Source organism: Petromyzon marinus, unplaced genomic scaffold (assembly GCF_048934315.1).
Source record: "Petromyzon marinus isolate PM22_M1 ecotype Great Lakes invasive population unplaced genomic scaffold, UKy_Petmar_22M1.pri1.0 PM_G_Scaffold_1, whole genome shotgun sequence".
In the NCBI taxonomy this organism is placed as follows: Eukaryota; Metazoa; Chordata; class Hyperoartia; order Petromyzontiformes; family Petromyzontidae; genus Petromyzon; species Petromyzon marinus.
The window spans coordinates 3,897,177-3,969,265 of record NW_027422650.1 but is presented as its reverse complement, the minus strand read 5'-3'; positions in this window follow the sequence as shown (position 1 = coordinate 3,969,265).

The following is a 72,089-nucleotide window of genomic DNA, read 5'->3' as shown; positions in this document are numbered from 1 at the left end:
GACTTATTAAATAGGCTCATTAAATACTTATTAATTTGTCTTATTAAATATGCTTATTAAATAGACTTATTAAATAGGCTCAATAAATAGGCTTATTAAATAGTCTTATTAAATAGGCTCAATAAATAGGCTTATTAAATAGGCTTATTAAATAGGCTTATTAAATAGACTTATTAAATAGTCTTATTAAATAGGCTCAATAAATAGGCTTATTAAATAGGCTCAATAAATAGGCTTATTAAATAGGCTCAATAAATAGGCTTATTAAATAGGCTCAATAAATAGGCTTATTAAATAGGCTCATTATATACTTATTAAATAGGCTTATTAAATAGACTTATTAAATAGACTTATTAAATAGGCTTATTAAATAGACTTATTAAATAGGCTTATTAAAAAGGCTTATTAAATAGACTTATTAAATAGGCTCATTAAATACGTATTAAATATGTTTATTAAATAGGTGTATTAAATAGGCTTATTAAATAGGCTTGTAAAATAGGCTTATTAAATAGGCTTATTAAATAGACTTATTAAATAGCCTAATTGAATAGGCTTATTTTAGCAACTTAGGCTTATTAAATAGGTTTATTTCAGCAACTTAGACTTATTAAATAGGCTTATTTCAGCAACTTAGGCTTATTAAATAAGCTTATTTCAGCAACTTATGCTTATTAAATAGCCTAATTAAACAGGTTTATTTCAGCAACTTAGGCTTATTAAATAGCATTTTTAAATAGGTTTATTTCAGCAACTTAGACTTATTAAATATACCTTTTTAAATAGGCTTAGTTCAGAAACTTAGGCTTATTAAATAGGCTTATTTCAGCAACTTAGGCTCATTAAATAGCCTTATTAAATAGGCTTATTTCAGCAACTTAAACTTATTAAATAGCCTTATTTCAGCAACTTAGGCTTATTAAATAGCATTTTTAAATAGGTTTATTTCAGCAACTTAGACTTATTAAAAATACCTTTTTAAATAGGCTTAGTTCAGAAACTTAGGCTTATTAAATAGGCTTATTTCAGCAACTTAGGCTCATTAAATAGCCTTATTAAATATGCTTATTTCAGCAACTTAGGCTTATTAAATAGGCTTATTTCAGCAACTTAAACTTATTAAATAGCCTTATTTCAGCAACTTAGGCTTATTAAATAGCCTTATTTCAGCAATTTAGACTTATTAAATAGGCTTATTCAGCAACTTAGGCTTATTAAATAGCTTTATTAAATAGGCTTATTTCAGCAACTTAGACTTATTAAATAGGTTTATTCAGCAACTTAGGCTTATTAAATAGGCTTATTCAGCAACTTAGGCTTATTAAATAGGCTTATTTCAGCAACTTAGGCTTATTAAATAGGCTCATTCAGCAACTTAGGCTTATAAATAGGCTTATTTCAGCAACTTAGACTTATTAAATAGGCCTATTAAATAGGCTTATTAAATAGGCTTATTTCAGCAACTTAGACTTATTAAATAGGCCTATTAAATAGGCTTATTAAATAGGCTTATTAAATAGGCTTATTTCAGCAACTTAGGCTTATTAAATAGGCTTATTAAATGGGCTTATTTCAGCAACTTAGGCTTATTAAATAGGCTTATTTCAGCAACTTAGACTTATTAAATAGCCTTATTTCAGCAACTTACGCTTATTAAATAGCCTTATTTCAGCAACTTAGGCTTATTAAATAGCCTTATTAAATAGGCTTATTTCAGCAACTTAGACTTATTAAATAGGTTTATTCAGCAACTTAGGCTTATTAAATAGGCTTATTCAGCAACTTAGGCTTATTAAATAGGCTTATTTCAGCAACTTAGGCTTATTAAATAGGCTCATTCAGCAACTTAGGCTTATTAAATAGGCTTATTTCAGCAACTTAGACTTATTAAATAGGCCTATTAAATAGGCTTATTAAATAGGCTTATTTCAACAACTTAGGCTTATTAAATAGGCTTATTTCAGCAACTTAGGCTTATTAAATAGCCTTATTTCAGCAACTTAGACTTATTAAATATGCTTATTTCAGCAACTTAGGCTTATTAAATAGGCTTATTCAGCAACTTAGGCTTATTAAATAGGCTTATTTCAGCAACTTAGGATTATTAAATAGGCTCATTCAGAAACTTAGGCTTATTAAATAGGCTTATTTCAGCAACTTAGACTTATTAAATAGGCCTGTTAAATAGGCTTATTAAATAGGTTTATTTCAGCAACTTAGACTTATTAAATAGGCCTATTAAATAGGCTTATTAAATAGACTTATTAAATAGGCACATTAAATACTTATTAAATAGGCTTAATAAATAGGCTTATTAAATAGGCTTATTTCAGCAACTTAGGCTTATTAAATAGGCTTATTAAATGGGCTTATTTCAGCAACTTAGGCTTATTAAATAGGCTTATTTCAGCAACTTAGACTTATTAAATAGCCTTATTTCAGCAACTTACGCTTATTAAATAGGCTTATTTCAGCAACTTAGGCTTATTAAATAGCCTAATTAAGTAGGCTTATTTCAGCAACTTGAGCTTATTAAATAGGCTTATTTCAGCAACTTAGACTCATTAAATAGGCTTATTTCAGCAACTTATGCTTATTAAAAATACTTATTTCAGCAACTTAGGCTTATTAAATAGGCTTATTTCAGCAACTTAGACTTATTAAATAACCTTATTTCAGCAACTTAGGCTTATTAAATAGGCTTATTTCAGCAACTTAGGCTTATTAAATAGGCTTATTCAGCAACTTAGGCTTATTACATAGGCTTATTTCAGCAACTTAGACTTATTAAATAGGCCTGTTAAATAGGCTTATTAAATAGGTTTATTTCAGCAACTTAGACTTATTAAATAGGCCTATTAAATAGGCTTATTAAATAGACTTATTAAATAGGCACAATAAATACTTATTAAATAGGCTTATTAAATAAGCTTATTAAATAGGCTTATTAAATAGACTTATTAAATAGGCTCAATAAATAGGCTTATTAAATAGGCTTACTAAATAGGCTTATTAAATAGACTTATTAAATAGGCTTATTAAATAGGCTCAATAAATAGGCTTATTAAATAGGCTCAATAAATAGGCTTTTTAAATAGGCTCAATAAATAGGCATATTAAATAGGCTCATTAAATACTTATTAAATAGACTTATTAAATAGACTTATTAAATAGGCTTATTAAATAGGCTTATTAAATAGGCTTATTAAATAGACTTATTAAATAGCCTCATTAAATAGGCTTATTTTAGCAACTTAGGCTTATTAAATAAGTTTATTTCAGCAACTTAGACTTATTAAAAAGCCTTATTAAATAGGCTTATTTCAGCAACTTAGGCTTATTAAATAAGCTTATTTCAGCAACTTATTCTTATTAAATAGCCTTATTAAACAGGTTTATTTCAGCAACTTAGGCTTATTAAGTAGCATTTTTAAATAGGTTTATTTCAGCAACTTAGACTTATTAAATAGGTTTATTCAGCAACTTAGGCTTATTAAATAGGCTTATTCAGCAACTTAGGCTTATTTAATAGGCTTATTTCAGCAACTTAGGCTTATTTAATAGGCTTATTTCAGCAACTTATGCTTTTAAATAGCCTTATTAAACAGGTTTATTTCAGCAACTTAGGCTTATTAAATAGCTTTATTAAATAGGCTTATTTCAGCAACTTAGACTTATTAAATAGGTTTATTCAGCAACTTAGGCTTATTAAATAGGCTTATTCAGCAACTTAGGCTTATTAAATAGGCTTATTTCAGCAACTTAGGCTTATTAAATAGGCTCATTCAGCAACTTAGGCTTATAAATAGGCTTATTTCAGCAACTTAGACTTATTAAATAGGCCTGTTAAATAGGCTTATTAAATAGGTTTATTTCAGCAACTTAGACTTATTAAATAGGCCTATTAAATAGGCTTATTAAATAGACTTATTAAATAGGCACATTAAATACTTATTAAATAGGCTTATTAAATAAGCTTATTAAATAGGCTTATTAAATAGACTTATTAAATAGGCTCAATAAATAGGCTTATTAAATAGGCTTACTAAATAGGCTTATTAAATAGACTTATTAAATAGGCTTATTAAATAGGCTCAATAAATAGGCTTATTAAATAGGCTCAATAAATAGGCTTTTTAAATAGGCTCAATAAATAGGCATATTAAATAGGCTCATTAAATACTTATTAAATAGACTTATTAAATAGACTTATTAAATAGGCTTATTAAATAGGCTTATTAAATAGGCTTATTAAATAGACTTATTAAATAGCCTCATTAAATAGGCTTATTTTAGCAACTTAGGCTTATTAAATAAGTTTATTTCAGCAACTTAGACTTATTAAAAAGCCTTATTAAATAGGCTTATTTCAGCAACTTAGGCTTATTAAATAAGCTTATTTCAGCAACTTATTCTTATTAAATAGCCTTATTAAACAGGTTTATTTCAGCAACTTAGGCTTATTAAGTAGCATTTTTAAATAGGTTTATTTCAGCAACTTAGACTTATTAAATAGGTTTATTCAGCAACTTAGGCTTATTAAATAGGCTTATTCAGCAACTTAGGCTTATTTAATAGGCTTATTTCAGCAACTTAGGCTTATTTAATAGGCTTATTTCAGCAACTTATGCTTTTAAATAGCCTTATTAAACAGGTTTATTTCAGCAACTTAGGCTTATTAAATAGCTTTATTAAATAGGCTTATTTCAGCAACTTAGACTTATTAAATAGGTTTATTCAGCAACTTAGGCTTATTAAATAGGCTTATTCAGCAACTTAGGCTTATTAAATAGGCTTATTTCAGCAACTTAGGCTTATTAAATAGGCTCATTCAGCAACTTAGGCTTATAAATAGGCTTATTTCAGCAACTTAGACTTATTAAATAGGCCTATTAAATAGGCTTATTAAATAGGCTTATTTCAGCAACTTAGACTTATTAAATAGGCCTATTAAATAGGCTTATTAAATAGGCTTATTAAATAGGCTTATTTCAGCAACTTAGGCTTATTAAATAGGCTTATTAAATGGGCTTATTTCAGCAACTTAGGCTTATTAAATAGGCTTATTTCAGCAACTTAGACTTATTAAATAGCCTTATTTCAGCAACTTACGCTTATTAAATAGCCTTATTTCAGCAACTTAGGCTTATTAAATAGCCTTATTAAATAGGCTTATTTCAGCAACTTAGACTTATTAAATAGGTTTATTCAGCAACTTAGGCTTATTAAATAGGCTTATTTCAGCAACTTAGGCTTATTAAATAGGCTCATTCAGCAACTTAGGCTTATTAAATAGGCTTATTTCAGCAACTTAGACTTATTAAATAGGCCTATTAAATAGGCTTATTAAATAGGCTTATTTCAACAACTTAGGCTTATTAAATAGCCTTATTTCAGCAACTTAGGCTTATTAAATAGCCTTATTAAATAGGCTTATTTCAGCAACTTAGACTTATTAAATAGGTTTATTCAGCAACTTAGGCTTATTAAATAGGCTTCTTCAGCAACTTAGGCTTATTAAATAGGCTTATTTCAGCAACTTAGGCTTATTAAATAGGCTCATTCAGCAACTTAGGCTTATTAAATAGGCTTATTTCAGCAACTTAGACTTATTAAATAGGCCTATTAAATAGGCTTATTAAATAGGCTTATTTCAACAACTTAGGCTTATTAAATAGGCTTATTTCAGCAACTTAGGCTTATTAAATAGCCTTATTTCAGCAACTTAGACTTATTAAATATGCTTATTTCAGCAACTTAGGCTTATTAAATAGGCTTATTCAGCAACTTAGGCTTATTAAATAGGCTTATTTCAGCAACTTAGGATTATTAAATAGGCTCATTCAGAAACTTAGGCTTATTAAATAGGCTTATTTCAGCAACTTAGACTTATTAAATAGGCCTGTTAAATAGGCTTATTAAATAGGTTTATTTCAGCAACTTAGACTTATTAAATAGGCCTATTAAATAGGCTTATTAAATAGACTTATTAAATAGGCACATTAAATACTTATTAAATAGGCTTAATAAATAGGCTTATTAAATAGGCTTATTTCAGCAACTTAGGCTTATTAAATAGGCTTATTAAATGGGCTTATTTCAGCAACTTAGGCTTATTAAATAGGCTTATTTCAGCAACTTAGACTTATTAAATAGCCTTATTTCAGCAACTTACGCTTATTAAATAGGCTTATTTCAGCAACTTAGGCTTATTAAATAGCCTAATTAAGTAGGCTTATTTCAGCAACTTGAGCTTATTAAATAGGCTTATTTCAGCAACTTAGACTCATTAAATAGGCTTATTTCAGCAACTTATGCTTATTAAAAATACTTATTTCAGCAACTTAGGCTTATTAAATAGGCTTATTTCAGCAACTTAGACTTATTAAATAACCTTATTTCAGCAACTTAGGCTTATTAAATAGGCTTATTTCAGCAACTTAGGCTTATTAAATAGGCTTATTCAGCAACTTAGGCTTATTACATAGGCTTATTTCAGCAACTTAGACTTATTAAATAGGCCTGTTAAATAGGCTTATTAAATAGGTTTATTTCAGCAACTTAGACTTATTAAATAGGCCTATTAAATAGGCTTATTAAATAGACTTATTAAATAGGCACATTAAATACTTATTAAATAGGCTTATTAAATAAGCTTATTAAATAGGCTTATTAAATAGACTTATTAAATAGGCTCAATAAATAGGCTTATTAAATAGGCTTACTAAATAGGCTTATTAAATAGACTTATTAAATAGGCTTATTAAATAGGCTCAATAAATAGGCTTATTAAATAGGCTCAATAAATAGGCTTTTTAAATAGGCTCAATAAATAGGCATATTAAATAGGCTCATTAAATACTTATTAAATAGACTTATTAAATAGACTTATTAAATAGGCTTATTAAATAGGCTTATTAAATAGGCTTATTAAATAGACTTATTAAATAGCCTCATTAAATAGGCTTATTTTAGCAACTTAGGCTTATTAAATAAGTTTATTTCAGCAACTTAGACTTATTAAAAAGCCTTATTAAATAGGCTTATTTCAGCAACTTAGGCTTATTAAATAAGCTTATTTCAGCAACTTATTCTTATTAAATAGCCTTATTAAACAGGTTTATTTCAGCAACTTAGGCTTATTAAGTAGCATTTTTAAATAGGTTTATTTCAGCAACTTAGACTTATTAAATAGGTTTATTCAGCAACTTAGGCTTATTAAATAGGCTTATTCAGCAACTTAGGCTTATTTAATAGGCTTATTTCAGCAACTTAGGCTTATTTAATAGGCTTATTTCAGCAACTTATGCTTTTAAATAGCCTTATTAAACAGGTTTATTTCAGCAACTTAGGCTTATTAAATAGCTTTATTAAATAGGCTTATTTCAGCAACTTAGACTTATTAAATAGGTTTATTCAGCAACTTAGGCTTATTAAATAGGCTTATTCAGCAACTTAGGCTTATAAATAGGCTTATTTCAGCAACTTAGACTTATTAAATAGGCCTATTAAATAGGCTTATTAAATAGGCTTATTTCAGCAACTTAGACTTATTAAATAGGCCTATTAAATAGGCTTATTAAATAGGCTTATTAAATAGGCTTATTTCAGCAACTTAGGCTTATTAAATAGGCTTATTAAATGGGCTTATTTCAGCAACTTAGGCTTATTAAATAGGCTTATTTCAGCAACTTAGACTTATTAAATAGCCTTATTTCAGCAACTTACGCTTATTAAATAGCCTTATTTCAGCAACTTAGGCTTATTAAATAGCCTTATTAAATAGGCTTATTTCAGCAACTTAGACTTATTAAATAGGTTTATTCAGCAACTTAGGCTTATTAAATAGGCTTATTTCAGCAACTTAGGCTTATTAAATAGGCTCATTCAGCAACTTAGGCTTATTAAATAGGCTTATTTCAGCAACTTAGACTTATTAAATAGGCCTATTAAATAGGCTTATGAAATAGGCTTATTTCAACAACTTAGGCTTATTAAATAGGCTTATTTCAGCAACTTAGGCTTATTAAATAGCCTTATTTCAGCAACTTAGACTTATTAAATATGCTTATTTCAGCAACTTAGGCTTATTAAATAGGCTTATTCAGCAACTTAGGCTTATTAAATAGGCTTATTTCAGCAACTTAGGATTATTAAATAGGCTCATTCACAAACTTAGGCTTATTAAATAGGCTTATTTCAGCAACTTAGACTTATTAAATAGGCCTGTTAAATAGGCTTATTAAATAGGTTTATTTCAGCAACTTAGACTTATTAAATAGGCCTATTAAATAGGCTTATTAAATAGACTTATTAAATAGGCACATTAAATACTTATTAAATAGGCTTAATAAATAGGCTTATTAAATATGCTTATTTCAGCAACTTAGGCTTATTAAATAGGCTTATTAAATGGGCTTATTTCAGCAACTTAGGCTTATTAAATAGGCTTATTTCAGCAACTTAGACTTATTAAATAGCCTTATTTCAGCAACTTACGCTTATTAAATAGGCTTATTTCAGCAACTTAGGCTTATTAAATAGCCTAATTAAGTAGGCTTATTTCAGCAACTTGAGCTTATTAAATAGGCTTATTTCAGCAACTTATGCTGATTAAAAAGGCTTATTTCAGCAACTCAGACTTATTAAATAGCCTTATTTCAGCAACTTAGACTCATTAAATAGGCTTATTTCAGCAACTTATGCTTATTAAAAATACTTATTTCAGCAACTTAGGCTTATTAAATAGGCTTATTTCAGCAACTTAGACTTATTAAATAGCCTTATTTCAGCAACTTAGGCTTATTAAATAGGCTTATTTCAGCAACTTAGGCTTATTAAATAGCCTTATTTCAGCAACTTAGACTTATTAAATAGGCTTATTTCAGCAACTTAGGCTTATTAAATAGGCTTATTCAGCAACTTAGGCTTATTACATAGGCTTATTTCAGCAACTTAGACTTATTAAATAGGCCTGTTAAATAGGCTTATTAAATAGGTTTATTTCAGCAACTTAGACTTATTAAATAGGCCTATTAAATAGGCTTATTAAATAGACTTATTAAATAGGCACATTAAATACTTATTAAATAGGCTTATTAAATAAGCTTATTAAATAGGCTTATTAAATAGACTTATTAAATAGGCTCAATAAATAGGCTTATTAAATAGGCTTACTAAATAGGCTTATTAAATAGACTTATTAAATAGGCTTATTAAATAGGCTCAATAAATAGGCTTATTAAATAGGCTCAATAAATAGGCTTTTTAAATAGGCTCAATAAATAGGCATATTAAATAGGCTAATTAAATACTTATTAAATAGACTTATTAAATAGACTTATTAAATAGGCTTATTAAATAGGCTTATTAAATAGACTTATTAAATAGCCTCATTAAATAGGCTTATTTTAGCAACTTAGGCTTATTAAATAAGTTTATTTCAGCAACTTAGACTTATTAAAAAGCCTTATTAAATAGGCTTATTTCAGCAACTTAGGCTTATTAAATAAGCTTATTTCAGCAACTTATTCTTATTAAATAGCCTTATTAAACAGGTTTATTTCAGCAACTTAGGCTTATTAAGTAGCATTTTTAAATAGGTTTATTTCAGCAACCTAGACTTATTAAATAGGTTTATTCAGCAACTTAGGCTTATTAAATAGGCTTATTCAGCAACTTAGGCTTATTTAATAGGCTTATTTCAGCAACTTAGGCTTATTAAATAAGCTTATTTCAGCAACTTATGCTTTTAAATAGCCTTATTAAACAGGTTTATTTCAGCAACTTAGGCTTATTAAATAGCATTTTTAAATAGGTTTATTTCAGCATCTTAGACTTATTAAATATACCTTTTTAAATAGGCTTAGTTCAGAAACTTAGGCTTATTAAATAGGCTTATTTCAGCAACTTAGGCTCATTAAATAGCCTTATTAAATAGGCTTATTTCAGCAACTTAGGCTTATTAAATAGGCTCATTCAGCAACTTAGGCTTATTAAATAGGCTTATTTCAGCAACTTAGACTTATTAAAGAGGCCTATTAAATAGGCTTATTAAATAGGCTTATTTCAGCAACTTAGACTTATTAAATAGGCCTATTAAATAGGATTATTAAAAAGGCTTATTAAATAGGCTTATTTCAGCAACTTAGGCTTATTAAATAGGCTTATTAAATGGGCTTATTTCAGCAACTTAGGCTTATTAAATACGCTTATTTCAGCAACTTAGACTTATTAAATAGCCTTATTTCAGCAACTTACGCTGATTAAAAAGGCTTATTTCAGCAACTTAGACTTATTAAATAGCCTTATTTCAGCAACTTAGACTCATTAAATAGGTTTATTTCAGCAACTTATGCTTATTAAATATACTTATTTCAGCAACTTATGCTTATTAAATAGCCTTATTAAACAGGTTTATTTCAGCCACTTAGGCTTATTAAATAGCATTTTTAAATAGGTTTATTTCAGCAACTTAGACTTATTAAATATACCTTTTTAAATAGGCTTAGTTCAGAAACTTAGGCTTATTAAATAGGCTTATTTCAGCAACTTATGCTTATTAAATAGCCTTATTAAACAGGTTTATTTCAGCAACTTAGGCTTATTAAATAGCATTTTTAAATAGGTTTATTTCAGCAACTTAGACTTATTAAATATACCTTTTTAAATAGGCTTATTCAGAAACTTAGGCTTATTAAATAGGCTTATTTCAGCAACTCAGGCTCATTAAATAGCCTTATTAAATATGCTTATTTCAGCAACTTAGGCTTATTAATTAGGCTTATTTCAGCAACTTATACTTATTAAATAGCCTTATTTCAGCAACTTAGGCTTATTAAATAGCCTTATTTCAGCAATTTAGACTTATTAAATAGGCTTATTCAGCAACTTAGGCTTATTAAATAGCTTTATTAAATAGGCTTATTTCAGCAACTTAGACTTATTAAATAGGCCTATTAAATAGGATTATTAAAAAGGCTTATTAAATAGGCTTATTTCAGCAACTTAGGCTTATTAAATAGGCTTATTAAATGGGCTTATTTCAGCAACTTAGGCTTATTAAATAGGCTTATTTCAGCAACTTAGACTTATTAAATAGCCTTATTTCAGCAACTTACGCTGATTAAAAAGGCTTATTTCAGCAACTTAGACTTATTAAATAGCCTTATTTCAGCAACTTAGACTCATTAAATAGGTTTATTTCAGCAACTTATGCTTATTAAATATACTTATTTCAGCAACTTATGCTTATTAAATAGCCTTATTAAACAGGTTTATTTCAGCAACTTAGGCTTATTAAATAGCATTTTTAAATAGGTTTATTTCAGCAACTTAGACTTATTAAATATACCTTTTTAAATAGGCTTAGTTCAGAAACTTAGGCTTATTAAATAGGCTTATTTCAGCAACTTATGCTTATTAAATAGCCTTATTAAACAGGTTTATTTCAGCAACTTAGGCTTATTAAATAGCATTTTAAATAGGTTTATTTCAGCAACTTAGACTTATTAAATATACCTTTTTAAATAGGCTTAGTTCAGAAACTTAGGCTTATTAAATAGGCTTATTTCAGCAACTTAGGCTCATTAAATAGCCTTATTAAATATGCTTATTTCAGCAACTTAGGCTTATTAAATAGGCTTATTTCAGCAACTTATACTTATTAAATAGCCTTATTTCAGCAACTTAGGCTTATTAAATAGCCTTATTTCAGCAATTTAGACTTATTAAATAGGCTTTTTCAGCAACTTAGGCTTATTAAATAGCTTTATTAAATAGGCTTATTTCAGCAACTTAGACTTATTAAATAGGTTTATTCAGCAACTTAGGCTTATTAAATAGGCTTATTCAGCAACTTAGGCTTATTAAATAGGCTTATTTCAGCAACTTAGGCTTATTAAATAGGCTCATTCAGCAACTTAGGCTTATAAATAGGCTTATTTCAGCAACTTAGACTTATTAAATAGGCCTATTAAATAGGCTTATTAAATAGGCTTATTTCAGCAACTTAGACTTATTAAATAGGCCTATTAAATAGGCTTATTAAATAGGCTTATTAAATAGGCTTATTTCAGCAACTTAGACTTATTAAATATCCTTATTTCAGCAACTTACGCTTATTAAATAGGCTTATTTCAGCAACTTAGGCTTATTAAATAGGCTTATTTCAGCAACTTAGACTTATTAAATAGCCTTATTTCAGCAACTTACGCTGATTAAAAAGGCTTATTTCAGCAACTTAGACTTATTAAATAGCCTTATTTCAGCAACTTAGACTCATTAAATAGGTTTATTTCAGCAACTTATGCTTATTAAATATACTTATTTCAGCAACTTATGCTTATTAAATAGCCTTATTAAATAGGCTTATTTCAGCAACTTAGGCTTATTAAATAAGCTTATTTCAGCAACTTATGCTTATTAAATAGCCTTATTTCAGCACTTTAGACATATTAAATAGGCTTATTCAGCAACTTAGGCTTATTAAATAGCTTTATTAAATAGGCTTATTTCAGCAACTTAGACTTATTAAATAGGTTTATTCAGCAACTTAGGCTTATTAAATAGGCTTATTCAGCAACTTAGGCTTATTAAATAGGCTTATTTCAGCAACTTAGGCTTATTAAATAGGCTCATTCAGCAACTTAGGCTTATAAATAGGATTATTTCAGCAACTTAGACTTATTAAATAGCCTTATTTCAGCAACTTACGCTTATTAAATAGGCTTATTTCAGCAACTTATGCTGATTAAAAAGGCTTATTTCAGCAACTTAGACTTATTAAATAGCCTTATTTCAGCAACTTAGACTCATTAAATAGGCTTATTTCAGCAACTTATGCTTATTAAAAATACTTATTTCAGCAACTTAGGCTTATTAAATAGGCTTATTTCAGCAACTTAGACTTATTAAATAGCCTTATTTCAGCAACTTAGGCTTATTAAATAGGCTTATTTCAGCAACTTAGACTTATTAAATATACTTTTTTAAATAGGCTTAGTTCAGAAACTTAGGCTTATTAAATAGGCTTATTTCAGCAACTTAGGCTCATTAAATAGCCTTATTAAATATGCTTATTTCAGCAACTTAGGCTTATTAAATAGGCTTATTCAGCAACTTAGGCTTATTAAATAGGCTTATTTCAGCAACTTATGCTTATTAAATAGGCTCATTCAGCAACTTAGGCTTATAAATAGGCTTATTTCAGCAACTTAGACTTATTAAATAGGCCTATTAAATAGGCTTATTAAATAGGCTTATTTCAGCAACTTAGGCTTATTAAATAAGCTTATTTCAGCAACTTATGCTTATTAAATAGCCTTATTTCAGCAACTTAGGCTTATTAAATAGCCTTATTTCAGCAATTTAGACATATTAAATAGGCTTATTCAGCAACTTAGGCTTATTAAATAGCTTTATTAAATAGGCTTATTTCAGCAACTTAGACTTATTAAATAGGTTTATTCAGCAACTTAGGCTTATAAATAGGATTATTTCAGCAACTTAGACTTATTAAATAGCCTTATTTCAGCAACTTACGCTTATTAAATAGGCTTATTTCAGCAACTTATGCTGATTAAAAAGGCTTATTTCAGCAACTTAGACTTATTAAATAGCCTTATTTCAGCAACTTAGACTCATTAAATAGGCTTATTTCAGCAACTTATGCTTATTAAAAATACTTATTTCAGCAACTTAGGCTTATTAAATAGGCTTATTTCAGCAACTTAGACTTATTAAATAGCCTTATTTCAGCAACTTAGGCTTATTAAATAGGCTTATTTCAGCAACTTAGACTTATTAAATATACTTTTTTAAATAGGCTTAGTTCAGAAACTTAGGCTTATTAAATAGGCTTATTTCAGCAACTTAGGCTCATTAAATAGCCTTATTAAATATGCTTATTTCAGCAACTTAGGCTTATTAAATAGGCTTATTTCAGCAACTTAAACTTATTAAATAGCCTTATTTCAGCAACTTAGGCTTATTAAATAGCCTTATTTCAGCAATTTAGACTTATTAAATAGGCTTATTCAGCAACTTAGGCTTATTAAATAGCTTTATTAAATAGGCTTATTTCAGCAACTTAGACTTATTAAATAGGTTTATTCAGCAACTTAGGCTTATTAAATAGGCTTATTCAGCAACTTAGGCTTATTAAATAGGCTTATTTCAGCAACTTAGGCTTATTAAATAGGCTCATTCAGCAACTTAGGCTTATAAATAGGCTTATTTCAGCAACTTAGACTTATTAAATAGGCCTATTAAATAGGCTTATTAAATAGGCTTATTTCAGCAACTTAGACTTATTAAATAGGCCTATTAAATAGGCTTATTAAATAGGCTTATTAAATAGGCTTATTTCAGCAACTTACGCTTATTAAATAGGCTTATTTCAGCAACTTAGGCTTATTAAATAGCCTAATTAAGTAGGCTTATTTCAGCAACTTGGGATTATTAAATAGACTTATTTCAGCAACTTAGACTTATTAAATAGGTTTATTCAGCAACTTAGGCGTATTAAATAGGCTTATTCAGCAACTTAGGCTTATTAAATAGGCTTATTTCAGCAACTTATGCTTATTAAATAGGCTCATTCAGCAACTTAGGCTTATAAATAGGCTTATTTCAGCAACTTAGACTTATTAAATAGGCCTATTAAATAGGCTTATTAAATAGGCTTATTTCAGCAACTTAGACTTATTAAATAGGCCTATTAAATAGGCTTATTAAATAGGCTTATTAAATAGGCTTATTTCAGCAACTTAGGCTTATTAAATAGGCTTATTAAATGGGCTTATTTCAGCAACTTAGGCTTATTAAATAGGCTTATTTCAGCAACTTAGACTTATTAAATAGCCTTATTTCAGCAACTTACGCTTATTAAATAGGCTTATTTCAGCAACTTAGGCTTATTAAATAGCCTAATTAAGTAGGCTTATTTCAGCAACTTGGGATTATTAAATAGACTTATTTCAGCAACTTACGCTGATTAAAAGGCTTATTTCAGCAACTTAGACTTATTAAATAGCCTTATTTCAGCAACTTAGACTCATTAAATAGGTTTATTTCAGCAACTTATGCTTATTAAATATACTTATTTCAGCAACTTAGGCTTATTAAATAGGCTTATTTCAGCAACTTAGACTTATTAAATAGCTTTATTTCAGCAACTTAGGCTTATTAAATAGGCTTATTTCAGCAACTTAGGCTTATTAAATAGCCTTATTTCAGCAACTTAAACTTATTAAATAGGCTTATTTCAGCAACTTAGGCTTATTAAATAGGCTTATTCAGCAACTTAGGCTTATTAAATAGGCTTATTTCAGCAACTTAGACTTATTAAATAGCCTTATTTCAGCAACTTACGCTTATTAAATAGGCTTATTTCAGCAACTTAGGCTTATTAAATAGCCTAATTAAGTAGGCTTATTTCAGCAACTTGAGCTTATTAAATAGGCTTATTTCAGCAACTTATGCTGATTAAAAAGGCTTATTTCAGCAACTTAGACTTATTAAATAGCCTTATTTCAGCAACTTAGACTCATTAAATAGGCTTATTTCAGCAACTTATGCTTATTAAAAATACTTATTTCAGCAACTTAGGCTTATTAAATACGCTTATTTCAGCAACTTAGACTTATTAAATAGCCTTATTTCAGCAACTTAGGCTTATTAAATAGGCTTATTTCAGCAACTTAGACTTATTAAATATACCTTTTTAAATAGGCTTAGTTCAGAAACTTAGGCTTATTAAATAGGCTTATTTCAGCAACTTAGGCTCATTAAATAGCCTTATTAAATATGCTTATTTCAGCAACTTAGGCTTATTAAATAGGCTTATTTCAGCAACTTAAACTTATTAAATAGCCTTATTTCAGCAACTTAGGCTTATTAAATAGCCTTATTTCAGCAATTTAGACTTATTCAGCAACTTAGGCTTATTAAATAGCTTTATTAAATAGGCTTATTTCAGCAACTTAGACTTATTAAATAGGTTTATTCAGCAACTTAGGCTTATTAAATAGGCTTATTCAGCAACTTAGGCTTATTAAATAGGCTTATTTCAGCAACTTAGGCTTATTAAATAGGCTCATTCAGCAACTTAGGCTTATAAATAGGCTTATTTCAGCAGCTTAGACTTATTAAATAGGCCTATTAAATAGGCTTATTAAATAGGCTTATTTCAGCAACTTAGACTTATTAAATAGGCCTATTAAATAGGCTTATTAAATAGGCTTATTAAATAGGCTTATTTCAGCAACTTACGCTTATTAAATAGGCTTATTTCAGCAACTTAGGCTTATTAAATAGCCTAATTAAGTAGGCTTATTTCAGCAACTTGGGATTATTAAATAGACTTATTTCAGCAACTTAGACTTATTAAATAGGTTTATTCAGCAACTTAGGCTTATTAAATAGGCTTATTCAGCAACTTAGGCTTATTAAATAGGCTTATTTCAGCAACTTATGCTTATTAAATAGGCTCATTCAGCAACTTAGGCTTATAAATAGGCTTATTTCAGCAACTTAGACTTATTAAATAGGCCTATTAAATAGGCTTATTAAATAGGCTTATTTCAGCAACTTAGACTTATTAAATAGGCCTATTAAATAGGCTTATTAAATAGGCTTATTAAATAGGCTTATTTCAGCAACTTAGGCTTATTAAATAGGCTTATTAAATGGGCTTATTTCAGCAACTTAGGCTTATTAAATAGGCTTATTTCAGCAACTTAGACTTATTAAATAGCCTTATTTCAGCAACTTACGCTTATTAAATAGGCTTATTTCAGCAACTTAGGCTTATTAAATAGCCTAATTAAGTAGGCTTATTTCAGCAACTTGGGATTATTAAATAGACTTATTTCAGCAACTTACGCTGATTAAAAAGGCTTATTTCAGCAACTTAGACTTATTAAATAGCCTTATTTCAGCAACTTAGACTCATTAAATAGGTTTATTTCAGCAACTTATGCTTATTAAATATACTTATTTCAGCAACTTAGGCTTATTAAATAGGCTTATTTCAGCAACTTAGACTTATTAAATAGCTTTATTTCAGCAACTTAGGCTTATTAAATAGGCTTATTTCAGCAACTTAGGCTTATTAAATAGCCTTATTTCAGCAACTTAAACTTATTAAATATACTTATTTCAGCAACTTAGGCTTATTAAATAGGCTTATTCAGCAACTTAGGCTTATTAAATAGGCTTATTTCAGCAACTTAGACTTATTAAATAGCCTTATTTCAGCAACTTACGCTTATTAAATAGGCTTATTTCAGCAACTTAGGCTTATTAAATAGCTTAATTAAGTAGGCTTATTTCAGCAACTTGAGCTTATTAAATAGGCTTATTTCAGCAACTTATGCTGATTAAAAAGGCTTATTTCAGCAACTTAGACTTATTAAATAGCCTTATTTCAGCAACTTAGACTCATTAAATAGGCTTATTTCAGCAACTTATGCTTATTAAAAATACTTATTTCAGCAACTTAGGCTTATTAAATACGCTTATTTCAGCAACTTAGACTTATTAAATAGCCTTATTTCAGCAACTTAGGCTTATTAAATAGGCTTATTTCAGCAACTTAGACTTATTAAATATACCTTTTTAAATAGGCTTAGTTCAGAAACTTAGGCTTATTAAATAGGCTTATTTCAGCAACTTGGGCTCATTAAATAGCCTTATTAAATATGTTTATTTCAGCAACTTAGGCTTATTAAATAGGCTTATTTCAGCAACTTAAACTTATTAAATAGCCTTATTTCAGCAACTTAGGCTTATTAAATAGCCTTATTTCAGCAATTTAGACTTATTAAATAGGCTTATTCAGCAACTTAGGCTTATTAAATAGCTTTATTAAATAGGCTTATTTCAGCAACTTAGACTTATTAAATAGGTTTATTCAGCAACTTAGGCTTATTAAATAGGCTTATTCAGCAACTTAGGCTTATTAAATAGGCTTATTTCAGCAACTTAGGCTTATTAAATAGGCTCATTCAGCAACTTAGGCTTATAAATAGGCTTATTTCAGCAACTTAGACTTATTAAATAGGCCTATTAAATAGGCTTATTAAATAGGCTTATTTCAGCAACTTAGACTTATTAAATAGGCCTATTAAATAGGCGTTTTAAATAGGCTTATTAAATAGGCTTATTTCAGCAACTTAGACTTATTAAATAGCCTTATTTCAGCAACTTACGCTTATTAAATAGGCTTATTTCAGCAACTTAGGCTTATTAAATAGCCTAATTAAGTAGGCTTATTTCAGCAACTTAGGATTATTAAATAGACTTATTTCAGCAACTTAGACTTATTAAATAGGTTTATTCAGCAACTTAGGCTTATTAAATAGGCTTATTCAGCAACTTAGGCTTATTAAATAGGCTTATTTCAGCAACTTATGCTTATTAAATAGGCTCATTCAGCAACTTAGGCTTATAAATAGGCTTATTTCAGCAACTTAGACTTATTAAATAGGCCTATTAAATAGGCTTATTAAATAGGCTTATTTCAGCAACTTAGACTTATTAAATAGGCCTATTAAATAGGCTTATTAAATAGGCTTATTAAATAGGCTTATTTCAGCAACTTAGGCTTATTAAATAGGCTTATTAAATGGGCTTATTTCAGCAACTTAGGCTTATTAAATAGGCTTATTTCAGCAACTTAGACTTATTAAATAGCCTTATTTCAGCAACTTACGCTTATTAAATAGGCTTATTTCAGCAACTTAGGCTTATTAAATAGCCTAATTAAGTAGGCTTATTTCAGCAACTTGGGATTATTAAATAGACTTATTTCAGCAACTTACGCTGATTAAAAGGCTTATTTCAGCAACTTAGACTTATTAAATAGCCTTATTTCAGCAACTTAGACTCATTAAATAGGTTTATTTCAGCAACTTATGCTTATTAAATATACTTATTTCAGCAACTTAGGCTTATTAAATAGGCTTATTTCAGCAACTTAGACTTATTAAATAGCTTTATTTCAGCAACTTAGGCTTATTAAATAGGCTTATTTCAGCAACTTAGGCTTATTAAATAGCCTTATTTCAGCAACTTAAACTTATTAAATAGGCTTATTTCAGCAACTTAGGCTTATTAAATAGGCTTATTCAGCAACTTAGGCTTATTAAATAGGCTTATTTCAGCAACTTAGACTTATTAAATAGCCTTATTTCAGCAACTTACGCTTATTAAATAGGCTTATTTCAGCAACTTAGGCTTATTAAATAGCCTAATTAAGTAGGCTTATTTCAGCAACTTGAGCTTATTAAATAGGCTTATTTCAGCAACTTATGCTGATTAAAAAGGCTTATTTCAGCAACTTAGACTTATTAAATAGCCTTATTTCAGCAACTTAGACTCATTAAATAGGCTTATTTCAGCAACTTATGCTTATTAAAAATACTTATTTCAGCAACTTAGGCTTATTAAATACGCTTATTTCAGCAACTTAGACTTATTAAATAGCCTTATTTCAGCAACTTAGGCTTATTAAATAGGCTTATTTCAGCAACTTAGACTTATTAAATATACCTTTTTAAATAGGCTTAGTTCAGAAACTTAGGCTTATTAAATAGGCTTATTTCAGCAACTTAGGCTCATTAAATAGCCTTATTAAATATGCTTATTTCAGCAACTTAGGCTTATTAAATAGGCTTATTTCAGCAACTTAAACTTATTAAATAGCCTTATTTCAGCAACTTAGGCTTATTAAATAGCCTTATTTCAGCAATTTAGACTTATTCAGCAACTTAGGCTTATTAAATAGCTTTATTAAATAGGCTTATTTCAGCAACTTAGACTTATTAAATAGGTTTATTCAGCAACTTAGGCTTATTAAATAGGCTTATTCAGCAACTTAGGCTTATTAAATAGGCTTATTTCAGCAACTTAGGCTTATTAAATAGGCTCATTCAGCAACTTAGGCTTATAAATAGGCTTATTTCAGCAGCTTAGACTTATTAAATAGGCCTATTAAATAGGCTTATTAAATAGGCTTATTTCAGCAACTTAGACTTATTAAATAGGCCTATTAAATAGGCTTATTAAATAGGCTTATTAAATAGGCTTATTTCAGCAACTTACGCTTATTAAATAGGCTTATTTCAGCAACTTAGGCTTATTAAATAGCCTAATTAAGTAGGCTTATTTCAGCAACTTGGGATTATTAAATAGACTTATTTCAGCAACTTAGACTTATTAAATAGGTTTATTCAGCAACTTAGGCTTATTAAATAGGCTTATTCAGCAACTTAGGCTTATTAAATAGGCTTATTTCAGCAACTTATGCTTATTAAATAGGCTCATTCAGCAACTTAGGCTTATAAATAGGCTTATTTCAGCAACTTAGACTTATTAAATAGGCCTATTAAATAGGCTTATTAAATAGGCTTATTTCAGCAACTTAGACTTATTAAATAGGCCTATTAAATAGGCTTATTAAATAGGCTTATTAAATAGGCTTATTTCAGCAACTTAGGCTTATTAAATAGGCTTATTAAATGGGCTTATTTCAGCAACTTAGGCTTATTAAATAGGCTTATTTCAGCAACTTAGACTTATTAAATAGCCTTATTTCAGCAACTTACGCTTATTAAATAGGCTTATTTCAGCAACTTAGGCTTATTAAATAGCCTAATTAAGTAGGCTTATTTCAGCAACTTGGGATTATTAAATAGACTTATTTCAGCAACTTACGCTGATTAAAAAGGCTTATTTCAGCAACTTAGACTTATTAAATAGCCTTATTTCAGCAACTTAGACTCATTAAATAGGTTTATTTCAGCAACTTATGCTTATTAAATATACTTATTTCAGCAACTTAGGCTTATTAAATAGGCTTATTTCAGCAACTTAGACTTATTAAATAGCTTTATTTCAGCAACTTAGGCTTATTAAATAGGCTTATTTCAGCAACTTAGGCTTATTAAATAGCCTTATTTCAGCAACTTAAACTTATTAAATATACTTATTTCAGCAACTTAGGCTTATTAAATAGGCTTATTCAGCAACTTAGGCTTATTAAATAGGCTTATTTCAGCAACTTAGACTTATTAAATAGCCTTATTTCAGCAACTTACGCTTATTAAATAGGCTTATTTCAGCAACTTAGGCTTATTAAATAGCTTAATTAAGTAGGCTTATTTCAGCAACTTGAGCTTATTAAATAGGCTTATTTCAGCAACTTATGCTGATTAAAAAGGCTTATTTCAGCAACTTAGACTTATTAAATAGCCTTATTTCAGCAACTTAGACTCATTAAATAGGCTTATTTCAGCAACTTATGCTTATTAAAAATACTTATTTCAGCAACTTAGGCTTATTAAATACGCTTATTTCAGCAACTTAGACTTATTAAATAGCCTTATTTCAGCAACTTAGGCTTATTAAATAGGCTTATTTCAGCAACTTAGACTTATTAAATATACCTTTTTAAATAGGCTTAGTTCAGAAACTTAGGCTTATTAAATAGGCTTATTTCAGCAACTTGGGCTCATTAAATAGCCTTATTAAATATGCTTATTTCAGCAACTTAGGCTTATTAAATAGGCTTATTTCAGCAACTTAAACTTATTAAATAGCCTTATTTCAGCAACTTAGGCTTATTAAATAGCCTTATTTCAGCAATTTAGACTTATTAAATAGGCTTATTCAGCAACTTAGGCTTATTAAATAGCTTTATTAAATAGGCTTATTTCAGCAACTTAGACTTATTAAATAGGTTTATTCAGCAACTTAGGCTTATTAAATAGGCTTATTCAGCAACTTAGGCTTATTAAATAGGCTTATTTCAGCAACTTAGGCTTATTAAATAGGCTCATTCAGCAACTTAGGCTTATAAATAGGCTTATTTCAGCAACTTAGACTTATTAAATAGGCCTATTAAATAGGCTTATTAAATAGGCTTATTTCAGCAACTTAGACTTATTAAATAGGCCTATTAAATAGGCGTTTTAAATAGGCTTATTAAATAGGCTTATTTCAGCAACTTAGACTTATTAAATAGCCTTATTTCAGCAACTTACGCTTATTAAATAGGCTTATTTCAGCAACTTAGGCTTATTAAATAGCCTAATTAAGTAGGCTTATTTCAGCAACTTAGGATTATTAAATAGACTTATTTCAGCAACTTAGACTTATTAAATAGGTTTATTCAGCAACTTAGGCTTATTAAATAGGCTTATTCAGCAACTTAGGCTTATTAAATAGGCTTATTTCAGCAACTTATGCTTATTAAATAGGCTCATTCAGCAACTTAGGCTTATAAATAGGCTTATTTCAGCAACTTAGACTTATTAAATAGGCCTATTAAATAGGCTTATTAAATAGGCTTATTTCAGCAACTTAGACTTATTAAATAGGCCTATTTAATAGGCTTAATAAATAGGCTTATTAAATAGGCTTATTTCAGCAACTTAGGCTTATTAAATAGGCTTATTAAATGGGCTTATTTCAGCAACTTAGGCTTATTAAATAGGCTTATTTCAGCAACTTAGACTTATTAAATAGCCTTATTTCAGCAACTTACGCTTATTAAATAGGCTTATTTCAGCAACTTAGGCTTATTAAATAGCCTAATTAAGTAGGCTTATTTCAGCAACTTGGGATTATTAAATAGACTTATTTCAGCAACTTACGCTGATTAAAAAGGCTTATTTCAGCAACTTAGACTTATTAAATAGCCTTATTTCAGCAACTTAGACTCATTAAATAGGTTTATTTCAGCAACTTATGCTTATTAAATATACTTATTTCAGCAACTTAGGCTTATTAAATAGGCTTATTTCAGCAACTTAGACTTATTAAATAGCCTTATTTCAGCAACTTACGCTTATTAAATAGGCTTATTTCAGCAACTTAGGCTTATTAAATAGCCTAATTAAGTAGGCTTATTTCAGCAACTTGGGATTATTAAATAGACTTATTTCAGCAACTTAGACTTATTAAATAGGTTTATTCAGCAACTTAGGCTTATTAAATAGGCTTATTCAGCAACTTAGGCTTATTAAATAGGCTTATTTCAGCAACTTATGCTTATTAAATAGGCTCATTCAGCAACTTAGGCTTATAAATAGGCTTATTTCAGCAACTTAGACTTATTAAATAGGCCTATTAAATAGGCTTATTAAATAGGCTTATTTCAGCAACTTAGACTTATTAAATAGGCCTATTAAATAGGCTTATTAAATAGGCTTATTAAATAGGCTTATTTCAGCAACTTAGGCTTATTAAATAGGCTTATTAAATGGGCTTATTTCAGCAACTTAGGCTTATTAAATAGGCTTATTTCAGCAACTTAGACTTATTAAATAGCCTTATTTCAGCAACTTACGCTTATTAAATAGGCTTATTTCAGCAACTTAGGCTTATTAAATAGCCTAATTAAGTAGGCTTATTTCAGCAACTTGGGATTATTAAATAGACTTATTTCAGCAACTTACGCTGATTAAAAAGGCTTATTTCAGCAACTTAGACTTATTAAATAGCCTTATTTCAGCAACTTAGACTCATTAAATAGGTTTATTTCAGCAACTTATGCTTATTAAATATACTTATTTCAGCAACTTAGGCTTATTAAATAGGCTTATTTCAGCAACTTAGACTTATTAAATAGCTTTATTTCAGCAACTTAGGCTTATTAAATAGGCTTATTTCAGCAACTTAGGCTTATTAAATTGCCTTATTTCAGCAACTTAAACTTATTAAATAGGCTTATTTCAGCAACTTAGGCTTATTAAATAGGCTTATTCAGCAACTTAGGCTTATTAAATAGGATTATTTCAGCAACTTAGACTTATTAAATAGCCTTATTTCAGCAACTTACGCTTATTAAATAGGCTTATTTCAGCAACTTAGGCTTATTAAATAGCCTAATTAAGTAGGCTTATTTCAGCAACTTGAGCTTATTAAATAGGCTTATTTCAGCAACTTATGCTGATTAAAAAGGCTTATTTCAGCAACTTAGACTTATTAAATAGCCTTATTTCAGCAACTTAGACTCATTAAATAGGCTTATTTCAGGAACTTATGCTTATTAAAAATATTTATTTCAGCAACTTAGGCTTATTAAATACGCTTATTTCAGCAACTTAGACTTATTAAATAGCCTTATTTCAGCAACTTAGGCTTATTAAATAGGCTTATTTCAGCAACTTAGACTTATTAAATATACCTTTTTAAATAGGCTTAGTTCAGAAACTTAGGCTTATTAAATAGGCTTATTTCAGCAACTTAGGCTCATTAAATAGCCTTATTAAATATGCTTATTTCAGCAACTTAGACTTATTAAATAGGTTTATTCAGCAACTTAGGCTTATTAAATAGGCTTATTCAGCAACTTAGGCTTATTAAATAGGCTTATTTCAGCAACTTAGGCTTATTAAATAGGCTCATTCAGCAACTTAGGCTTATAAATAGGCTTATTTCAGCAACTTAGACTTATTAAATAGGCCTATTAAATAGGCTTATTAAATAGGCTTATTTCAGTAACTTAGACTTATTAAATAGGCCTATTAAATAGGCTTATTAAATAGGCTTATTAAATAGGCTTATTTCAGCAACTTAGACTTATTAAATAGCCTTATTTCAGCAACTTACGCTTATTAAATAGGTTTATTTCAGCAACTTAGGCTTATTAAATAGCCTAATTAAGTAGGCTTATTTCAGCAACTTAGGATTATTAAATAGACTTATTTCAGCAACTTAGACTTATTAAATAGGTTTATTCAGCAACTTAGGCTTATTAAATAGGCTTATTCAGCAACTTAGGCTTATTAAATAGGCTTATTTCAGCAACTTATGCTTATTAAATAGGCTCATTCAGCAACTTAGGCTTATAAATAGGCTTATTTCAGCAACTTAGACTTATTAAATAGGCCTATTAAATAGGCTTATTAAATAGGCTTATTTCAGCAACTTAGACTTATTAAATAGGCCTATTAAATAGGCTTATTAAATAGGCTTATTAAATAGGCTTATTTCAGCAACTTAGGCTTATTAAATAGGCTTATTAAATGGGCTTATTTCAGCAACTTAGGCTTATTAAATAGGCTTATTTCAGCAACTTAGACTTATTAAATAGCCTTATTTCAGCAACTTACGCTTATTAAATAGGCTTATTTCAGCAACTTAGGCTTATTAAATAGCCTAATTAAGTAGGCTTATTTCAGCAACTTGGGATTATTAAATAGACTTATTACAGCAACTTACGCTGATTAAAAAGGCTTATTTCAGCAACTTAGACTTATTAAATAGCCTTATTTCAGCAACTTAGACTCATTAAATAGGTTTATTTCAGCAACTTATGCTTATTAAATATACTTATTTCAGCAACTTAGGCTTATTAAATAGGCTTATTTCAGCAACTTAGACTTATTAAATAGCTTTATTTCAGCAACTTAGGCTTATTAAATAGGCTTATTTCAGCAACTTAGGCTTATTAAATAGCCTTATTTCAGCAACTTAAACTTATTAAATAGGCTTATTTCAGCAACTTAGGCTTATTAAATAGGCTTATTCAGCAACTTAGGCTTATTAAATAGGCTTATTTCAGCAACTTAGGCTTATTAAATATGCACATTCAGAAACTTAGGCTTATTAAATAGGCTTATTTCAGCAACTTAGACTTATTAAATAGGCCTATTAAATAGGCTTATTAAATAGGCTTATTTCAGCAACTTAGACTTATTAAATAGGCCTATTAAATAGGCTTATTAAATAGACTTATTAAATAGGCTCATTAAATACTTATTAATTAGTCTTATTAAATATGCTTATTAAATAGACTTATTAAATAGGCTCAATAAATAGGCTTATTAAATAGTCTTATTAAATAGGCTCAATAAATAGGCTTATTAAATAGGCTTATTAAATAGGCTTATTAAATAGACTTATTAAATAGTCTTATTAAATAGGCTCAATAAATAGGCTTATTAAATAGGCTCAATAAATAGGCTTATTAAATAGGCTCAATAAATAGGCTTATTAAATAGGCTCAATAAATAGGCTTATTAAATAGGCTCATTATATACGTATTAAATAGGCTTATTAAATAGACTTATTAAATAGACTTATTAAATAGGCTTATTAAATAGACTTATTAAATAGGCTTATTAAAAAGGCTTATTAAATAGACTTATTAAATAGGCTCATTAAATACTTATTAAATATGTTTATTAAATAGGCGTATTAAATAGGCTTATTAAATAGGCTTATAAAATAGGCTTATTAAATAGGCTTATTAAATAGACTCATTAAATAGCCTCATTGAATAGGCTTATTTTAGCAACTTAGGCTTATTAAATAGATTTATTTCAGCAACTTAGACTTATTAAATAGGCTTATTTCAGCAACTTAGGCTTATTAAATAAGCTTATTTCAGCAACTTATGCTTATTAAATAGCCTTATTAAACAGGTTTATTTCAGCAACTTAGGCTTATTAAATAGCATTTTTAAATAGGTTTATTTCAGCAACTTAGACTTATTAAATATACCTTTTTAAATAGGCTTAGTTCAGAAACTTAGGCTTATTAAATAGGCTTATTTCAGCAACTTAGGCTCATTAAATAGCCTTATTAAATAGGCTTATTTCAGCAACTTAAACTTATTAAATAGCCTTATTTCAGCAACTTAGGCTTATTAAATAGCATTTTTAAATAGGTTTATTTCAGCAACTTAGACTTATTAAATATACCTTTTTAAATAGGCTTAGTTCAGAAACTTAGGCTTATTAAATAGGCTTATTTCAGCAACTTAGGCTCATTAAATAGCCTTATTAAATATGCTTATTTCAGCAACTTAGGCTTATTAAATAGGCTTATTTCAGCAACTTAAACTTATTAAATAGCCTTATTTCAGCAACTTACGCGTATTAAATAGGCTTATTTCAGCAACTTAGGCTTATTAAATAGCCTAATTAAGTAGGCTTATTTCAGCAACTTGGGATTATTAAATAGACTTATTTCAGCAACTTACGCTGATTAAAAAGGCTTATTTCAGCAACTTAGACTTATTAAATAGCCTTATTTCAGCAACTTAGACTCATTAAATAGGTTTATTTCAGCAACTTATGCTTATTAAATATACTTATTTCAGCAACTTAGGCTTATTAAATAGGCTTATTTCAGCAACTTAGACTTATTAAATAGCTTTATTTCAGCAACTTAGGCTTATTAAATAGGCTTATTTCAGCAACTTAGGCTTATTAAATAGCCTTATTTCAGCAACTTAAACTTATTAAATAGGCTTATTTCAGCAACTTAGGCTTATTAAATAGGCTTATTCAGCAACTTAGGCTTATTAAATAGGCTTATTTCAGCAACTTAGGCTTATTAAATAGGCTCATTCAGAAACTTAGGCTTATTAAATAGGCTTATTTCAGCAACTTAGACTTATTAAATAGGCCTATTAAATAGGCTTATTAAATAGGCTTATTTCAGCAACTTAGACTTATTAAATAGGCCTATTAAATAGGCTTATTAAATAGACTTATTAAATAGGCTCATTAAATACTTATTAATTAGTCTTATTAAATATGCTTATTAAATAGACTTATTAAATAGGCTCAATAAATAGGCTTATTAAATAGTCTTATTAAATAGGCTCAATAAATAGGCTTATTAAATAGGCTTATTAAATAGGCTTATTAAATAGACTTATTAAATAGTCTTATTAAATAGGCTCAATAAATAGGCTTATTAAATAGGCTCAATAAATAGGCTTATTAAATAGGCTCAATAAATAGGCTTATTAAATAGGCTCAATAAATAGGCTTATTAAATAGGCTCATTATATACTTATTAAATAGGCTTATTAAATAGACTTATTAAATAGACTTATTAAATAGGCTTATTAAATAGACTTATTAAATAGGCTTATTAAAAAGGCTTATTAAATAGACTTATTAAATAGGCTCATTAAATACTTATTAAATATGTTTATTAAATAGGCGTATTAAATAGGCTTATTAAATAGGCTTATAAAATAGGCTTATTAAATAGGCTTATTAAATAGACTCATTAAATAGCCTCATTGAATAGGCTTATTTTAGCAACTTAGGCTTATTAAATAGGTTTATTTCAGCAACTTAGACTTATTAAATAGGCTTATTTCAGCAACTTAGGCTTATTAAATAAGCTTATTTCAGCAACTTATGCTTATTAAATAGCCTTATTAAACAGGTTTATTTCAGCAACTTAGGCTTATTAAATAGCATTTTTAAATAGGTTTATTTCAGCAACTTAGACTTATTAAATATACCTTTTTAAATAGGCTTAGTTCAGAAACTTAGGCTTATTAAATAGGCTTATTTCAGCAACTTAAACTTATTAAATAGCCTTATTTCAGCAACTTAGGCGTATTAAATAGCCTTATTTCAGCAATTTAGACTTATTAAATAGGCTTATTCAGCAACTTAGGCTTATTAAATAGCTTTATTAAATAGGCTTATTTCAGCAACTTAGACTTATTAAATAGGTTTATTCAGCAACTTAGGCTTATTAAATAGGCTTATTCAGCAACTTAGGCTTATTAAATAGGCTTATTTCAGCAACTTAGGCTTATTAAATAGGCTCATTCAGCAACTTAGGCTTATAAATAGGCTTATTTCAGCAACTTAGACTTATTAAATAAGCCTATTAAATAGGCTTATTAAATAGGCTTATTTCAGCAACTTAGACTTATTAAATAGGCCTATTAAATAGGCTTATTAAATAGGCTTATTAAATAGGCTTATTTCAGCAACTTAGGCTTATTAAATAGGCTTATTAAATGGGCTTATTTCAGCAAGTTAGGCTTATTAAATAGGCTTATTTCAGCAACTTAGACTTATTAAATAGCCTTATTTCAGCAACTTACGCTTATTAAATAGCCTTATTTCAGCAACTTAGGCTTATTAAATAGCCTTATTAAATAGGCTTATTTCAGCAACTTAGACTTATTAAATATGCTTATTTCAGCAACTTAGGCTTATTAAATAGGCTTATTCAGCAACTTAGGCTTATTAAATAGGCTTATTTCAGCAACTTAGGATTATTAAATAGGCTCATTCAGAAACTTAGGCTTATTAAATAGGCTTATTTCAGCAACTTAGACTTATTAAATAGGCCTGTTAAATAGGCTTATTAAATAGGTTTATTTCAGCAACTTAGACTTATTAAATAGGCCTATTAAATAGGCTTATTAAATAGACTTATTAAATAGGCACATTAAATACTTATTAAATAGGCTTAATAAATAGGCTTATTAAATAGGCTTATTTCAGCAACTTAGGCTTATTAAATAGGCTTATTAAATGGGCTTATTTCAGCAACTTAGGCTTATTAAATAGGCTTATTTCAGCAACTTAGACTTATTAAATAGCCTTATTTCAGCAACTTACGCTTATTAAATAGGCTTATTTCAGCAACTTAGGCTTATTAAATAGCCTAATTAAGTAGGCTTATTTCAGCAACTTGAGCTTATTAAATAGGCTTATTTCAGCAACTTATGCTGATTAAAAAGGCTTATTTCAGCAACTTAGACTTATTAAATAGCCTTATTTCAGCAACTTAGACTCATTAAATAGGCTTATTTCAGCAACTTATGCTTATTAAAAATACTTATTTCAGCAACTTAGGCTTATTAAATAGGCTTATTTCAGCAACTTAGACTTATTAAATAGCCTTATTTCAGCAACTTAGGCTTATTACATAGGCTTATTTCAGCAACTTAGACTTATTAAATAGGCCTATTAAATAGACTTATTAAATAGACTTATTAAATAGGCACATTAAATACTTATTAAATAGGCTTATTAAATAAGCTTATTAAATAGGCTTATTAAATAGACTTATTAAATAGGCTCAATAAATAGGCTTATTAAATAGGCTTACTAAATAGGCTTATTAAATAGACTTATTAAATAGGCTTATTAAATAGGCTCAATAAATAGGCTTATTAAATAGGCTCAATAAATAGGCTTTTTAAATAGGCTCAATAAATAGGCATATTAAATAGGCTCATTAAATACTTATTAAATAGACTTATTAAATAGACTTATTAAATAGGCTTATTAAATAGGCTTATTAAATAGGCTTATTAAATAGGCTTATTAAATAGGCTTATTAAATAGACTTATTAAATAGCCTCATTAAATAGGCTTATTTTAGCAACTTAGGCTTATTAAATAGCCTTATTTCAGCAACTTAGACTTATTAAATAGGCTTATTTCAGCAACTTAGGCTTATTACATAGGCTTATTTCAGCAACTTAGACTTATTAAATAGGCCTGTTAAATAGGCTTAATAAATAGGTTTATTTCATCAACTTAGACTTATTAAATAGGCCTATTAAATAGGCTTATTAAATAGACTTATTAAATAGGCACATTAAATACTTATTAAATAGGCTTATTAAATAGACTTATTAAATAGGCTCAATAAATAGGCTTATTAATTAGGCTTACTAAATAGGCTTATTAAATAGACTTATTAAATAGGCTTATTAAATAGGCTCAATAAATAGGCTTATTAAATAGGCTCAATAAATAGGCTTTTTAAATAGGCTCAATAAATAGGCATATTAAATAGGCTCATTAAATACTTATTAAATAGACTTATTAAATAGACTTATGAAATAGGCTTATTAAATAGGCTTATTAAATAGGCTTATTAAATAGGCTTATTAAATAGACTTATTAAATAGCCTCATTAAATAGGCTTATTTTAGCAACTTGGGCTTATTAAATAAGTTTATTTCAGCAACTTAGACTTATTAAAAGCCTTATTAAATAGGCTTATTTCAGCAACTTAGGCTTATTAAATAAGCTTATTTCAGCAACTTATTCTTATTAAATAGCCTTATTAAACAGGCTTATTTCAGCAACTTAAGCTTATTAAGTAGCATTTTTAAATAGGTTTATTTCAGCAACTTAGACTTATTAAATAGGTTTATTCAGCAACTTAGGCTTATTAAATAGGCTTATTCAGCAACTTAGGCTTATTTAATAGGCTTATTTCAGCAACTTAGGCTTATTTAATAGGCTTATTTCAGCAACTTATGCTTTTAAATAGCCTTATTAAACAGGTTTATTTCAGCAACTTAGGCTTATTAAATAGCTTTATTAAATAGGCTTATTTCAGCAACTTAGACTTATTAAATAGGTTTATTCAGCAACTTAGGCTTATTAAATAGGCTTATTTCAGCAACTTATGCTTATTAAATAGCCTTATTAAACAGGTTTATTTCAGCAACTTAGGCTTATTAAATAGCATTTTTAAATAGGTTTATTTCAGCAACTTAGACTTATTAAATATACCTTTTTAAATAGGCTTAGTTCAGAAACTTAGGCTTATTAAATAGGCTTATTTCAGCAACTTAGGCTCATTAAATAGCCTTATTAAATAGGCTTATTTCAGCAACTTAAACTTATTAAATAGCCTTATTTCAGCAACTTAGGCTTATTAAATAGCATTTTTAAATAGGTTTATTTCAGCAACTTAGACTTATTAAATATACCTTTTTAAATAGGCTTAGTTCAGAAACTTAGGCTTATTAAATAGGCTTATTTCAGCAACTTAGGCTCATTAAATAGCCTTATTAAATATGCTTATTTCAGCAACTTAGGCTTATTAAATAGGCTTATTTCAGCAACTTATGCTTATTAAATAGCCTTATTAAACAGGTTTATTTCAGCAACTTAGGCTTATTAAATAGCATTTTTAAATAGGTTTATTTCAGCAACTTAGACTTATTAAATATACCTTTTTAAATAGGCTTAGTTCAGAAACTTAGGCTTATTAAATAGGCTTATTTCAGCAACTTAGGCTCATTAAATAGCCTTATTAAATAGGCTTATTTCAGCAACTTAAACTTATTAAATAGCCTTATTTCAGCAACTTAGGCTTATTAAATAGCATTTTTAAATAGGTTTATTTCAGCAACTTAGACTTATTAAATATACCTTTTTAAATAGGCTTAGTTCAGAAACTTAGGCTTATAAATAGGCTTATTTCAGCAACTTAGGCTCATTAAATAGCCTTATTAAATATGCGTATTTCAGCAACTTAGGCTTATTAAATAGGCTTATTTCAGCAACTTAAACTTATTAAATAGCCTTATTTCAGCAACTTAGGCGTATTAAATAGCCTTATTTCAGCAATTTAGACTTATTAAATAGGCTTATTCAGCAACTTAGGCTTATTAAATAGCTTTATTAAATAGGCTTATTTCAGCAACTTAGACTTATTAAATAGGTTTATTCAGCAACTTTGGCTTATTAAATAGGCTTATTCAGCAACTTAGGCTTATTAAATAGGCTTATTTCAGCAACTTAGGCTTATTAAATAGGCTCATTCAGCAACTTAGGCTTATAAATAGGCTTATTTCAGCAACTTAGACTTATTAAATAGGCCTATTAAATAGGCTTATTAAATAGGCTTATTTCAGCAACTTAGACTTATTAAATAGGCCTATTAAATAGGCTTATTAAATAGGCTTATTAAATAGGCTTATTTCAGCAACTTAGGCTTATTAAATAGGCTTATTAAATGGGCTTATTTCAGCAACTTAGGCTTATTAAATAGGCTTATTTCAGCAACTTAGACTTATTAAATAGCCTTATTTCAGCAACTTACGCTTATTAAATAGCCTTATTTCAGCAACTTAGGCTTATTAAATAGCCTTATTAAATAGGCTTATTTCAGCAACTTAGACTTATTAAATAGGTTTATTCAGCAACTTAGGCTTATTAAATAGGCTTATTCAGCAACTTAGGCTTATTAAATAGGCTTATTTCAGCAACTTAGGCTTATTAAATAGGCTCATTCAGCAACTTAGGCTTATTAAATAGGCTTATTTCAGCAACTTAGACTTATTAAATAGGCCTATTAAATAGGCTTATTAAATAGGCTTATTTCAACAACTTAGGCTTATTAAATAGGCTTATTTCAGCAACTTAGGCTTATTAAATAGCCTTATTTCAGCAACTTAGACTTATTAAATATGCTTATTTCAGCAACTTAGGCTTATTAAATAGGCTTATTCAGCAACTTAGGCTTATTAAATAGGCTTATTTCAGCAACTTAGGATTATTAAATAGGCTCATTCAGAAACTTAGGCTTATTAAATAGGCTTATTTCAGCAACTTAGACTTATTAAATAGGCCTGTTAAATAGGCTTATTAAATAGGTTTATTTCAGCAACTTAGACTTATTAAATAGGCCTATTAAATAGGCTTATTAAATAGACTTATTAAATAGGCACATTAAATACTTATTAAATAGGCTTAATAAATAGGCTTATTAAATAGGCTTATTTCAGCAACTTAGGCTTATTAAATAGGCTTATTAAATGGGCTTATTTCAGCAACTTAGGCTTATTAAATAGGCTTATTTCAGCAACTTAGACTTATTAAATAGCCTTATTTCAGCAACTTACGCTTATTAAATAGGCTTATTTCAGCAACTTAGGCTTATTAAATAGCCTAATTAAGTAGGCTTATTTCAGCAACTTGAGCTTATTAAATAGGCTTATTTCAGCAACTTATGCTGATTAAAAAGGCTTATTTCAGCAACTTAGACTTATTAAAGAGCCTTATTTCAGCAACTTAGACTCATTAAATAGGCTTATTTCAGCAACTTATGCTTATTAAAAATACTTATTTCAGCAACTTAGGCTTATTAAATAGGCTTATTTCAGCAACTTAGACTTATTAAATAGCCTTATTTCAGCAACTTAGGCTTATTAAATAGGCTTATTTCAGCAACTTAGGCTTATTAAATAGCCTTATTTCAGCAACTTAGACTTATTAAATAGGCTTATTTCAGCAACTTAGGCTTATTAAATAGGCTTATTCAGCAACTTAGGCTTATTACATAGGCTTATTTCAGCAACTTAGACTTATTAAATATGCCTGTTAAATAGGCTTATTAAATAGGTTTATTTCAGCAACTTAGACTTATTAAATAGGCCTATTAAATAGGCTTATTAAATAGACTTATTAAATAGGCACATTAAATACTTATTAAATAGGCTTATTAAATAAGCTTATTAAATAGGATTATTAAATAGACTTACTAAATAGGCTCAATAAATAGGCTTATTAAATAGGCTTACTAAATAGGCTTATTAAATAGACTTATTAAATAGGCTTATTAAATAGGCTCAATAAATAGGCTTATTAAATAGGCTCAATAAATAGGCTTTTTAAATAGGCTCAATAAATAGGCATATTAAAGAGGCTCATTAAATACTTATTAAATAGACTTATTAAATAGGCTTATTAAATAGGCTTATTAAATAGGCTTATTAAATAGGCTTATTAAATAGGCTTATTAAATAGACTTATTAAATAGCGTCATTAAATAGGCTTATTTTAGCAACTTAGGCTTATTAAATAGCCTTATTTCAGCAACTTAGACTTATTAAATAGGCTTATTTCAGCAACTTAGGCTTATTAAATAGGCTTATTCAGCAACTTAGGCTTATTACATAGGCTTATTTCAGCAACTTAGACTTATTAAATAGGCCTATTAAATAGGCTTATTAAATAGACTTATTAAATAGGCACATTAAATACTTATTAAATAGGCTTATTAAATAGACTTATTAAATAGGCTCAATAAATAGGCTTATTAATTAGGCTTACTAAATAGGCTTATTAAATAGACTTATTAAATAGGCTTATTAAATAGGCTCAATAAATAGGCTTATTAAATAGGCTCAATAAATAGGCTTTTTAAATAGGCTCAATAAATAGGCATATTAAATAGGCTCATTAAATACTTATTAAATAGACTTATTAAATAGACTTATGAAATAGGCTTATTAAATAGGCTTATTAAATAGGCTTATTAAATAGGCTCATTAAATAGACTTATTAAATAGCCTCATTAAATAGGCTTATTTTAGCAACTTAGGCTTATTAAATGAGTTTATTTCAGCAACTTAGACTTATTAAAAGCCTTATTAAATAGGCTTATTTCAGCAACTTAGGCTTATTAAATAAGCTTATTTCAGCAACTTATTCTTATTAAATAGCCTTATTAAACAGGTTTATTTCAGCAACTTAGGCTTATTAAGTAGCATTTTTAAATAGGTTTATTTCAGCAACTTAGACTTATTAAATAGGCTTATTTCAGCAACTTAGGCTTATTAAATAGGCTTATTCAGCAACTTAGGCTTATTACATAGGCTTATTTCAGCAACTTAGACTTATTAAATAGGCCTGTTAAATAGGCTTATTAAATAGGTTTATTTCAGCAACTTAGACTTATTAAATAGGCCTATTAAATAGGCTTATTAAATAGACTTATTAAATAGGCACATTAAATACTTATTAAATAGGCTTATTAAATAAGCTTATTAAATAGGCTTATTAAATAGACTTATTAAATAGGCTCAATAAATAGGCTTATTAAATAGGCTTACTAAATAGGCTTATTAAATAGACTCATTAAATAGGCTTATTAAATAGGCTCAATAAATAGGCTTATTAAATAGGCTCAATAAATAGGCTTTTTAAATAGGCTCAATAAATAGGCATATTAAATAGGCTCATTAAATACTTATTAAATAGACTTATTAAATAGACTTATTAAATAGGCTTATTAAATAGGCTTATTAAATAGGCTTATTAAATAGGCTTATTAAATAGACTTATTAAATAGCCTCATTAAATAGGCTTATTTTAGCAACTTAGGCTTATTAAATAGCCTTATTTCAGCAACTTAGACTTATTAAATAGGCTTATTTCAGCAACTTAGGCTTATTAAATAGGCTTATTCAGCAACTTAGGCTTATTACATAGGCTTATTTCAGCAACTTAGACTTATTAAATAGGCCTGTTAAATAGGCTTAATAAATAGGTTTATTTCAGCAACTTAGACTTATTAAAAGCCTTATTAAATAGGCTTATTTCAGCAACTTAGGCTTATTAAATAAGCTTATTTCAGCAACTTATTCTTATTAAATAGCCTTATTAAACAGGTTTATTTCAGCAACTTAAGCTTATTAAGTAGCATTTTTAAATAGGTTTATTTCAGCAACTTAGACTTATTAAATAGGTTTATTCAGCAACTTAGGCTTATTAAATAGGCTTATTCAGCAACTTAGGCTTATTTAATAGGCTTATTTCAGCAACTTAGGCTTATTTAATAGGCTTATTTCAGCAACTTATGCTTTTAAATAGCCTTATTAAACAGGTTTATTTCAGCAACTTAGGCTTATTAAATAGCTTTATTAAATAGGCTTATTTCAGCAACTTAGACTTATTAAATAGGTTTATTCAGCAACTTAGGCTTATTAAATAGGCTTATTTCAGCAACTTATGCTTATTAAATAGCCTTATTAAACAGGTTTATTTCAGCAACTTAGGCTTATTAAATAGCATTTTTAAATAGGTTTATTTCAGCAACTTAGACTTATTAAATATACCTTTTTAAATAGGCTTAGTTCAGAAACTTAGGCTTATTAAATAGGCTTATTTCAGCTAACTTAGGCACATTAAATAGCCTTATTAAATAGGCTTATTTCAGCAACTTAAACTTATTAAATAGCCTTATTTCAGCAACTTAGGCTTATTAAATAGCATTTTTAAATAGGTTTATTTCAGCAACTTAGACTTATTAAATATACCTTTTTAAATAGGCTTAGTTCAGAAACTTAGGCTTATTAAATAGGCTTATTTCAGCAACTTAGGCTCATTAAATAGCCTTATTAAATATGCTTATTTCAGCAACTTAGGCTTATTAAATAGCCTTATTAAACAGGTTTATTTCAGCAACTTAGGCTTATTAAATAGCATTTTTAAATAGGTTTATTTCAGCAACTTAGACTTATTAAATATAGCTTTTTAAATAGGCTTAGTTCAGAAACTTAGGCTTATTAAATAGGCTTATTTCAGCAACTTAGGCTCATTAAATAGCCTTATTAAATATGCTTATTTCAGCAACTTATGCTTATTAAATAGCCTTATTAAACAGGTTTATTTCAGCAACTTAGGCTTATTAAATAGCATTTTTAAATAGGTTTATTTCAGCAACTTAGACTTATTAAATATACCTTTTTAAATAGGCTTAGTTCAGAAACTTAGGCTTATTAAATAGGCTTATTTTAGCAACTTAGGCTCATTAAATAGCCTTATTAAATAGGCTTATTTCAGCAACTTAAACTTATTAAATAGCCTTATTTCAGCAACTTAGGCTTATTAAATAGCATTTTTAAATAGGTTTATTTCAGCAACTTAGACTTATTAAATATACCTTTTTAAATAGGCTTAGTTCAGAAACTTAGGCTTATTAAATAGGCTTATTTCAGCAACTTAGGCTCATTAAATAGCCTTATTAAATATGCTTATTTCAGCAACTTAGGCTTATTAAATAGGCTTATTTCAGCAACTTAACTTATTAAATAGCCTTATTTCAGCAACTTAGGCGTATTAAATAGCCTTATTTCAGCAATTTAGACTTATTAAATAGGCTTATTCAGCAACTTAGGCTTATTAAATAGCTTTATTAAATAGGCTTATTTCAGCAACTTAGACTTATTAAATAGGTTTATTCAGCAACTTAGGCTTATTAAATAGGCTTATTCAGCAACTTAGGCTTATTAAATAGGCTTATTTCAGCAACTTAGGCTTATTAAATAGGCTCATTCAGCAACTTAGGCTTATAAATAGGCTTATTTCAGCAACTTAGACTTATTAAATAGGCCTATTAAATAGGCTTATTAAATAGGCTTATTTCAGCAACTTAGACTTATTAAATAGGCCTATTAAATAGGCTTATTAAATAGGCTTATTAAATAGGCTTATTTCAGCAACTTAGGCTTATTAAATAGGCTTATTAAATGGGCTTATTTCAGCAACTTAGGCTTATTAAATAGGCTTATTTCAGCAACTTAGACTTATTAAATAGCCTTATTTCAGCAACTTACGCTTATTAAATAGCCTTATTTCAGCAACTTAGGCTTATTAAATAGCCTTATTAAATAGGCTTATTTCAGCAACTTAGACTTATTAAATAGGTTTATTCAGCAACTTAGGCTTATTAAATAGGCTTATTCAGCAACTTAGGCTTATTAAATAGGCTTATTTCAGCAACTTAGGCTTATTAAATAGGCTCATTCAGCAACTTAGGCTTATTAAATAGGCTTATTTCAGCAACTTAGACTTATTAAATAGGCCTATTAAATAGGCTTATTAAATAGGCTTATTCAACAACTTAGGCTTATTAAATAGGCTTATTTCAGCAACTTAGGCTTATTAAATAGCCTTATTTCAGCAACTTAGACTTATTAAATATGCTTATTTCAGCAACTTAGGCTTATTAAATAGGCTTATTCAGCAACTTAGGCTTATTAAATAGGCTTATTTCAGCAACTTAGGATTATTAAATAGGCTCATTCAGAAACTTAGGCTTATTAAATAGGCTTATTTCAGCAACTTAGACTTATTAAATAGGCCTGTTAAATAGGCTTATTAAATAGGTTTATTTCAGCAACTTAGACTTATTAAATAGGCCTATTAAATAGGCTTATTAAATAGACTTATTAAATAGGCACATTAAATACTTATTAAATAGGCTTAATAAATAGGCTTATTAAATAGGCTTATTTCAGCAACTTAGGCTTATTAAATAGGCTTATTAAATGGGCTTATTTCAGCAACTTAGGCTTATTAAATAGGCTTATTTCAGCAACTTAGACTTATTAAATAGCCTTATTTCAGCAACTTACGCTTATTAAATAGGCTTATTTCAGCAACTTAGGCTTATTAAATAGCCTAATTAAGTAGGCTTATTTCAGCAACTTGAGCTTATTAAATAGGCTTATTTCAGCAACTTATGCTGATTAAAAAGGCTTATTTCAGCAACTTAGACTTATTAAATAGCCTTATTTCAGCAACTTAGACTCATTAAATAGGCTTATTTCAGCAACTTATGCTTATTAAAAATACTTATTTCAGCAACTTAGGCTTATTAAATAGGCTTATTTCAGCAACTTAGACTTATTAAATAGCCTTATTTCAGCAACTTAGGCTTATTAAATAGGCTTATTTCAGCAACTTAGGCTTATTAAATAGCCTTATTTCAGCAACTTAGACTTATTAAATAGGCTTATTTCAGCAACTTAGGCTTATTAAATAGGCTTATTCAGCAACTTAGGCTTATTACATAGGCTTATTTCAGCAACTTAGACTTATTAAATAGGCCTGTTAAATAGGCTTATTAAATAGGTTTATTTCAGCAACTTAGACTTATTAAATAGGCCTATTAAATAGGCTTATTAAATAGACTTATTAAATAGGCACATTAAATACTTATTAAATAGGCTTATTAAATAAGCTTATTAAATAGGCTTATTAAATAGACTTATTAAATAGGCTCAATAAATAGGCGTATTAAATAGGCTTACTAAATAGGCTTATTAAATAGACTTATTAAATAGGCTTATTAAATAGGCTCAATAAATAGGCTTATTAAATAGGCTCAATAAATAGGCTTTTTAAATAGGCTCAATAAATAGGCATATTAAATAGGCTCATTAAATACTTATTAAATAGACTTATTAAATAGACTTATTAAATAGGCTTATTAAATAGGCTTATTAAATAGGCTTATTAAATAGGCTTATTAAATAGGCTTATTAAATAGACTTATTAAATAGCCTCATTAAATAGGCTTATTTTAGCAACTTAGGCTTATTAAATAGCCTTATTTCAGCAACTTAGACTTATTAAATAGGCTTATTTCAGCAACTTAGGCTTATTAAATAGGCTTATTCAGCAACTTAGGCTTATTACATAGGCTTATTTCAGCAACTTAGACTTATTAAATAGGCCTGTTAAATAGGCTTAATAAATAGGTTTATTTCATCAACTTAGACTTATTAAATAGGCCTATTAAATAGGCTTATTAAATAGACTTATTAAATAGGCACATTAAATACTTATTAAATAGGCTTATTAAATAGACTTATTAAATAGGCTCAATAAATAGGCTTATTAATTAGGCTTACTAAATAGGCTTATTAAATAGACTTATTAAATAGGCTTATTAAATAGGCTCAATAAATAGGCTTATTAAATAGGCTCAATAAATAGGCTTTTTAAATAGGCTCAATAAATAGGCATATTAAATAGGCTCATTAAATACTTATTAAATAGGCTTAATAAATAGGCTTATTAAATAGGCTTATTTCAGCAACTTAGGCTTATTAAATAGGCTTATTAAATGGGCTTATTTCAGCAACTTAGGCTTATTAAATAGGCTTATTTCAGCAACTTAGACTTATTAAATAGCCTTATTTCAGCAACTTACGCTTATTAAATAGGCTTATTTCAGCAACTTAGGCTTATTAAATAGCCTAATTAAGTAGGCTTATTTCAGCAACTTGAGCTTATTAAATAGGCTTATTTCAGCAACTTATGCTGATTAAAAAGGCTTATTTCAGCAACTTAGACTTATTAAAGAGCCTTATTTCAGCAACTTAGACTCATTAAATAGGCTTATTTCAGCAACTTATGCTTATTAAAAATACTTATTTCAGCAACTTAGGCTTATTAAATAGGCTTATTTCAGCAACTTAGACTTATTAAATAGCCTTATTTCAGCAACTTAGGCTTATTAAATAGGCTTATTTCAGCAACTTAGGCTTATTAAATAGCCTTATTTCAGCAACTTAGACTTATTAAATAGGCTTATTTCAGCAACTTAGGCTTATTAAATAGGCTTATTCAGCAACTTAGGCTTATTACATAGGCTTATTTCAGCAACTTAGACTTATTAAATATGCCTGTTAAATAGGCTTATTAAATAGGTTTATTTCAGCAACTTAGACTTATTAAATAGGCCTATTAAATAGGCTTATTAAATAGACTTATTAAATAGGCACATTAAATACTTATTAAATAGGCTTATTAAATAAGCTTATTAAATAGGATTATTAAATAGACTTACTAAATAGGCTCAATAAATAGGCTTATTAAATAGGCTTACTAAATAGGCTTATTAAATAGACTTATTAAATAGGCTTATTAAATAGGCTCAATAAATAGGCTTATTAAATAGGCTCAATAAATAGGCTTTTTAAATAGGCTCAATAAATAGGCATATTAAAGAGGCTCATTAAATACTTATTAAATAGACTTATTAAATAGGCTTATTAAATAGGCTTATTAAATAGGCTTATTAAATAGGCTTATTAAATAGGCTTATTAAATAGACTTATTAAATAGCGTCATTAAATAGGCTTATTTTAGCAACTTAGGCTTATTAAATAGCCTTATTTCAGCAACTTAGACTTATTAAATAGGCTTATTTCAGCAACTTAGGCTTATTAAATAGGCTTATTCAGCAACTTAGGCTTATTACATAGGCTTATTTCAGCAACTTAGACTTATTAAATAGGCCTGTTAAATAGGCTTAATAAATAGGTTTATTTCAGCAACTTAGACTTATTAAATAGGCCTATTAAATAGGCTTATTAAATAGACTTATTAAATAGGCACATTAAATACTTATTAAATAGGCTTATTAAATAGACTTATTAAATAGGCTCAATAAATAGGCTTATTAATTAGGCTTACTAAATAGGCTTATTAAATAGACTTATTAAATAGGCTTATTAAATAGGCTCAATAAATAGGCTTATTAAATAGGCTCAATAAATAGGCTTTTTAAATAGGCTCAATAAATAGGCATATTAAATAGGCTCATTAAATACTTATTAAATAGACTTATTAAATAGACTTATGAAATAGGCTTATTAAATAGGCTTATTAAATAGGCTTATTAAATAGGCTCATTAAATAGACTTATTAAATAGCCTCATTAAATAGGCTTATTTTAGCAACTTAGGCTTATTAAATGAGTTTATTTCAGCAACTTAGACTTATTAAAAGCCTTATTAAATAGGCTTATTTCAGCAACTTAGGCTTATTAAATAAGCTTATTTCAGCAACTTATTCTTATTAAATAGCCTTATTAAACAGGTTTATTTCAGCAACTTAGGCTTATTAAGTAGCATTTTTAAATAGGTTTATTTCAGCAACTTAGACTTATTAAATAGGCTTATTTCAGCAACTTAGGCTTATTAAATAGGCTTATTCAGCAACTTAGGCTTATTACATAGGCTTATTTCAGCAACTTAGACTTATTAAATAGGCCTGTTAAATAGGCTTATTAAATAGGTTTATTTCAGCAACTTAGACTTATTAAATAGGCCTATTAAATAGGCTTATTAAATAGACTTATTAAATAGGCACATTAAATACTTATTAAATAGGCTTATTAAATAAGCTTATTAAATAGGCTTATTAAATAGACTTATTAAATAGGCTCAATAAATAGGCTTATTAAATAGGCTTACTAAATAGGCTTATTAAATAGACTCATTAAATAGGCTTATTAAATAGGCTCAATAAATAGGCTTATTAAATAGGCTCAATAAATAGGCTTTTTAAATAGGCTCAATAAATAGGCATATTAAATAGGCTCATTAAATACTTATTAAATAGACTTATTAAATAGACTTATTAAATAGGCTTATTAAATAGGCTTATTAAATAGGCTTATTAAATAGGCTTATTAAATAGACTTATTAAATAGCCTCATTAAATAGGCTTATTTTAGCAACTTAGGCTTATTAAATAGCCTTATTTCAGCAACTTAGACTTATTAAATAGGCTTATTTCAGCAACTTAGGCTTATTAAATAGGCTTATTCAGCAACTTAGGCTTATTACATAGGCTTATTTCAGCAACTTAGACTTATTAAATAGGCCTGTTAAATAGGCTTAATAAATAGGTTTATTTCAGCAACTTAGACTTATTAAAAGCCTTATTAAATAGGCTTATTTCAGCAACTTAGGCTTATTAAATAAGCTTATTTCAGCAACTTATTCTTATTAAATAGCCTTATTAAACAGGTTTATTTCAGCAACTTAAGCTTATTAAGTAGCATTTTTAAATAGGTTTATTTCAGCAACTTAGACTTATTAAATAGGTTTATTCAGCAACTTAGGCTTATTAAATAGGCTTATTCAGCAACTTAGGCTTATTTAATAGGCTTATTTCAGCAACTTAGGCTTATTTAATAGGCTTATTTCAGCAACTTATGCTTTTAAATAGCCTTATTAAACAGGTTTATTTCAGCAACTTAGGCTTATTAAATAGCTTTATTAAATAGGCTTATTTCAGCAACTTAGACTTATTAAATAGGTTTATTCAGCAACTTAGGCTTATTAAATAGGCTTATTTCAGCAACTTATGCTTATTAAATAGCCTTATTAAACAGGTTTATTTCAGCAACTTAGGCTTATTAAATAGCATTTTTAAATAGGTTTATTTCAGCAACTTAGACTTATTAAATATACCTTTTTAAATAGGCTTAGTTCAGAAACTTAGGCTTATTAAATAGGCTTATTTCAGCTAACTTAGGCACATTAAATAGCCTTATTAAATAGGCTTATTTCAGCAACTTAAACTTATTAAATAGCCTTATTTCAGCAACTTAGGCTTATTAAATAGCATTTTTAAATAGGTTTATTTCAGCAACTTAGACTTATTAAATATACCTTTTTAAATAGGCTTAGTTCAGAAACTTAGGCTTATTAAATAGGCTTATTTCAGCAACTTAGGCTCATTAAATAGCCTTATTAAATATGCTTATTTCAGCAACTTAGGCTTATTAAATAGCCTTATTAAACAGGTTTATTTCAGCAACTTAGGCTTATTAAATAGCATTTTTAAATAGGTTTATTTCAGCAACTTAGACTTATTAAATATACCTTTTTAAATAGGCTTAGTTAAGAAACTTAGGCTTATTAAATAGGCTTATTTCAGCAACTTAGGCTCATTAAATAGCCTTATTAAATATGCTTATTTCAGCAACTTATGCTTATTAAATAGCCTTATTAAACAGGTTTATTTCAGCAACTTAGGCTTATTAAATAGCATTTTTAAATAGGTTTATTTCAGCAACTTAGACTTATTAAATATACCTTTTTAAATAGGCTTAGTTCAGAAACTTAGGCTTATTAAATAGGCTTATTTCAGCAACTTAGGCTCATTAAATAGCCTTATTAAATAGGCTTATTTCAGCAACTTAAACTTATTAAATAGCCTTATTTCAGCAACTTAGGCTTATTAAATAGCATTTTTAAATAGGTTTATTTCAGCAACTTAGACTTATTAAATATACCTTTTTAAATAGGCTTAGTTCAGAAACTTAGGCTTATTAAATAGGCTTATTTCAGCAACTTAGGCTCATTAAATAGCCTTATTAAATATGCTTATTTCAGCAACTTAGGCTTATTAAATAGGCTTATTTCAGCAACTTAAACTTATTAAATAGCCTTATTTCAGCAACTTAGGCGTATTAAATAGCCTTATTTCAGCAATTTAGACTTATTAAATAGGCTTATTCAGCAACTTAGGCTTATTAAATAGCTTTATTAAATAGGCTTATTTCAGCAACTTAGACTTATTAAATAGGTTTATTCAGCAACTTAGGCTTATTAAATAGGCTTATTCAGCAACTTAGGCTTATTAAATAGGCTTATTTCAGCAACTTAGGCTTATTAAATAGGCTCATTCAGCAACTTAGGCTTATAAATAGGCTTATTTCAGCAACTTAGACTTATTAAATAGGCCTATTAAATAGGCTTATTAAATAGGCTTATTTCAGCAACTTAGACTTATTAAATAGGCCTATTAAATAGGCTTATTAAATAGGCTTATTAAATAGGCTTATTTCTGCAACTTAGGCTTATTAAATAGGCTTATTAAATGGGCTTATTTCAGCAACTTAGGCTTATTAAATAGGCTTATTTCAGCAACTTAGACTTATTAAATAGCCTTATTTCAGCAACTTACGCTTATTAAATAGCCTTATTTCAGCAACTTAGGCTTATTAAATAGCCTTATTAAATAGGCTTATTTCAGCAACTTAGACTTATTAAATAGGTTTATTCAGCAACTTAGGCTTATTAAATAGGCTTATTCAGCAACTTAGGCTTATTAAATAGGCTTATTTCAGCAACTTAGGCTTATTAAATAGGCTCATTCAGCAACTTAGGCTTATTAAATAGGCTTATTTCAGCAACTTAGACTTATTAAATAGGCCTATTAAATAGGCTTATTAAATAGGCTTATTTCAACAACTTAGGCTTATTAAATAGGCTTATTTCAGCAACTTAGGCTTATTAAATAGCCTTATTTCAGCAACTTAGACTTATTAAATATGCTTATTTCAGCAACTTAGGCTTATTAAATAGGCTTATTCAGCAACTTAGGCTTATTAAATAGGCTTATTTCAGCAACTTAGGATTATTAAATAGGCTCATTCAGAAACTTAGGCTTATTAAATAGGCTTATTTCAGCAACTTAGACTTATTAAATAGGCCTGTTAAATAGGCTTATTAAATAGGTTTATTTCAGCAACTTAGACTTATTAAATAGGCCTATTAAATAGGCTTATTAAATAGACTTATTAAATAGGCACATTAAATACTTATTAAATAGGCTTAATAAATAGGCTTATTAAATAGGCTTATTTCAGCAACTTAGGCTTATTAAATAGGCTTATTAAATGGGCTTATTTCAGCAACTTAGGCTTATTAAATAGGCTTATTTCAGCAACTTAGACTTATTAAATAGCCTTATTTCAGCAACTTACGCTTATTAAATAGGCTTATTTCAGCAACTTAGGCTTATTAAATAGCCTAATTAAGTAGGCTTATTTCAGCAACTTGAGCTTATTAAATAGGCTTATTTCAGCAACTTATGCTGATTAAAAAGGCTTATTTCAGCAACTTAGACTTATTAAATAGCCTTATTTCAGCAACTTAGACTCATTAAATAGGCTTATTTCAGCAACTTATGCTTATTAAAAATACTTATTTCAGCAACTTAGGCTTATTAAATAGGCTTATTTCAGCAACTTAGACTTATTAAATAGCCTTATTTCAGCAACTTAGGCTTATTAAATAGGCTTATTTCAGCAACTTAGGCTTATTAAATAGCCTTATTTCAGCAACTTAGACTTATTAAATAGGCTTATTTCAGCAACTTAGGCTTATTAAATAGGCTTATTCAGCAACTTAGGCTTATTACATAGGCTTATTTCAGCAACTTAGACTTATTAAATAGGCCTGTTAAATAGGCTTATTAAATAGGTTTATTTCAGCAACTTAGACTTATTAAATAGGCCTATTAAATAGGCTTATTAAATAGACTTATTAAATAGGCACATTAAATACTTATTAAATAGGCTTATTAAATAAGCTTATTGAATAGGCTTATTAAATAGACTTATTAAATAGGCTCAATAAATAGGCTTATTAAATAGGCTTACTAAATAGGCTTATTAAATAGACTTATTAAATAGGCTTATTAAATAGGCTCAATAAATAGGCTTATTAAATAGGCTCAATAAATAGGCTTTTTAAATAGGCTCAATAAATAGGCATATTAAATAGGCTCATTAAATACTTATTAAATAGACTTATTAAATAGACTTATTAAATAGGCTTATTAAATAGGCTTATTAAATAGGCTTATTAAATAGGCTTATTAAATAGGCTTATTAAATAGACTTATTAAATAGCCTCATTAAATAGGCTTATTTTAGCAACTTAGGCTTATTAAATAGCCTTATTTCAGCAACTTAGACTTATTAAATAGGCTTATTTCAGCAACTTAGGCTTATTAAATAGGCTTATTCAGCAACTTAGGCTTATTACATAGGCTTATTTCAGCAACTTAGACTTATTAAATAGGCCTGTTAAATAGGCTTAATAAATAGGTTTATTTCAGCAACTTAGACTTATTAAATAGGCCTATTAAATAGGCTTATTAAATAGACTTATTAAATAGGCACATTAAATACTTATTAAATAGGCTTATTAAATAGACTTATTAAATAGGCTCAATAAATAGGCTTATTAATTAGGCTTACTAAATAGGCTTATTAAATAGACTTATTAAATAGGCTTATTAAATAGGCTCAATAAATAGGCTTATTAAATAGGCTCAATAAATAGGCTTTTTAAATAGGCTCAATAAATAGGCATATTAAATAGGCTCATTAAATACTTATTAAATAGACTTATTAAATAGACTTATGAAATAGGCTTATTAAATAGGCTTATTAAATAGGCTTATTAAATAGGCTTATTAAATAGACTTATTAAATAGCCTCATTAAATAGGCTTATTTTAGCAACTTAGGCTTATTAAATAAGTTTATTTCAGCAACTTAGACTTATTAAAAGCCTTATTAAATAGGCTTATTTCAGCAACTTAGGCTTATTAAATAAGCTTATTTCAGCAACTTATTCTTATTAAATAGCCTTATTAAACAGGTTTATTTCAGCAACTTAGGCTTATTAAGTAGCATTTTTAAATAGGTTTATTTCAGCAACTTAGACTTATTAAATAGGTTTATTCAGCAACTTAGGCTTATTAAATAGGCTTATTCAGCAACTTAGGCTTATTTAATAGGCTTATTTCAGCAACTTAGGCTTATTTAATAGGCTTATTTCAGCAACTTATGCTTTTAAATAGCCTTATTAAACAGGTTTATTTCAGCAACTTAGGCTTATTAAATAGCTTTATTAAATAGGCTTATTTCAGCAACTTAGACTTATTAAATAGGTTTATTCAGCAACTTAGGCTTATTAAATAGGCTTATTCAGCAACTTAGGCTTATTAAATAGGCTTATTTCAGCAACTTAGGCTTATTAAATAGGCTCATTCAGCAACTTAGGCTTATAAATAGGCTTATTTCAGCAACTTAGACTTATTAAATAGGCCTATTAAATAGGCTTATTTCAGCAACTTAGACTTATTAAATAGGCCTATTAAATAGGCTTATTAAATAGGCTTATTAAATAGGCTTATTTCAGCAACTTAGGCTTATTAAATAGGCTTATTAAATGGGCTTATTTCAGCAACTTAGGCTTATTAAATAGGCTTATTTCAGCAACTTAGACTTATTAAATAGCCTTATTTCAGCAACTTACGCTTATTAAATAGCCTTATTTCAGCAACTTAGGCTTATTAAATAGCCTTATTAAATAGGCTTATTTCAGCAACTTAGACTTATTAAATAGGTTTATTCAGCAACTTAGGCTTATTAAATAGGCTTATTCAGCAACTTAGGCTTATTAAATAGGCTTATTTCAGTAACTTAGGCTTATTAAATAGGCTCATTCAGCAACTTAGGCTTATTAAATAGGCTTATTTCAGCAACTTAGACTTATTAAATAGGCCTATTAAATAGGCTTATTAAATAGGCTTATTTCAACAACTTAGGCTTATTAAATAGGCTTATTTCAGCAACTTAGGCTTATTAAATAGCCTTATTTCAGCAACTTAGACTTATTAAATATGCTTATTTCAGCAACTTAGGCTTATTAAATAGGCTTATTCAGCAACTTAGGCTTATTAAATAGGCTTATTTCAGCAACTTAGGATTATTAAATAGGCTCATTCAGAAACTTAGGCTTATTAAATAGGCTTATTTCAGCAACTTAGACTTATTAAATAGGCCTGTTAAATAGGCTTATTAAATAGGTTTATTTCAGCAACTTAGACTTATTAAATAGGCCTATTAAATAGGCTTATTAAATAGGCTCAATAAATAGGCTTATTAATTAGGCTTACTAAATAGGCTTATTAAATAGACTTATTAAATAGGCTTATTAAATAGGCTCAATAAATAGGCTTATTAAATAGGCTCAATAAATAGGCTTTTTAAATAGGCTCAATAAATAGGCATATTAAATAGGCTCATTAAATACTTATTAAATAGACTTATTAAATAGACTTATGAAATAGGCCTATTAAATAGGCTTATTAAATAGGCTTATTAAATAGGCTTATTAAATAGACTTATTAAATAGCCTCATTAAATAGGCTTATTTTAGCAACTTAGGCTTATTAAATAAGTTTATTTCAGCAACTTAGACTTATTAAAAGCCTTATTAAATAGTCTTATTTCAGCAACTTAGGCTTATTAAATAAGCTTATTTCAGCAACTTATTCTTATTAAATAGCCTTATTAAACAGGTTTATTTCAGCAACTTAGGCTTATTAAGTAGCATTTTTAAATAGGTTTATTTCAGCAACTTAGACTTATTAAATAGGTTTATTCAGCAACTTAGGCTTATTAAATAGGCTTATTCAGCAACTTAGGCTTATTTAATAGGCTTATTTCAGCAACTTAGGCTTATTTAATAGGCTTATTTCAGCAACTTATGCTTTTAAATAGCCTTATTAAACAGGTTTATTTCAGCAACTTAGGCTTATTAAACAGCTTTATTAAATAGGCTTATTTCAGCAACTTAGACTTATTAAATAGGTTTATTCAGCAACTTAGGCTTATTAAATAGGCTTATTCAGCAACTTAGGCTTATTAAATAGGCTTATTTCAGCAACTTAGGCTTATTAAATAGGCTCATTCAGCAACTTAGGCTTATAAATAGGCTTATTTCAGCAACTTAGACTTATTAAATAGGCCTATTAAATAGGCTTATTAAATAGGCTTATTTCAGCAACTTAGACTTATTAAATAGGCCTATTAAATAGGCTTATTAAATAGGCTTATTAAATAGGCTTATTTCAGCAACTTAGGCTTATTAAATAGGCTTATTAAATGGGCTTATTTCAGCAACTTAGGCTTATTAAATAGGCTTATTAAATAGGCTTATTAAATAGACTTATTAAATAGCCTCATTAAATAGGCTTATTTTAGCAACTTAGGCTTATTAAATAAGTTTATTTCAGCAACTTAGACTTATTAAAAGCCTTATTAAATAGTCTTATTTCAGCAACTTAGGCTTATTAAATAAGCTTATTTCAGCAACTTATTCTTATTAAATAGCCTTATTAAACAGGTTTATTTCAGCAACTTAGGCTTATTAAGTAGCATTTTTAAATAGGTTTATTTCAGCAACTTAGACTTATTAAATAGGTTTATTCAGCAACTTAGGCTTATTAAATAGGCTTATTCAGCAACTTAGGCTTATTTAATAGGCTTATTTCAGCAACTTAGGCTTATTTAATAGGCTTATTTCAGCAACTTATGCTTTTAAATAGCCTTATTAAACAGGTTTATTTCAGCAACTTAGGCTTATTAAACAGCTTTATTAAATAGGCTTATTTCAGCAACTTAGACTTATTAAATAGGTTTATTCAGCAACTTAGGCTTATTAAATAGGCTTATTCAGCAACTTAGGCTTATTAAATAGGCTTATTTCAGCAACTTAGGCTTATTAAATAGGCTCATTCAGCAACTTAGGCTTATAAATAGGCTTATTTCAGCAACTTAGACTTATTAAATAGGCCTATTAAATAGGCTTATTAAATAGGCTTATTTCAGCAACTTAGACTTATTAAATAGGCCTATTAAATAGGCTTATTAAATAGGCTTATTAAATAGGCTTATTTCAGCAACTTAGGCTTATTAAATAGGCTTATTAAATGGGCTTATTTCAGCAACTTAGGCTTATTAAATAGGCTTATTTCAGCAACTTAGACTTATTAAATAGGTTTATTCAGCAACTTAGGCTTATTAAATAGGCTTATTCAGCAACTTAGGCTTATTAAATAGGCTTATTTCAGTAACTTAGGCTTATTAAATAGGCTCATTCAGCAACTTAGGCTTATTAAATAGCCTTATTTCAGCAACTTAGACTTATTAAATATGCTTATTTCAGCAACTTAGGCTTATTAAATAGGCTTATTTCAGCAACTTAGGCTTATTAAATAGCCTTATTTCAGCAACTTAGACTTATTAAATATGCTTATTTCAGCAACTTAGGCTTATTAAATAGGCTTATTCAGCAACTTAGGCTTATTAAATAGCCTTATTTCAGCAACTTAGACTTATTAAATATGCTTATTTCAGCAACTTAGGCTTATTAAATAGGCTTATTCAGCAACTTAGGCTTATTAAATAGGCTTATTTCAGCAACTTAGGATTATTAAATAGGCTCATTCAGAAACTTAGGCTTATTAAATAGGCTTATTTCAGCAACTTAGACTTATTAAATAGGCCTGTTAAATAGGCTTATTAAATAGGTTTATTTCAGCAACTTAGACTTATTAAATAGGCCTATTAAATAGGCTTATTAAATAGACTTATTAAATAGGCACATTAAATATTTATTAAATAGGCTTATTAAATAGACTTATTAAATAGGCTCTATAAATAGGCTTATTAATTAGGCTTACTAAATAGGCTTATTAAATAGACTTATTAAATAGGCTTATTAAATAGGCTCAATAAATAGGCTTATTAAATAGGCTCAATAAATAGGCTTTTTAAATAGGCTCAATAAATAGGCATATTAAATAGGCTCATTAAATACTTATTAAATAGACTTATTAAATAGACTTATGAAATAGGCTTATTAAATAGGCTTATTAAATAGGCTTATTAAATAGGCTTATTAAATAGACTTATTAAATAGCCTCATTAAATAGGCTTATTTTAGCAACTTAGGCTTATTAAATAAGTTTATTTCAGCAACTTAGACTTATTAAAAGCCTTATTAAATAGGCTTATTTCAGCAACTTAGGCTTATTAAATAAGCTTATTTCAGCAACTTATTCTTATTAAATAGCCTTATTAAACAGGTTTATTTCAGCAACTTAGGCTTATTAAGTAGCATTTTTAAATAGGTTTATTTCAGCAACTTAGACTTATTAAATAGGTTTATTCAGCAACTTAGGCTTATTAAATAGGCTTATTCAGCAACTTAGGCTTATTTAATAGGCTTATTTCAGCAACTTAGGCTTATTTAATAGGCTTATTTCAGCAACTTATGCTTTTAAATAGCCTTATTAAACAGGTTTATTTCAGCAACTTAGGCTTATTAAACAGCTTTATTAAATAGGCTTATTTCAGCAACTTAGACTTATTAAATAGGTTTATTCAGCAACTTAGGCTTATTAAATAGGCTTATTCAGCAACTTAGGCTTATTAAATAGGCTTATTTCAGCAACTTAGGCTTATTAAATAGGCTCATTCAGCAACTTAGGCTTATAAATAGGCTTATTTCAGCAACTTAGACTTATTAAATAGGCCTATTAAATAGGCTTATTAAATAGGCTTATTTCAGCAACTTAGACTTATTAAATAGGCCTATTAAATAGGCTTATTAAATAGGCTTATTAAATAGGCTTATTTCAGCAACTTAGGCTTATTAAATAGGCTTATTAAATGGGCTTATTTCAGCAACTTAGGCTTATTAAATAGGCTTATTTCAGCAACTTAGACTTATTAAATAGGTTTATTCAGCAACTTAGGCTTATTAAATAGGCTTATTCAGCAACTTAGGCTTATTAAATAGGCTTATTTCAGTAACTTAGGCTTATTAAATAGGCTCATTCAGCAACTTAGGCTTATTAAATAGGCTTATTTCAGCAACTTAGACTTATTAAATAGGCCTATTAAATAGGCTTATTAAATAGGCTTATTTCAACAACTTAGGCTTATTAAATAGGCTTATTTCAGCAACTTAGGCTTATTAAATAGCCTTATTTCAGCAACTTAGACTTATTAAATATGCTTATTTCAGCAACTTAGGCTTATTAAATAGGCTTATTCAGCAACTTAGGCTTATTAAATAGGCTTATTTCAGCAACTTAGGATTATTAAATAGGCTCATTCAGAAACTTATGCTGATTAAAAAGGCTTATTTCAGCAACTTAGACTTATTAAATAGCCTTATTTCAGCAACTTAGACTCATTAAATAGGCTTATTTCAGCAACTTATGCTTATTAAAAATACTTATTTCAGCAACTTAGGCTTATTAAATAGGCTTATTTCAGCAACTTAGACTTATTAAATAGCTTTATTTCAGCAACTTAGGCTTATTAAATAGGCTTATTTCAGCAACTTAGGCTTATTAAATAGCCTTATTTCAGCAACTTAGACTTATTAAATAGGCTTATTTCAGCAACTTAGGCTTATTAAATAGGCTTATTCAGCAACTTAGGCTTATTACATAGGCTTATTTTAGCAACTTAGACTTATTAAATAGGCCTGTTAAATAGGCTTATTAAATAGGTTTATTTCAGCAACTTAGACTTATTAAATAGGCCTATTAAATAGGCTTATTAAATAGACTTATCAAATAGGCACATTAAATATTTATTAAATAGGCTTATTAAATAAGCTTATTAAATAGGCTTATTAAATAGACTTATTAAATAGGCTCAATAAATAGGCTTATTAAATAGGCTTACTAAATAGGCTTATTAAATAGACTTATTAAATAGGCTTATTAAATAGGCTCAATAAATAGGCTTATTAAATAGGCTCAATAAATAGGCTTTTTAAATAGGCTCAATAAATAGGCATATTAAATAGGCTCATTAAATATTTATTAAATAGACTTATTAAATAGACTTATTAAATAGGCTTATTAAATAGGCTTATTTCAGCAACTTAGGATTATTAAATAGGCTCATTCAGAAACTTAGGCTTATTAAATAGGCTTATTTCAGCAACTTAGACTTATTAAATAGGCCTGTTAAATAGGCTTATTAAATAGGTTTATTTCAGCAACTTAGACTTATTAAATAGGCCTATTAAATAGGCTTACTAAATAGACTTATTAAATAGGCACATTAAATACTTATTAAATAGGCTTAATAAATAGGCTTATTAAATAGGCTTATTTCAGCAACTTAGGCTTATTAAATAGGCTTATTAAATGGGCTTATTTCAGCAACTTAGGCTTATTAAATAGGCTTATTTCAGCAACTTAGACTTACTAAATAGCCTTATTTCAGCAACTTACGCTTATTAAATAGGCTTATTTCAGCAACTTAGGCTTATTAAATAGCCTAATTAAGTAGGCTTATTTCAGCAACTTGAGCTTATTAAATAGGCTTATTTCAGCAACTTATGCTGATTAAAAAGGCTTATTTCAGCAACTTAGACTTATTAAATAGCCTTATTTCAGCAACTTAGACTCATTAAATAGGCTTATTTCAGCAACTTATGCTTATTAAAAATACTTATTTCAGCAACTTAGGCTTATTAAATAGGCTTATTTCAGCAACTTAGACTTATTAAATAGCTTTATTTCAGCAACTTAGGCTTATTAAATAGGCTTATTTCAGCAACTTAGGCTTATTAAATAGCCTTATTTCAGCAACTTAGACTTATTAAATAGGCTTATTTCAGCAACTTAGGCTTATTAAATAGGCTTATTCAGCAACTTAGGCTTATTACATAGGCTTATTTCAGCAACTTAGACTTATTAAATAGGCCTGTTAAATAGGCTTATTAAATAGGTTTATTTCAGCAACTTAGACTTATTAAATAGGCCTATTAAATAGGCTTATTAAATAGACTTATCAAATAGGCACATTAAATATTTATTAAATAGGCTTATTAAATAAGCTTATTAAATAGGCTTATTAAATAGACTTATTAAATAGGCTCAATAAATAGGCTTATTAAATAGGCTTACTAAATAGGCTTATTAAATAGACTTATTAAATAGGCTTATTAAATAGGCTCAATAAATAGGCTTATTAAATAGGCTCAATAAATAGGCTTTTTAAATAGGCTCAATAAATAGGCATATTAAATAGGCTCATTAAATATTTATTAAATAGACTTATTATATAGACTTATTAAATAGGCTTATTAAATAGGCTTATTAAATAGGCTTATTAAATAGACTTATTAAATAGACTTATTAAATAGCCTCATTAAATAGGCTTATTTTAGCAACTTAGGCTTATTAAATAAGTTTATTTCAGCAACTTAGACTTATTAAAAGCCTTATTAAATAGGCTTATTTCAGCAACTTAGGCTTATTAAATAAGCTTATTTCAGCAACTTATGCTTTTAAATAGCCTTATTAAACAGGTTTATTTCAGCAACTTAGGCTTATTAAACAGCTTTATTAAATAGGCTTATTTCAGCAACTTAGACTTATTAAATAGGTTTATTCAGCAACTTAGGCTTATTAAATAGGCTTATTCAGCAACTTAGGCTTATTAAATAGGCTTATTTCAGCAACTTAGGCTTATTAAATAGGCTCATTCAGCAACTTAGGCTTATAAATAGGCTTATTTCAGCAACTTAGACTTATTAAATAGGCCTATTAAATAGGCTTATTAAATAGGCTTATTTCAGCAACTTAGACTTATTAAATAGGCCTATTAAATAGGCTTATTAAATAGGCTTATTAAATAGGCTTATTTCAGCAACTTAGGCTTATTAAATAGGCTTATTAAATGGGCTTATTTCAGCAACTTAGGCTTATTAAATAGGCTTATTTCAGCAACTTAGACTTATTAAATATGCTTATTTCAGCAACTTAGGCTTATTAAATAGGTTTATTCAGCAACTTAGGCTTATTAAATAGGCTTATTCAGCAACTTAGGCTTATTAAATAGGCTTATTTCAGCAACTTAGGCTTATTAAATAGGCTTATTAAATGGGCTTATTTCAGCAACTTAGGCTTATTAAATAGGCTTATTTCAGCAACTTAGACTTATTAAATAGGTTTATTCAGCAACTTAGGCTTATTAAATAGGCTTATTCAGCAACTTAGGCTTATTAAATAGGCTTATTTCAGTAACTTAGGCTTATTAAATAGGCTCATTCAGCAACTTAGGCTTATTAAATAGGCTTATTTCAGCAACTTAGAGTTATTAAATAGGCCTATTAAATAGGATTATTAAATAGGCTTATTTCAACAACTTAGGCTTATTAAATAGGCTTATTTCAGCAACTTAGGCTTATTAAATAGCCTTATTTCAGCAACTTAGACTTATTAAATATGCTTATTTCAGCAACTTAGGCTTATTAAATAGGCTTATTCAGCAACTTAGGCTTATTAAATAGGCTTATTTCAGCAACTTAGGCTTATTAAATAGGCTCATTCAGCAACTTAGGCTTATAAATAGGCTTATTTCAGCAACTTAGACTTATTAAATAGGCCTATTAAATAGGCTTATTAAATAGGCTTATTTCAGCAACTTAGACTTATTAAATAGGCCTATTAAATAGGCTTATTAAATAGGCTTATTAAATAGGCTTATTTCAGCAACTTAGGCTTATTAAATAGGCTTATTAAATGGGCTTATTTCAGCAACTTAGGCTTATTAAATAGGCTTATTTCAGCAACTTAGACTTATTAAATAGGTTTATTCAGCAACTTAGGCTTATTAAATAGGCTTATTCAGCAACTTAGGCTTATTAAATAGGCTTATTTCAGTAACTTAGGCTTATTAAATAGGCTCATTCAGCAACTTAGGCTTATTAAATAGGCTTATTTCAGCAACTTAGACTTATTAAATAGGCCTATTAAATAGGCTTATTAAATAGGCTTATTTCAACAACTTAGGCTTATTAAATAGGCTTATTTCAGCAACTTAGGCTTATTAAATAGCCTTATTTCAGCAACTTAGACTTATTAAATATGCTTATTTCAGCAACTTAGGCTTATTAAATAGGCTTATTCAGCAACTTAGGCTTATTAAATAGGCTTATTTCAGCAACTTAGGATTATTAAATAGGCTCATTCAGAAACTTAGGCTTATTAAATAGGCTTATTTCAGCAACTTAGACTTATTAAATAGGCCTGTTAAATAGGCTTATTAAATAGGTTTATTTCAGCAACTTAGACTTATTAAATAGGCCTATTAAATAGGCTTACTAAATAGACTTATTAAATAGGCACATTAAATACTTATTAAATAGGCTTAATAAATAGGCTTATTAAATAGGCTTATTTCAGCAACTTAGGCTTATTAAATAGGCTTATTAAATGGGCTTATTTCAGCAACTTAGGCTTATTAAATAGGCTTATTTCAGCAACTTAGAATTACTAAATAGCCTTATTTCAGCAACTTACGCTTATTAAATAGGCTTATTTCAGCAACTTAGGCTTATTAAATAGCCTAATTAAGTAGGCTTATTTCAGCAACTTGAGCTTATTAAATAGGCTTATTTCAGCAACTTATGCTGATTAAAAAGGCTTATTTCAGCAACTTAGACTTATTAAATAGCCTTATTTCAGCAACTTAGACTCATTAAATAGGCTTATTTCAGCAACTTATGCTTATTAAAAATACTTATTTCAGCAACTTAGGCTTATTAAATAGGCTTATTTCAGCAACTTAGACTTATTAAATAGCTTTATTTCAGCAACTTAGGCTTATTAAATAGGCTTATTTCAGCAACTTAGGCTTATTAAATAGCCTTATTTCAGCAACTTAGACTTATTAAATAGGCTTATTTCAGCAACTTAGGCTTATTAAATAGGCTTATTCAGCAACTTAGGCTTATTACATAGGCTTATTTTAGCAACTTAGACTTATTAAATAGGCCTGTTAAATAGGCTTATTAAATAGGTTTATTTCAGCAACTTAGACTTATTAAATAGGCCTATTAAATAGGCTTATTAAATAGACTTATCAAATAGGCACATTAAATATTTATTAAATAGGCTTATTAAATAAGCTTATTAAATAGGCTTATTAAATAGACTTATTAAATAGGCTCAATAAATAGGCTTATTAAATAGGCTTACTAAATAGGCTTATTAAATAGACTTATTAAATAGGCTTATTAAATAGGCTCAATAAATAGGCTTATTAAATAGGCTCAATAAATAGGCTTTTTAAATAGGCTCAATAAATAGGCATATTAAATAGGCTCATTAAATATTTATTAAATAGACTTATTAAATAGACTTATTAAATAGGCTTATTAAATAGGCTTATTAAATAGGCTTATTAAATAGACTTATTAAATAGCCTCATTAAATAGGCTTATTTTAGCAACTTAGGCTTATTAAATAAGTTTTTTTTCAGCAACTTAGACTTATTAAAAAGCCTTATTAAATAGGCTTATTTCAGCAACTTAGGCTTATTAAATAAGCTTATTTCAGCAACTTATTCTTATTAAATAGCCTTATTAAACAGGTTTATTTCAGCAACTTAGGCTTATTAAGTAGCATTTTTAAATAGGTTTATTTCAGCAACCTAGACTTATTAAATAGGTTTATTCAGCAACTTAGGCTTATTAAATAGGCTTATTCAGCAACTTAGGCTTATTTAATAGGCTTATTTCAGCAACTTAGGCTTATTAAATAAGCTTATTTCAGCAACTTATGCTTTTAAATAGCCTTATTAAACAGGTTTATTTCAGCAACTTAGGCTTATTAAATAGCATTTTTAAAGAGGTTTATTTCAGCATCTTAGACTTATTAAATATACCTTTTTAAATAGGCTTAGTTCAGAAACTTAGGCTTATTAAATAGGCTTATTTCAGCAACTTAGGCTCATTAAATAGCCTTATTAAATAGGCTTATTTCTGCAACTTAGGCTTATTAAATAGGCTTATTTCAGCAACTTAGGCTTATTAAATAGGCTCATTCAGCAACTTAGGCTTATTAAATAGGCTTATTTCAGCAACTTAGACTTATTAAAGAGGCCTATTAAATAGGCTTATTAAATAGGCTTATTTCAGCAACTTAGACTTATTAAATAGGCCTATTAAATAGGATTATTAAAAAGGCTTATTAAATAGGCTTATTTCAGCAACTTAGGCTTATTAAATAGGCTTATTAAATGGGCTTATTTCAGCAACTTAGGCTTATTAAATAGGCTTATTTCAGCAACTTAGACTTATTAAATAGCCTTATTTCAGCAACTTACGCTTATTAAATAGGCTTATTTCAGCAACTTAGGCTTATTAAATAGCCTAATTAAGTAGGCTTATTTCAGCAACTTGGGCTTATTAAATAGGCTTATTTCAGCAACTTACGCTGATTAAAAAGGCTTATTTCAGCAACTTAGACTTATTAAATAGCCTTATTTCAGCAACTTAGACTCATTAAATAGGTTTATTTCAGCAACTTATGCTTATTAAATATACTTATTTCAGCAACTTATGCTTATTAAATAGCCTTATTAAACAGGTTTATTTCAGCAACTTAGGCTTATTAAATAGCATTTTTAAATAGGTTTATTTCAGCAACTTAGACTTATTAAATATACCTTTTTAAATAGGCTTAGTTCAGAAACTTAGGCTTATTAAATAGGCTTATTTCAGCAACTTATGCTTATTAAATAGCCTTATTAAACAGGTTTATTTCAGCAACTTAGGCTTATTAAATAGCATTTTTAAATAGGTTTATTTCAGCAACTTAGACTTATTAAATATACCTTTTTAAATAGGCTTAGTTCAGAAACTTAGGCTTATTAAATAGGCTTATTCAGCAACTTAGGCGTATTAAATAGGCTTATTTCAGTAACTTAGGCTTATTAAATAGGCTCATTCAGCAACTTAGGCTTATTAAATAGGCTTATTTCAGCAACTTAGACTTATTAAATAGGCCTATTAAATAGGCTTATTAAATAGGCTTATTTCAACAACTTAGGCTTATTAAATAGGCTTATTTCAGCAACTTAGGCTTATTAAATAGCCTTATTTCAGCAACTTAGACTTATTAAATATGCTTATTTCAGCAACTTAGGCTTATTAAATAGGCTTATTCAGCAACTTAGGCTTATTAAATAGGCTTATTTCAGCAACTTAGGATTATTAAATAGGCTCATTCAGAAACTTAGGCTTATTAAATAGGCTTATTTCAGCAACTTAGACTTATTAAATAGGCCTGTTAAATAGGCTTATTAAATAGGTTTATTTCAGCAACTTAGACTTATTAAATAGGCCTATTAAATAGGCTTATTAAATAGACTTATTAAATAGGCACATTAAATACTTATTAAATAGGCTTAATAAATAGGCTTATTAAATAGGCTTATTTCAGCAACTTAGGCTTATTAAATAGGCTTATTAAATGGGCTTATTTCAGCAACTTAGGCTTATTAAATAGGCTTATTTCAGCAACTTAGACTTACTAAATAGCCTTATTTCAGCAACTTACGCTTATTAAATAGGCTTATTTCAGCAACTTAGGCTTATTAAATAGCCTAATTAAGTAGGCTTATTTCAGCAACTTGAGCTTATTAAATAGGCTTATTTCAGCAACTTATGCTGATTAAAAAGGCTTATTTCAGCAACTTAGACTTATTAAATAGCCTTATTTCAGCAACTTAGACTCATTAAATAGGCTTATTTCAGCAACTTATGCTTATTAAAAATACTTATTTCAGCAACTTAGGCTTATTAAATAGGCTTATTTCAGCAACTTAGACTTATTAAATAGCTTTATTTCAGCAACTTAGGCTTATTAAATAGGCTTATTTCAGCAACTTAGGCTTATTAAATAGCCTTATTTCAGCAACTTAGACTTATTAAATAGGCTTATTTCAGCAACTTAGGCTTATTAAATAGGCTTATTCAGCAACTTAGGCTTATTACATAGGCTTATTTCAGCAACTTAGACTTATTAAATAGGCCTGTTAAATAGGCTTATTAAATAGGTTTATTTCAGCAACTTAGACTTATTAAATAGGCCTATTAAATAGGCTTATTAAATAGACTTATTAAATAGGCACATTAAATACTTATTAAATAGGCTTATAAAATAAGCTTATTAAATAGGCTTATTAAATAGACTTATTAAATAGGCTCAATAAATAGGCTTATTAAATAGGCTTACTAAATAGGCTTATTAAATAGACTTATTAAATAGGCTTATTAAATAGGCTCAATAAATAGGCTTATTAAATAGGCTCAATAAATAGGCTTTTTAAATAGGCTCAATAAATAGGCATATTTAATAGGCTCATTAAATATTTATTAAATAGACTTATTAAATAGACTTATTAAATAGGCTTATTAAATAGGCTTATTAAATAGGCTTATTAAATAGACTTATTAAATAGCCTCATTAAATAGGCTTATTTTAGCAACTTAGGCTTATTAAATAAGTTTATTTCAGCAACTTAGACTTATTAAAAAGCCTTATTAAATAGGCTTATTTCAGCAACTTAGGCTTATTAAATAAGCTTATTTCAGCAACTTATTCTTATTAAATAGCCTTATTAAACAGGTTTATTTCAGCAACTTAGGCTTATTAAGTAGCATTTTTAAATAGGTTTATTTCAGCAACCTAGACTTATTAAATAGGTTTATTCAGCAACTTAGGCTTATTAAATAGGCTTATTCAGCAACTTAGGCTTATTTAATAGGCTTATTTCAGCAACTTAGGCTTATTAAATAAGCTTATTTCAGCAACTTATGCTTTTAAATAGCCTTATTAAACAGGTTTATTTCAGCAACTTAGGCTTATTAAATAGCATTTTTAAAGAGGTTTATTTCAGCATCTTAGACTTATTAAATATACCTTTTTAAATAGGCTTAGTTCAGAAACTTAGGCTTATTAAATAGGCTTATTTCAGCAACTTAGGCTCATTAAATAGCCTTATTAAATAGGCTTATTTCTGCAACTTAGGCTTATTAAATAGGCTTATTTCAGCAACTTAGGCTTATTAAATAGGCTCATTCAGCAACTTAGGCTTATTAAATAGGCTTATTTCAGCAACTTAGACTTATTAAAGAGGCCTATTAAATAGGCTTATTAAATAGGCTTATTTCAGCAACTTAGACTTATTAAATAGGCCTATTAAATAGGATTATTAAAAAGGCTTATTAAATAGTCTTATTTCAGCAACTTAGGCTTATTAAATAGGCTTATTAAATAGGCTTATTTCAGCAACTTAGACTTATTAAATAGCCTTATTTCAGCAACTTACGCTTATTAAATAGGCTTATTTCAGCAACTTAGGCTTATTAAATAGCCTAATTAAGTAGGCTTATTTCAGCAACTTGGGCTTATTAAATAGGCTTATTTCAGCAACTTACGCTGATTAAAAAGGCTTATTTCAGCAACTTAGACTTATTAAATAGCCTTATTTCAGCAACTTAGACTCATTAAATAGGTTTATTTCAGCAACTTATGCTTATTAAATATACTTATTTCAGCAACTTATGCTTATTAAATAGCCTTATTAAACAGGTTTATTTCAGCAACTTAGGCTTATTAAATAGCATTTTTAAATAGATTTATTTCAGCAACTTAGACTTATTAAATATACCTTTTTAAATAGGCTTAGTTCAGAAACTTAGGCTTATTAAATAGGCTTAATTCAGCAACTTATGCTTATTAAATAGCCTTATTAAACAGGTTTATTTCAGCAACTTAGGCTTATTAAATAGCATTTTTAAATAGGTTTATTTCAGCAACTTAGACTTATTAAATATACCTTTTTAAATAGGCTTAGTTCAGAAACTTAGGCTTATTAAATAGGCTTATTTCAGCAACTTAGGCTCATTAAATAGCCTTATTAAATATGCTTATTTCAGCAACTTAGGCTTATTAAATAGGCTTATTTCAGCAACTTAAACTTATTAAATAGCCTTATTTCAGCAACTTAGGCTTATTAAATAGCCTTATTTCAGCAATTTAGACTTATTATATAGGCTTATTCAGCAACTTAGGCTTATTAAATAGCTTTATTAAATAGGCTTATTTCAGCAACTTAGACTTATTAAATAGGTTTATTCAGCAACTTAGGCTTATTAAATAGGCTTATTCAGCAACTTAGGCTTATTAAATAGGCTTATTTCAGCAACTTAGGCTTATTAAATAGGCTCATTCAGCAACTTAGGCTTATAAATAGGCTTATTTCAGCAACTTAGACTTATTAAATAGGCCTATTAAATAGGCTTATTAAATAGGCTTATTTCAGCAACTTAGACTTATTAAATAGGCCTATTAAATAGGCTTATTAAATAGGCTTATTAAATAGGCTTATTTCAGCAACTTAGACTTATTAAATAGCCTTATTTCAGCAACTTACGCTTATTAAATAGGCTTATTTCAGCAACTTAGGCTTATTAAATAGGCTTATTTCAGCAACTTAGACTTATTAAATAGCCTTATTTCAGCAACTTATGCTTATTAAATAGGCTTATTTCAGCAACTTAGGCTTATTAAATAGCCTAATTAAGTAGGCTTATTTCAGCAACTTGGGCTTATTAAATAGGCTTATTTCAGCAACTTACGCTGATTAAAAGGCTTATTTCAGCAACTTAGACTTATTAAATAGCCTTATTTCAGCAACTTAGACTCATTAAATAGGTTTATTTCAGCAACTTATGCTTATTAAATATACTTATTTCAGCAACTTATGCTTATTAAATAGCCTTATTAAATAGGCTTATTTCAGCAACTTAGGCTTATTAAATAAGCTTATTTCAGCAACTTATGCTTATTAAATAGCCTTATTAAACAGGTTTATTTCAGCAACTTAGGCTTATTAAATAGCATTTTTAAATAGGTTTATTTCAGCAACTTAGACTTATTAAATATACCTTTTTAAATAGGCTTAGTTCAGAAACTTAGGCTTATTAAATAGGCTTATTTCAGCAACTTAGGCTCATTAAATAGCCTTATTAAATATGCTTATTTCAGCAACTTAGGCTTATTAAATAGGCTTATTTCAGCAACTTAAACTTATTAAATAGCCTTATTTCAGCAACTTAGGCTTATTAAATAGCCTTATTTCAGCAATTTAGACTTATTAAATAGGCTTATTCAGCAACTTAGGCTTATTAAATAGCTTTATTAAATAGGCTTATTTCAGCAACTTAGACTTATTAAATAGGTTTATTCAGCAACTTAGGCTTATTAAATAGGCTTATTCAGCAACTTAGGCTTATTAAATAGGCTTATTTCAGCAACTTAGGCTTATTAAATAGGCTCATTCAGCAACTTAGGCTTATAAATAGGCTTATTTCAGCAACTTAGACTTATTAAATAGGCCTATTAAATAGGCTTATTAAATAGGCTTATTTCAGCAACTTAGACTTATTAAATAGGCCTATTAAATATGCTTATTAAATAGGCTTATTAAATAGGCTTATTTCAGCAACTTAGACTTATTAAATAGCCTTATTTCAGCAACTTACGCTTATTAAATAGGCTTATTTCAGCAACTTAGGCTTATTAAATAGGCTTATTTCAGCAACTTAGACTTATTAAATAGCCTTATTTCAGCAACTTATGCTTATTAAATAGGCTTATTTCAGCAACTTAGGCTTATTAAATAGCCTAATTAAGTAGGCTTATTTCAGCAACTTGGGCTTATTAAATAGGCTTATTTCAGCAACTTATGCTGATTAAAAAGGCTTATTTCAGCAACTTAGACTTATTAAATAGCCTTATTTCAGCAACTTAGACTCATTAAATAGGTTTATTTCAGCAACTTATGCTTATTAAATATACTTATTTCAGCAACTTATGCTTATTAAATAGCCTTATTAAATAGGCTTATTTCAGCAACTTAGGCTTATTAAATAAGCTTATTTCAGCAACTTATGCTTATTAAATAGCCTTATTAAACAGGTTTATTTCAGCAACTTAGGCTTATTAAATAGCATTTTTAAATAGGTTTATTTCAGCAACTTAGACTTATTAAATATACCTTTTTAAATAGGCTTAGTTCAGAAACTTAGGCTTATTAAATAGGCTTATTTCAGCAACTTAGGCTCATTAAATAGCCTTATAAAATATGCTTATTTCAGCAACTTAGGCTTATTAAATAGGCTTATTTCAGCAACTTAAACTTATTAAATAGCCTTATTTCAGCAACTTAGGCTTATTAAATAGCCTTATTTCAGCAATTTAGACTTATTAAATAGGCCTATTAAATAGGCTTATTAAATAGGCTTATTTCAGCAACTTAGACTTATTAAATAGGCCTATTAAATAGGCTTATTAAATAGGCTTATTAAATAGGCTTATTTCAGCAACTTAGACTTATTAAATAGCCTTATTTCAGCAACTTACGCTTATTAAATAGGCTTATTTCAGCAACTTAGGCTTATTAAATAGGCTTATTTCAGCAACTTAGGCTTATTAAATAGCCTAATTAAGTAGGCTTATTTCAGCAACTTGGGCTTATTAAATAGGCTTATTTCAGCAACTTACGCTTATTAAATAGGCTTATTTCAGCAACTTAGGCTTATTAAATAGCCTAATTAAGTAGGCTTATTTCAGCAACTTGGGCTTATTAAATAGGCTTATTTCAGCAACTTACGCTGATTAAAAAGGCTTATTTCAGCAACTTAGACTTATTAAATAGCCTTATTTCAGCAACTTAGACTCATTAAATAGGTTTATTTCAGCAACTTATGCTTATTAAATATACTTATTTCAGCAACTAATGCTTATTAAATAGCCTTATTAAATAGGCTTATTTCAGCAACTTATCCTTATTAAATAAGCTTATTTCAGCAACTTATGCTTATTAAATAGCCTTATTAAACAGGTTTATTTCAGCAACTTAGGCTTATTAAATAGCATTTTTAAATAGGTTTATTTCAGCAACTTAGACTTATTAAATATACCTTTTTAAATAGGCTTAGTTCAGAAGCTTAGGCTTATTAAATAGGCTTATTTCAGCAACTTAGGCTCATTAAATAGCCTTATTAAATATGCTTATTTCAGCAACTTAGGCTTATTAAATAGGCTTATTTCAGCAACTAAAACTTATTAAATAGCCTTATTTCAGCAACTTAGGCTTATTAAATAGCCTTATTTCAGCAATTTAGACTTATTAAATAGGCTTATTCAGCAACTTAGGCTTATTAAATAGCTTTATTAAATAGGCTTATTTCAGCAACTTAGACTTATTAAATAGGTTTATTCAGCAACTTAGGCTTATTAAATAGGCTTATTCAGCAACTTAGGCTTATTAAATAGGCTCATTCAGAAACTTAGGCTTATTAAATAGGCTTATTTCAGCAACTTAGGCTTATTAAATAGGCTCATTCAGCAACTTAGGCTTATAAATAGGCTTATTTCAGCAACTTAGACGTATTAAATAGGCCTATTAAATAGGCTTATTAAATAGGCTTATTTCAGCAACTTAGACTTATTAAATAGGCCTATTAAATAGGCTTATTAAATAGGCTTATTAAATAGGCTTATTTCAGCAACTTAGGCTTATTAAATAGGCTTATTAAATGGGCTTATTTCAGCAACTTAGGCTTATTAAATAGGCTTATTTCAGCAACTTAGACTTATTAAATAGCCTTATTTCAGCAACTTACGCTTATTAAATAGCCTTATTTCAGCAACTTAGGCTTATTAAATAGCCTTATTAAATAGGCTTATTTCAGCAACTTAGACTTATTAAATAGGTTTATTCAGCAACTTAGGCTTATTAAATAGGCTTATTCAGCAACTTAGGCTTATTAAATAGGCTTATTTCAGCAACTTAGGCTTATTAAATAGGCTCATTCAGCAACTTAGGCTTATTAAATAGGCTTATTTCAGCAACTTAGACTTATTAAATAGGCCTATTAAATAGGCTTATTAAATAGGCTTATTTCAACAACTTAGGCTTATTAAATAGGCTTATTTCAGCAACTTAGGCTTATTAAATAGCCTTATTTCAGCAACTTAGACTTATTAAATATGCTTATTTCAGCAACTTAGGCTTATTAAATAGGCTTATTCAGCAACTTAGGCTTATTAAATAGGCTTATTTCAGCAACTTAGGCTTATTAAATAGGCTTATTAAATGGGCTTATTTCAGCAACTTAGGCTTATTAAATAGGCTTATTTCAGCAACTTAGACTTATTAAATAGCCTTATTTCAGCAACTTACGCTTATTAAATAGCCTTATTTCAGCAACTTAGGCTTATTAAATAGCCTTATTAAATAGGCTTATTTCAGCAACTTAGACTTATTAAATAGGTTTATTCAGCAACTTAGGCTTATTAAATAGGCTTATTCAGCAACTTAGGCTTATTAAATAGGCTTATTTCAGCAACTTAGGCTTATTAAATAGGCTCATTCAGCAACTTAGGCTTATTAAATAGGCTTATTTCAGCAACTTAGACTTATTAAATAGGCCTATTAAATAGGCTTATTAAATAGGCTTATTTCAACAACTTAGGCTTATTAAATAGGCTTATTTCAGCAACTTAGGCTTATTAAATAGCCTTATTTCAGCAACTTAGACTTATTAAATATGCTTATTTCAGCAACTTAGGCTTATTAAATAGGCTTATTCAGCAACTTAGGCTTATTAAATAGGCTTATTTCAGCAACTTAGGATTATTAAATAGGCTCATTCAGAAACTTAGGCTTATTAAATAGGCTTATTTCAGCAACTTAGACTTATTAAATAGGCCTGTTAAATAGGCTTATTAAATAGGTTTATTTCAGCAACTTAGACTTATTAAATAGGCCTATTAAATAGGCTTATTAAATAGACTTATTAAATAGGCACATTAAATACTTATTAAATAGGCTTAATAAATAGGCTTATTAAATAGGCTTATTTCAGCAACTTAGGCTTATTAAATAGGCTTATTAAATGGGCTTATTTCAGCAACTTAGGCTTATTAAATAGGCTTATTTCAGCAACTTAGACTTATTAAATAGCCTTATTTCAGCAACTTACGCTTATTAAATAGGCTTATTTCAGCAACTTAGGCTTATTAAATAGCCTAATTAAGTAGGCTTATTTCAGCAACTTGAGCTTATTAAATAGGCTTATTTCAGCAACTTATGCTGATTAAAAAGGCTTATTTCAGCAACTTAGACTTATTAAATAGCCTTATTTCAGCAACTTAGACTCATTAAATAGGCTTATTTCAGCAACTTATGCTTATTAAAAATACTTATTTCAGCAACTTAGGCTTATTAAATAGGCTTATTTCAGCAACTTAGACTTATTAAATAGCCTTATTTCAGCAACTTAGGCTTATTAAATAGGCTTATTTCAGCAACTTAGGCTTATTAAATAGCCTTATTTCAGCAACTTAGACTTATTAAATAGGCTTATTTCAGCAACTTAGGCTTATTAAATAGGCTTATTCAGCAACTTAGGCTTATTACATAGGCTTATTTCAGCAACTTAGACTTATTAAATAGGCCTGCTAAATAGGCTTATTAAATAGGTTTATTTCAGCAACTTAGACTTATTAAATAGGCCTATTAAATAGGCTTATTAAATAGACTTATTAAATAGGCACATTAAATACTTATTAAATAGGCTTATTAAATAGGCTTATTAAATAGGCTTATTAAATAGGCTTATTAAATAGACTTATTAAATAGGCTTATTAAATAGGCTCAATAAATAGGCTTATTAAATAGGCTCAATAAATAGGCTTTTTAAATAGGCTCAATAAATAGGCATATTAAATAGGCTCATTAAATACTTATTAAATAGACTTATTAAATAGACTTATTAAATAGGCTTATTAAATAGGCTTATTAAATAGGCTTATTAAATAGGCTTATTAAATAGACTTATTAAATAGCCTCATTAAATAGGCTTATTTTAGCAACTTAGGCTTATTAAATAAGTTTATTTCAGCAACTTAGACTTATTAAAAAGCATTATTAAATAGGCTTATTTCAGCAACTTAGGCTTATTAAATAAGCTTATTTCAGCAACTTATTCTTATTAAATAGCCTTATTAAACAGGTTTATTTCAGCACCTTAGGCTTATTAAGTAGCATTTTTAAATAGGTTTATTTCAGCAACTTAGACTTATTAAATAGGTTTATTCAGCAACTTAGGCTTATTAAATAGGCTTATTCAGCAACTTAGGCTTATTTAATAGGCTTATTTCAGCAACTTAGGCTTATTTAATAGGCTTATTAAATAGGCTTATTTCAGCAACTTAGGCTTATTAAATAAGCTTATTTCAGCAACTTATGCTTTTAAATAGCCTTATTAAACAGGTTTATTTCAGCAACTTAGGCTTATTAAATAGCATTTTTAAATAGGTTTATTTCAGCAACTTAGACTTATTAAATATACCTTTTTAAATAGGCTTAGTTCAGAAACTTAGGCTTATTAAATAGGCTTATTTCAGCCACTTAGGCTCATTAAATAGCCTTATTAAATAGGCTTATTTCAGCAACTTAGGCTTATTAAATAGGCTTATTTCAGCAACTTAGGCTTATTAAATAGGCTCATTCAGCAACTTAGGCTTATTAAATAGGCTTATTTCAGCAACTTAGACTCATTAAAGAGGCCTATTAAATAGGCTTATTAAATAGGCTTATTTCAGCAACTTAGACTTATTAAATAGGCCTATTAAATAGGATTATTAAACGGCTTATTAAATAGGCTTATTTCAGCAACTTAGGCTTATTAAATAGGCTTATTAAATGGGCTTATTTCAGCAACTTAGGCTTATTAAATAGGCTTATTTCAGCAACTTAGACTTATTAAATAGCCTTATTTCAGCAACTTACGCTTATTAAATAGGCTTATTTCAGCAACTTAGGCGTATTAAATAGCCTAATTAAGTAGGCTTATTTCAGCAACTTGGGCTTATTAAATAGGCTTATTTCAGCAACTTACGCTGATTAAAAAGGCTTATTTCAGCAACTTAGACTTATTAAATAGCCTTATTTCAGCAACTTAAACTTATTAAATAGGCTTATTTCAGCAACTTAGGCTTATTAAATAGGCTTATTCAGCAACTTAGGCTTATTAAATAGGCTTATTTCAGCAACTTAGGCTTATTAAATAGGCTCATTCAGCAACTTAGGCTTATTAAATAGGCTTATTTCAGCAACTTAGACTTATTAAATAGGCCTATTAAATAGGCTTATTAAATAAGCTTATTTCAGCAACTTAGACTTATTAAATAGGCCTATTAATTAGGATTATTAAAAATGCTTATTAAATAGGCTATTTTCAGCAACTTAGGCTTATTAAATAGGCTTATTAAATGGGCTTATTTCAGCAACTTAGGCTTATTAAATAGGCTTATTTCAGCAACTTAGACTTATTAAATAGCCTTATTTCAGCAACTTATGCTTATTAAATAGGCTTATTTCAGCAACTTAGGCTTATTAAATATCCTAATTAAGTAGGCTTATTTCAGCAACTTGGGCTTATTAAATAGGCTTATTTCAGCAACTTACGCTGATTAAAAAGGCTTATTTCAGCAACTTAGACTTATTAAATAGCCTTATTTCAGCAACTTAGACTCATTAAATAGGTTTATTTCAGCAACTTATGCTTATTAAATATGCTTATTTCAGCAACTTAGGCTTATTAAATAGGTTTATTTCAGCAACTTAGACTTATTAAATAGCCTTATTTCAGCAACTTAGGCTTAAATAGGCTTATTTCAGCAACTTAGGCTTATTAACTAGCCTTATTTCAGCAACTTAAACTTATTAAATAGGCTTATTTCAGCAACTTAGGCTTATTAAATAGGCTTATTCAGCAACTTAGGCTTATTAAATAGGCTTATTTCAGCAACTTAGGCTTATTAAATAGGCTCATTCAGAAACTTAGGCTTATTAAATAGGCTTATTTCAGCAACTTAGACTTATTGAATAGGCCTATTAAATAGGCTTATTAAATAGGCTTATTTCAGCAACTTAGACTTATTAAATAGGCCTATTAAATAGGCTTATTAAATAGACTTATTAAATAGGCTCATTAAATACTTATTAATTAGTCTTATTAAATAGGCTTATTAAATAGACTTATTAAATAGGCTCAATAAATAGGCTTATTAAATAGTCTTATTAAATAGGCTCAATAAATAGGCTTATTAAATAGGCTTATTAAATAGGCTCAATAAATAGGCTTATTAAATAGGCTCAATAAATAGGCTCATTAAATAGGCTCAATAAATAAGCTTATTAAATAGGCTCATTATATACTTATTAAATAGGCTTATTAAATAGACTTATTAAATAGACTTATTAAATAGGCTTATTAAATAGACTTATTAAATAGGCTCATTAAATACTTATTAAATATGTTTATTAAATAGGCGTATTAAATAGGCTTATTAAATAGGCTTATTAAATAGGCTCATGAAATAGGCTTATTAAATAGACTTATTAAATAGCCTCATTGAATAGGCTTATTTTAGCAACTTAGGCTTATTAAATAGGTTTATTTCAGCAACTTAGACTTATTAAATAGGCTTATTTCTCCAACTTAGGCTTATTAAATAAGCTTATTTCAGCAACTTATGCTTATTAAATAGCCTTATTAAAATGGTTTATTTCAGCAACTTAGGCTTATTAAATAGGCCTATTAAATAGGCTTATTAAATAGACTTATTAAATAGGCTCATTAAATACTTATTAATTAGTCTTATTAAATATGCTTATTAAATAGACTTATTAAATAGGCTCAATAAATAGGCTTATTAAATAGTCTTATTAAATAGGCTCAATAAATAGGCTTATTAAATAGGCTTATTAAATAGGCTTATTAAATAGGCTTATTAAATAGACTTTTTAAATAGCCTCATTAAATAGGCTTATTTCAGCAACTTAGGCTTATTAAATAAGCTTATTTCAGCAACTTATTCTTATTAAATAGCCTTATTAAACAGGTTTATTTCAGCACCTTAGGCTTATTAAGTAGCATTTTTAAATAGGTTTATTTCAGCAACTTAGACTTATTAAATAGGTTTATTCAGCAACTTAGGCTTATTAAATAGGCTTATTCAGCAACTTAGGCTTATTTAATAGGCTTATTTCAGCAACTTAGGCTTATTTAATAGGTTTATTAAATAGGCTTATTTCAGCAACTTAGGCTTATTAAATAAGCTTATTTCAGCAACTTATGCTTTTAAATAGCCTTATTAAACAGGTTTATTTCAGCAACTTAGGCTTATTAAATAGCATTTTTAAATAGGTTTATTTCAGCAACTTAGACTTATTAAATATACCTTTTTAAATAGGCTTAGTTCAGAAACTTAGGCTTATTAAATAGGCTTATTTCAGCCACTTAGGCTCATTAAATAGCCTTATTAAATAGGCTTATTTCAGCAACTTAGGCTTATTAAATAGGCTTATTTCAGCAACTTAGGCTTATTAAATAGGCTCATTCAGCAACTTAGGCTTATTAAATAGGCTTATTTCAGCAACTTAGACTCATTAAAGAGGCCTATTAAATAGGCTTATTAAATAGGCTTATTTCAGCAACTTAGACTTATTAAATAGGCCTATTAAATAGGATTATTAAAAGGCTTATTAAATAGGCTTATTTCAGCAACTTAGGCTTATTAAATAGGCTTATTAAATGGGCTTATTTCAGCAACTTAGGCTTATTAAATAGGC